The sequence below is a fragment of the Oryctolagus cuniculus genome, chromosome 7 (assembly GCF_964237555.1).
Source record: "Oryctolagus cuniculus chromosome 7, mOryCun1.1, whole genome shotgun sequence".
Lineage (NCBI taxonomy): Eukaryota > Metazoa > Chordata > Mammalia > Lagomorpha > Leporidae > Oryctolagus > Oryctolagus cuniculus.
Genome location: NC_091438.1, coordinates 73,764,474 through 73,836,562, shown reverse-complemented (window position 1 = coordinate 73,836,562; position 72,089 = coordinate 73,764,474). Strand labels below are relative to the sequence as shown.

Here is a 72,089-nt window from a genome sequence, read left to right as displayed (position 1 = left end):
AGTGGGTGTAGGGGCCCAGGACTTGGACCATCTTCTACTGCTTTCCCAGGCCATAGCAGACAGCTGGATTGGATTGAAAGTAGAGCAGCCGGGACTTGAACTGCCTATATGGGATGCCGGCACTGCAGGCAGCGGCTTTACCAGCTATGCCACAGTGCTGGCCCCAGAATGGTAGTTCTTAATGGTAGAATATCACCCTTCTTTAATTATCAAAATTCAACGAACACTTTATATAGTTTGATTACTAATACTTAATTCCTCATCAGATACCAAATAATAGCCAGTATTTACTGAGTATTTTAAAATAACTTCAGATATATTAATTCATTTGATCCTTACTGCAACTCTGTTTCTTTTTTTTTTAAATGAATCTTTTAATTCCATTTCCCATGAGCTTTTTTATTTATTTATTTATTTATTTATTTATTTTTTTATTTTGACAGGCAGAGTGGACAGTGAGAGAGACAGAGAGAAAGGTCTTCCTTTGCCGTTGGTTCACCCTCCATTGGCTGCTGTGGCCGGCGCACTGCGGCTGGCACACCATGCTGATCCGAAGGCAGGAGCCAGGTGCTTCTCCTGGTCTCCCATGGGGTGCAGGGCCCAAGCACTTGGGTCATCCTCCACTGCACTCCCGGGCCATAGCAGAGAGCTGGCCTGGAAGAGGGGCAACCGGGACAGAATCCGGCGCCCCGACTGGGACTAGAACCCAGTGTGCCGGCGCCACAAGGCAGAGGATTAGCCTAGTGAGCCATGGCACCGGCCTCAACTCTGTTTCTTAATGAGGAAAATGTTTAGGGAAGGCAGATTTCTTATAACAAGATCGAAACTCAATCTAGTCCCAATGATTACTCTTATCGAGAATATCATCCCATATTTCCAGATTCTAGGATCTTTACAGAAGTATCCAAAGTCTTCCCTCAGCAATCCTTACCTCAAAGTTAATCTTCCTGATCATATCCTTGTATTGTCTCTCTTTATCTCATGTCTAGTTATTAATATGGGCCAACACTTGAATGACATTTGATCGTTTACCAAGCATTGTCGCTCCCCCATTCGCGGAGGAACGACACCGGACCCTGCGCTGTTCTCTTTGCCTGGCTCTTCCCGGGTTTGCTGCCAGCTGGACCCTGCGTTGTTCTCTTTCTCCAGCTCTTCCTGGGTTAGGTGCCGGCCCCCCGCCTCTGCGGCAGGGTGGCACCCCCGCCGCTTTCCCCGCTTCCACGGAGGAGCGGCACACCGCTGGCCAGCTCTCTCAGGGGCTGCTCAGATGTTCCTCAGGTGTTTCCCCAGTGCATGCTGTCTCTCTCCTCCTTTATAGTCCTCTTCCGCCAATCCTAACTCTGCTACCCACACACCGAGTACTCTGCTCTCCTCCAATCAGGAGCAGGATCAGTTCCTGCAGTTTATTAGTCAAACTGGTGAGGCAGCTGTGTAGAAGTTGTTTGCTGTCTCTCAGCGCCATATTGTGGGAGAGCAGATGCATAGTGTTAGTCTTAGTTCCAGTAATTTAGTCTAGTCTCAGTTGCTCCCCACAAAGCATATTGTTTAAGATTTTAATTATGAAGTGGATTTTATTTATATCCTCATTTTGCACAAAAGAAATTAGTGTTCAGAGTATAACCTTTTTTTTGTTCAAAGTCCTTCAGCTACGAGGAAATAAGACCAGATTGTACTCAAGTCTTCTCTTTTCTTTGACTATGTGATAATGCCTTTACTCTAGTCTCTGAACATATTCTTTGGCAGGGAAGAGAAACGGCCTCTGTCATGGTTGAGAGATATGGAGTGGAGCCAATGCCTCAGAAGTTTGAAATCAAAGGGAACTGTAACTAGAAAGTGGTTTGTAGCCTCCCATGACTTCATCCTCTTCGTGTGGGAGCCTGGGGCTGCATGTAAGCACCCTCAGGAGCCAGGAGGAGAACATGAGCTGGAGAGCTTCAAGCTTCTTATCAGTGAGGGAAGATCCACCTTCATCTCTTTGACACTGTGAACTTGGACTGGATATCATTGCAGATGCAGTAATCTCCAGCTGAGAAGCCGCTGTTCAACAAACAAAAGAAAAACAGAAGTGAAACTCCCGTTCTCTTCCAAACCTCAGACTAGGTAAATACTTTTCCCCAAACCACCTAACTCACAGCAGCATAGACCCAGTAAGGCCATAACCCAGTTCTCCCAAGTGCTATCTCAGGGCTCTTTCCACCAAACCATGATAAATGCTACCTTCCTAAAGAAAAAAGTCATTTAAAAGCCCATTACTGAAATGACAAACTGGGAGCCAGAAAGAAAATCTCACGAAAGAAAGTAGGCCAAGTACTGTATTGAGGTCTGAGAAGGCCATTTTTGCCTACTCAGGCACTGACTCAATTTTTCATTTTGGCATGGTTTGAGCTTTCTTCTTTCTCACGTCTAGGTATAGGCCCTTTTCAGAAAACTCACTATGGACAATTATCTATTTGGGGAAATAAGTGTGACTCTTAATGGTGCTCCTTGCCCTGTTACACAGAAAGATAAATCAGAATTTGTGCTCCAAACATCTTACTGAAAATGTGAAAAAAAATATAACTTAAAATTCACATTCAGCCCTGACAAAAGAAAAATAAAATGAACACATAATCATGGAAAATGCAAATAATAAAAATATTGATAAAAAATAAAGAAATATAATACTTAATTTACCTAAGTACTCAGTTAATGAAATGGACATGTGAATGTAATCTTTTGGTGAACTGAAACAATGAAACATGTATTTCAGCCCTCATGAAAAAACTTGTATACTTTTTACTCATTCTTAAAAATAATCATAATACTCTTTTAAAAAGCTTTTAACTTTCTTTTAAAATTTGAAATGATGTGGCTGGCGCCGTGGCTCAGTAGACTAATCATCTGCCTGCGGCGCCAGTATCCTGGGTTCTAGTCCCAGTCGGGGCGCCGGATTCTGTCCTCTTCCAGTCCAACTCTCTGCTGTGGCCCGGAAAGGCAGTGGAGGATGGCCCAAGTGCTTGGGCCCTGCACCCGCATGGGAGACCAGGAGGAAGTGCCTGGCTCCTGGCTTCGGAACAGTGCAGCGTGCTGGCCATAGCGGCCATTTGAGGGTGAACCAACAGAAGGAAGACCTTTCTCTCTGTCTCTCTCTCTCAATGTCTAACTCTGCCTGTCCAAAAAAAAAAAAAAAAAAAATTTTGAGATGGTGGTGGTGTGAGAAAGAAAGAAAGAGAGAAATCACCCAATTGCTGGAGTTTTAGAAAATGAAGGAATCTGATTTTGACAATGTTTACTCCTTAAGGCATTTTTCTTTTAAAAATACCTGCAATTTTCTCTTTAAAAACTTCAATTATTTCCATGTCTGTCCATGAAGAATAACTGGTGTTTAAATCCTCTCCTCTTCCAAGCCCCATAGTAGAATAACCTAAAAAACAGGACAAAACATCCTGAGCAACTTTTTTCAGACATTAGATAACAGTCGGAGTAGACCTGTAACCTCTAAGGAAAGGAAAACAAATGGATTTGTCCCTCCAGTTGTCCCAGATTGCTGCTTATAATCACTTTCCATATTGTGGCAAAATCCTACTGTGGTAAATCCTAGTGAGCCCAGAGGTGTCATTGAATGGTGGAGTTGGACAGCAGAGCCCAAGCAGGCTACTGCAGTTAGGACTTTGGGGGCAAAGTCCTGAAGAGGAAGGAGTGGCCCAGGGTTAGAACTCCAGGAATTTGCAGAGCAAGCCACTCTGTGTTTGTTGGAGTACTAACCTGCATGTGCTTACGTGAGGTCATGGCAGAATAAGCAAAGAACTACAAGCTGTGAAGTCATGGCAGAATAAGCAAAGAACTACAAGCTGTGAAAGACAAACAGTTCTGAGAGCTCAGACAGGTCTGGGTAACGTTGAAGCTCTTACTAACATAATAGAGAGAGCTCTTGTAAGATCTGGAGCATTCCGTAGATAACCCAGAAGGATCGATTCTTCATACTAGTTCTAAACTAGACTTAGAGAGAGTGCTCTTCTACCCAAAACTTCAAAACAAGGTTGAAAAGAATCAAGCAGATTCATGTATCTATCAGACAATATTAATCCAAAATGCATAAAAAGAAAACAAAATCCAAACATTCAGCAAATAGTATCCAATTCAAACCTACTCACCATACAAAGAAGCAGACAAATTTAGCCCATAACCTGTAGAAAAATTAATGAATTGAAACAGATTGAGAAGAGACTAAGGTGTTGCAACTAGTAATTAAAGATTTTATATATACATATATATGTATATATATATATATACATTCATATATATTTTTAAAAGTTTATATATAAGCTTGAGAAGCAGAAAGAGAAACAGACAGGTAAAGCAGAGAGAAGTAGAGACAGAGAGAGAGAGAGATCCCTATATGCTTCTTCGCTCCCCAGGTGCCTGCAGTGGCCTGTGTTGCATGGGCCAAAGTTGGGAGGCAGGAACTCAGTCCAGGTCTTGTGAATGTGTGTCAGGAACCTATTACTGGAGCTGTCAACAGTGTCTCCCTGGATCTGCATTAACAGGAAGTTGGAGCCAGGAGCCAGAGCCAAGTATTGAACCCAAGTACTCTGATGTGGGACTCCAGTGTCTTAACTGGAATCTTAGCTACTAGGCTAAACACCTGCCAGCAAGATTTAAAATAGTTATTGTTAATAGTCTTGTAACTGTAAGGGAAAATATGAACATTATGAGGAGAAAAATGGAAGATGTTAAAAGAGGAAATTCTAGAGACGAAAAATAAATCTCTGTGGAACATTCACTGGATGGACTCACCAAAAACTTAAGTGATGTAGACAGTTCAGTAAACTTCCAGATTAGCAATAGAAAATATTCAAGCCTAGACATATAGAGAAAAAAGCTGAAGATTGTGAACAGAGCCTAACCATCTTTGGGACAACATGAAAACATCTAACATGTGAAATAGAATCCCAGAGAAAGAAAGATGGGCATGTGCAGAAAATGTTAACTGAATAATAACCCCAAAGTTAAAAAATATGGAATAAAATATCACTTCACAAGAACCTCCAGTGAGAGGCCGGTGCTGTAGTGCAGTGGGTTAACGCTCTGGCCTGAAGTGCTGGCATGCCATATGAGCGCCGGTTCAAGTCCTGGCTGCTCCACTTCCTATCCAGCTCTCTGCTGTGGCCTGGGAAAGCAGTAGAAGATGGACCAAGTCCTTGGACACCTGCACACATGTGGGAGACCAGGAAGAAGCTCCTGGCTCCTGGCTTCAGATCAGCGGCCAATTGGGGAGTCAACCAGCGGATAAAAGACCCCTCTCTCTCTGTCTCTCTGCCTCTCCTCTCTGTGTAACTCTGACTTTCGAATAAATAAATAAATAAATCTTTTTTTTTTTAATAACCTCCAATGAATCACAAACAAGATAAGAATAAGAAAATGCATGCTGCTCACTAGGCTAATTCTCTGCCTGCGGCGCCGGCACACCGGGTTCTAGTCCCGGTCGGGGCTCCGGGTTCTAGTCCCGGTCGGGGCACCGGATTCTGTCCCGGTTGCCCCTCTTCCAGGCCAGCTCTCTGCTGTGGCCAGGGAGTGCAGCGGAGGATGGCCCAAGTGCTTGGGCCCTGCACCCCATGGGAGACCAGGAGAAGCACCTGGCTCCTGCCATCGGATCAGCAAGGTGCACCGGCTGCAGCGTGCCAGCTGCGGTGACCATTGGAGGGTGAACCAACGGCAAAGGAAGACCTTTCTCTCTGTCTCTCTCTCTCACTGTCCACTCTGCCTGTCAAAAAAAAAAAAATGCATGCAAAGACAATATGACAAAGTAACAAAACCAGCAATAAAAAGAAAAAAAATTAAGCACACATATACAGTGGAACTAGGATTTCATATTTCAATAATGGTTAGTGACTTTTTATTTAAAAATAATTCAAACCAGAAGACAATAGAGGAATATAATTAAAGCTCTGGAAGACAAAAACCTGACAACCTAGAATTCTATTCACAGTAAAAAATAAAAAACATCAAAAGTGAAGGTGAAATGAAAATACTTCAAATAAACAAAATCTGAGAGAATTTAATTACTAACATGTCTGAATTATAAAACTGTGAAGTTTTTCAAGTGGGAGACAAATGATATAAAATGACAACTTAGATGTACAAAAAGGAATTAAGAGCCTTGGAAGTGGTAAATATATGAAAACCAACAACAATGTATGATTCATTGTATCTTAAATTTAAAAATGTATTAAATCAAGACTAATGTTTTGTGGGATTTAGTTCAAACATAAAAGTAAAGTGTACAACAATAGCACAAAGAACTGAAACCATTACACATTGTCAGTGTGCATATAAAATTGAGTAACCACTTTGGAAATTTGTTCCCAGTACCTTAAATTTAAATGTATACTTATGTGAATCAGGAATTGTGCTCATTATGCATCCAAATGAAAAGAACATATGCCTCATAAAGACTTCAACACAAATTGTTTACTTAAAACAAATGTGCATAGTGGCCACACAGTGGAAGTCACCTCCAAGATAATAGCAACTAGTTGATGAGAAACAAATTGTGTTATATTCATACAATATAATGCTATTCAAGGCTGAAAGAATGAAGTAGTGACATATGCAACAACGAAGAGGAATCTCTAAAACATTATGCTGAATGAAAAAAGGCAGAAACAAGAGAGTAGATACTGTAAATTCCATTTGTATAAAATTTTGGAAAAGATGAAACTAATCAGTAATGAGAGATCAGAGTTTAAAGAGGTTGGAGTTTGTAGAAGATTAATTACAGAGAGGGAATGGAAGAATTTTTGGGGTGATGAAAATATTATTTATGTTGGTTTTAGTAGTGGCTAAATGAGTGTGTACTTTTGCCAAAACCCATCAGACTATATAGTTAAAAAGAAAGAATTCATTTTATGCCATGCAAATTATAACCAATACCATTTATTTGTAAAAATGAAGAATCAGTAAATAATCATTTTCTATCCAATGAATAATTGTCTTTATATCAGTTAACATTAAAAAGTAGCTGATGAGAAGCTGGAAATTTAGATTAAATGAAAAATTCTGTGTTCCTTCAGTATGCTTGTCTTTTTTCATTAATGAACTTCATGTGTGAAATGACTCATTTGTATCTAGTTGCATATACATGGTTTTCTCTTTTGATTATGATTTTCTAAGTTATCATGGAGGATTTAAGTCAAAGAAAATGAGAAAGTAAAAATCATTCGGTTTTCCCTCCTTGAATGATACTAGTTTTACTCACTGGTTCATTCACTTTCTTGGGCTCTAACACTGGCCAGTTAATAGCTGTATGACCCTGGGCATTTGTATCTTATGGTTTGTTACACATGGTGTTGTTTATAGGTAGGAGAATAAATAGGTCGGAGAGAAAAGGCAAAGTCCCTGCCTGCAAGCAGCTTAGACGTGAGGGAGACACAGGTCAACAAACAATTGTGATGTATGTGGTCACTGGCGGGATGGGGGAATGCGCCCGGGCAGTGGAGGGCCAAGGAAGCGCAACAGTAGTCTGCGGAAGCTCGCTGGGGAAGGCATCGGAGAAGCTGCTCTCTGGACTCAAATTTAAAAAAATAGGAATTTGCCCAGTTGGCAAGCAGGTGGAGTCCCTTTTAGGAAAATGAAGTCCACATGTAAACGTAACAAGGCTTGAATAATATGGTATTTTTATATTGTAGGGGTATAAGATAGAAGGGCTGTGAGTGGGGATACATGTGAGAAGGGGCAGGCAAACACACAGCAGCCTGCCCATGGCGTTGCATCTCCTCTGTTCTGTCTGAGGGTGCTGCAGGATTGGATGCTGGTCAGTGGAAGTTAGTATTACTTATCTGGGTGTAGAGGTTCCAGACAGGCATCATGAGGTTTGCCAACACAGGACGATGTTTGTTCTCCAGGTAGCTCTAACAGTGCTAGTAAATAACTTCTACTATGTCAAGGTTGTTAAAACTGAAGTTAATTTTTTTGTGTGTGGTTGATTCTAAGTGGTGTATCAACTTTGCCTTCAATATGTGATTTTTAGAATTTTCTATCTTTAGAACAGTTAATTCCATTTCCCCTACTTTTCCCCCCACACATTTTGAATTCAGTGGACAAACACAAGAAGATCAAATTTAAGGCCATTTAATCTGATGTCCCACACGCAAAGTAAGCTCAGTGATAAATCTCAGCAAACAGAGAATTTATTGGTCAGGGCTCTTATCTAGAAACAAATGTTTATTAATCAATTTTCATTGCAAGAAATAGAATACTCTGTACATATTTCAAAAGTAAAGACTAAAATAGAGGGTATTAAGAACTTACAGGGGCCGCCGCTGAGGCATAGTGGGTAAAGCTGCCACCTGAAGTGTCAGCATCCAATATGGGTGCTGGTTCAAGTCCTGGCTGCTTCACTTTTGATCCAGCTCTCTGCTATAACCTGGGAAAGCAGTAGAAGATGGCCCAAGTCCTTAGGCCCCTACACCCACATGGGAGACCTGGAGGAAGCTCCTGGCTTTGAATATGCCCAGCTCCAGACTTTGTGGCCATTTGGGGAGTGAACCAGACCTCTCTCTCTCTCTCTCTCTCTCTCTCCCTCTCTGCCTCTCTATAACTCTGCCTTTCAAATAAATAAATAAATCTTAAAAAAAAAAGAACTTACACAGCTATTGGAAAAGTTGGAGGAGTGGGAGTCAGGAGTGACTGTTTAAGCAGGTTAAGGTCCCATCACCATGGCTGCAGCCAAGGGTTCAGGCAGATGCTGCTGTCCAGCCTTCACAACTGCAAACAGTGTTGCCACAGTAACTACCACCCATGTAGAGTCAGCCATCAGACCCCGGACATTGATCCAGCTACTACAGTGCCACTGGCTCCATGACCACGACTGCCAGTGCTGATTAATAGGATTTTGGACTCTAATTCTCTACCTTCTTTTGGTCTTCAGAGAGTGCATCTAATAATAAAAATTAATTTTTACTTATAACTCCAGCTATAAGAATATATCTGAGGAATAAAGACAGTAGTCTTCCTTCTAGGAGAAACTCATAAAAGGGAAGAAGGATAGATCAGGATGCAGAGCACATATTTGGCCAGCACATCCTTTAATCTCAGAATTTTGTATCATTTTGAGAAAATGTGATAATTTAATATTGCGCTAGAAATGTTATAAAAATGCATGGTGATCGAGGCTGTTGTCCTACAAAGTGAACTGGAAAGTCATCTCTCCAGTAAGCTCTGCAAACTCCTTGAGGACAGGATTAAGATCTTACTGATCTTTGTATTTTCAATCTCGCATAATGCCCAATGTATGATAGGCCTTCAATAATTATTTATTGCATAAATGAGTTGAATTAAATAATTATCCCAACATAGCTGACCAAGGCTGTTCATTTGTCTCTGATATTAGTATTTCAACTATTTTAATAAAAGTACTTAAAATTTTTAATTCAATTCTTTTTAAAGTATTAATTTTTTCACTTCCCTGCCAATATATAATATAAAACTTTATATGTTATAAATAAATGTATATAAGTATTGTATGCATTTGAGAATTAGCTGCTAATATCTTGCTATGTTTATCTTAAGGATATAATGTTCTGCATCAATGAATCTCAGTTAACACATTCAGGAAATTGAATTCTGATATTGCACTATTATCTCATTTACAGTTTGAATTCTTTTCCTCAGTCGTTAAAAAACCAAGAATCCAAACACAGACCGTATATTGTGTTTAGTTGTCACCTCTCTTGAGTCCCTTTTAGTCTAGAAATGCCTCAGTAACTATGTAATTATTATCTATTGCGGCCGGTGCTGTGGCATAGAGGGTAAAGCAGCTGAAGCAGCTGCCTGCAGTGCCGGCATCCCATATGGGCACTGGTTCAAGTCCTGACTGCTCTGCTTCCATTTCAGCTCTCTTCTGTGGCCTGGGAAAGCAGTAGAAGAAGGCCCAATCCCATTGGGCCCCTGCACCTGTGTGGGAGACCAGAGGGAAGCTCCTGGCTCCTGACTCCAGATCAACACAGCTCTGGCCATCGCAGCCAACTGGGGATTGAACCAGTATCCAGTACCTCTCTGTTTCTCTCTCTCTCTCTCTCTCTCTGCCTCTCCTTCTCTCTGTGTAACTCTGAATTTCAAGTAAATAAATAAATCTTTTAAAAATTATTATCTATCCACCTATGAGTATCTGCGTATATTTATTTTCTTCTCTTATAACATCTGTATTTTTTTAGTCCAAGCTAGTTGTCTTGCAGAAAGTCCTTCAGTTTGCATTAGTCTGTTCATAATTAGAATCAGTTTTAGATTTTGATCAGGAGTACTGATTGGTGGTGCTATGTCCTTTGTGAATAACTGATGTGTTTTTCCCATTATCAGTGACATTTTGATGACTTCTTATTTATTCTTAGAAAATTTATTTTGAGGTTTGCATGGTGTACTCTCCTTTTGCTCGATATCTCCCAGTATCTAGTACTTCATGTGTACAAAAGGTCTATCCCCACAATATTAGAAGGAGTTAGAAGAGGGGCTGGCATTTGGTTTAGCAGTTAAGTTGTCACTTGGGATATATGCATTCCAAATCAGGGTCCTCAGTCCACTCCCAATTCCAGCTTCTTGGTAATGAACACCTGGGAGGCAGTAGATTTTGGTTCAAGTAGTTGGGCTCCTGACACACGTTTGAAAGGGGGTTGAGTATCTAGGATGTAGCTTTAGCTTGGCCCAGCCCCAGATACTCTGAGCGTTTTGAGAGTGAACAGCAGATAGGAGATCTCTGTCTGTCCGTCTCTTTCTCTCCATCTCTTTGCCCTTCAAACAAACACAATAAATAAATAAAAATTTAAAAGAAGGACCATAGAAAAAAATTAAATGATGGAATTTTTTTTAACTTTTATTTAGTAGATATAAATTTCCAAAGTACAGTTTATGGATTACAATGGCTTCCCTCCCCCCATAACTTCCCACCCACCCACATCCCTCCCATCTCCTGCTCCCTCTCCCATTCCATTCATGTCAAGATTCATTTTTGATTCTCTTTATATACAGAAGATCAATTTAGTATATATTAAGTAAAGATTTCATCAGTTTGCTCCCACACAGAACACAAATTACCAAATACTGTTTGAGCACTAGTCATATCATTAATTCACATTGAACTACACATTAAGAACAGAGATCCTATATGGGGAGCAAGTGCACAGTGACTCCTGTTGTTGACTTAACAAATTGACACTCTTGTTTATGGTGTCAGTAATCACCCTAGGCTCTTGCCATGAGTTGTCAAGGCTATGGAGGCCTTTTGAGTTCACCAACTCTGATCTTATTTAGATAAGGTCTTAGTCAGTGTGGAAGTTCTCTCCTCCTTTCAGAGATGGGTACCTCCTTCTTTGATGACCTGTTCTTTCCACTGGGATTTCACTCGCAGAGATCTTTCATTTAGGTTTGGTTTTGGTTTTTTTTTTTTTTTTTTTTTTTTTTTTTTTTTTTTTTTTTGCCACAGTGTCTTGGCTTTCCATGCCTGAAATACTCTCATGGGCTTTTCAGCCAGATCTGAATGCCTTAAGGGCTGATTCTGAGGCCAGAGTGCTGTTTAGGACATCTGCCATTCTATGGGTCTGCTGTGTATCTCACTTCCCATGTTGGATCATTCTCTCCCTTTTTTATTCTATCAGTTAGTATTAGCAGACACTAGTCTTGTTTATGTGATCCCTTTGACTCTTAGTCCTATCATTATGATCAATCATGAACAGAAATTGATCACTGGGACTAGTGAGATGGCATTGGTACATGCCACCTTGATGGGATTGAATTGGAATACCCTGGCACATTTCTAACTCTACCATTTGGGGCAAGTCCAATTGAGCATATCCCAAAAATGATGGAATTTTTTGAGCAAGGATGATTAGTGGATTGGGCAGCACTGAAAATCAGAAGATTCAGGGAGTGCCACTGCAACAGTCAGTGTAGTTAGCTTTGATAGTTGGAACACAGAAAGAACATAAAGAAATTATCTGATTAGTTAAAGCTGAGTGTTAGTCTAATTTGGGTGTGGTGTGATGGGAAGTCTCTAGTTAAATAATTGACCAACTAGCTGATTAACTGGATTCGAAGGTGGATACAAAATTACTCAGTTACAAGGAATATCTCTAAATTAACTTTTAATTTTCTTGCACAAACATCTGACTATAGAAACAACCCAGGGCTAATGGCCTCCTACTTATTCTGCTTTATCAGAGATAAAGGAAGAATGTTCCTCTTCAGTTGTTCGCTCCAGGGAGCTGTCATCCACTGATTACATTACTATAGCTATTATAAACTCAACAGATGGGCGTGAGCTTGAGGAAAGCAGAAAACACGACTGTGACTGAACATGCAAGACCTGGGCTATGCCAGGAAAATCATCTCTGTAAACAGACTACCAAGAAGAGGTGAGCATTCCTGGAAGCATGTTTCTTTGCTTTGGATCCTGCTCCTTGCCTCAATTTTCAATTGAAGTGGTGATCTGCACATAATTTCCAGACCCAGGACTGAAAATAACCAAGACTGGCAGCACTTCCCACTCACGGGGTTTTCTCTAGCTACTCTGACTGTCCTAATGAAAACTGAGCGTGGGTTCATATTTCTTTCTTTCCTTTTCAAAAGAAAATAACATTCTTTAATAGGAAAGAAAGATGTTTCTTTGAGATTAACCAGGATTGGTGTTGTAGGGCAAAGGGTTAAGCCACAATGTGTGACACCAGCATCCTATATGATTACTGTTTCAAGTCTCAGCGACTTTGATTCCAGTCTAGCTCTCTGTTAATGTGCATAGGAAAGTGGCAGAAGATGGCCCAAGTGCCTGGGCCCCTGCCACTCATGTGGGAGATCTGGAGGGATTTCTGGGCTCCTGGCTTCAGCCTGGCCCAGTCCTGGCTGTTGTGGCCATTTGGGGAGTGAATCCACAGATTGAAGATCTCTCTCTCTCTCTCTCTCTAGATAGATAGATAGATAGATGTGTGTGTGTTTATCTCCATCTCTCTGTGTCATTTTGCCTTTTAAATAAATCTTAAATAAAAGGAAAGTCCTCTTTGAAGAGATGGATAGATAGAAATTGTCCTATTTCCCAGAAGCTGTAGTCAGATTTTCTTGACTAATTTGCCAAATATCTTTGGTTAAGAATACAGTTTGTGAGCATCCAAGATGGCTGAATAGTGAGATGCTGCACTGACCTCAGCCAGAAAGATACCAGAACAACAAATAACTACATTCCCAAGGTACCGACTGAGAGACATTTCCAGTGGAGGAGTTAGGGAACAGAGCAGGCTGCCTGGGTCAGCAAGAGGAGAGGACAGCTAGGAGGAGGCCACACCGCCAGCCACCCCTGCATCTACAAGACAGGTTCCTGGCTGAGAAATGCCTGCCTGAGAAGGAAGGAGGAGGTGCTGCAGCCTGGGTCCCTGGCAGCTTTAACTGAGGCAGAGTTCCAGAGTCCCCCAACAGCTTCAAGTCCAGCCTGGGAACTGCCCAGGGCCTGAGTGACTACTTTGCTCTAATAAGGGAAACCATGGTACAGTCGCTGTTAGACTCTGCTCTGACTCAGGGGAGAACAAGTAGTCCTACTGCTTCCAGAAGCCATGAAAAGCAGAGACAGGGCAGTTTATGGGGTGGAGAGTAGGCCATTTTGCCCTTAACTGTGCAAGTACTGGGCATAAGCCCCCAGAACTAGAAAAGTCACAGGTTGTAGCTGGTTCCTGTATATGCATATGGCTGCACTATGGGGACTTGGAGCTCCCTGCATGCTGGGGAGGGATCTTGCAGAAGGGTCGGTAGACACACTACAGAGTAAGTTAGTACTTTTTTTTTTTTAAGATTTCTTTATTTTATTTGAAAATCAGAGTTACAGAGAGGGAGGGAGGGAGAGAGGGAAAGAGAGAGAATGAGAGAGAGAGAGAAAGAGAGAGGTCTTCCATTCCCACTGATTCACTCCCCAGATGGCAGCAATGGCTGGAGCTGTGCCGATCTGAAGCCTGAAGCCAAGAGCCTCTTCTGGGTCTCTCATGTGGGTACAAAGGCCCAAGGATTTGGGCCATCTTCTGCTGCTTTCCCAGGCCATGGAAGAGAGCTGGATCAGAAGTGGAGCAGCTGGGACTCAAACTGGTGCCTATATGGCACTGCAGGTGGTGACTATGCCACAGCTCTGGCCCCAAGTTAGTTCTCTTGACAGTGTGTACAGCTTGGTAAGTAGGCTGTACTGGTGTCATGTACTCACTCTGGGCTGTGAATCAGCAGGTTCACCCTGGCACAGAGAAAGGTGCGGCTTTGGGCACACCAAACAGCTCCCCACTGACTATAGTCAGAGATGCTCCACCACATAGTATCACTCTTTACTTTTCCTCCACCCTCAAATGATGGCCAGAGATCTGTAGGTCTACCCAGCACATGCCCCTCGAGCTCAAGTGTAGGCCTTAGGCATGTCAATGAGCCCCTCGGCACATCTCCAGGAATAAAGATTTTAATCAATCAAAAAAATCCTCCAGAAGACATAGAACAAGAGTCCCCAGATGTATAAAAATCAAAGTAGAAATGTAGGAAACATGAACAAGAAAAGCAATATGGCCCCCCTAAAGGAACACAATAATACATTAATATTGGACTGTGAAGAAGGGGAGATTTATGAAAAAGAAGTCAAAAGAATGATTGCAAGGTTACTAAAATGACTGAGAAACAGTTAAATGAAATTAGGAAATCAGTACAACACATGGATGAGAAATTCAGCAAAGAGGTAGAGGCATTGAAAAAGTGCAAAACAGAAATATTAGAAAAAAATGTCTAATAAGTTAAATAAAAAAAGTCTCTAGAAAGCCTTAACAGACTTGATGACACAGAATAAAGAATATCTGATCTAGAAGACAAGCCTTTTGAAATATCTCATACAACAAAAAAAAGAAAGAAAAAATTTTAAGAACAAAAACAGTATTCAAGATTTATGAGAAATCAAATGACCGAGTATATGAGTCTGAGAGAATAGAAAAAAATAATGCTTACAAAGCCTATTCAATGAAATAATATCAGAAAAGTTGCCCAATTTGGAGAAAGATATGGACATCCAAACAGAGGAAACAAATAGAACCCCAGGTAAGGATGATCAGAACATATTCAAACATGTTCTAGCCAAACTTTCCAAAGTGAAACATAAAGAGAACATTCCAAAATTTACAGTGAAATTCCAGGTCATTTTTTTTAACTTTTATTTAATGAATATAAATTTCCAAAGTACAGCTTATGGATTACAATGGCTCCCCCCCATAACGTCCCTCCCACCCGCAACCCTCCCCTTTCCCACTCCCTCTCCCCTTCCATTCACATCAAGATTCATTTTCAATTATCTTTATATACAGAAGATCAGTTTAGCATATATTAAGTAAAGATTTCAACAGTTTGCACCCACATAGAAACACAAAGTGTAAAATACTGTTTGAGTACTAGTTATAGCATTAAATCACACTGTACAGCACTTTAAGGACAGAGATTCTACATGAGGAGTAAGTGCACAGTGACTCCTGTTGTTGACTTAACAAATTGACACTCTTGTTTATGGCATCAGTAATCACCCTAGGCTCTTGTCATGAGTTGCCAAGGCCATGGAAGCCTTTTGAGTTCACCGACTCTGATCATATTTAGACAAGGCCATGGTCAAAGTGGAAGTTCTCTCCTTCCTTCAGAGAAAGGTACCTCCTTCTTTGATGACATGTTCTTTCCACTGGGATCTCACTTGCAGAGATCTTTCATTTAGGTCATTTTTTTTTGCCAGAGTGTCTTGGCTTTCCATGCCTAATTTCAGGTCATTTTAAAGGAACTTCCATCAGATTGACAGATTTCTCAACAGAAACCCTGCAGGTCAAGAGAAATTGGAGAGATGTAGTAAACTTTCTAATTTTTTTTTAATTTTTGAGATAACATTTTTAATGCCATTTGGGAAGTAAACTGGCAGATAGAGAAGAAACTCTCTGTCTCTTGGTGTGTGTGTGTGTGTGTGTATCTCCCCCATCTCTCTGCTTTTCCAAATAAATAAATTAGTTAGCATTTAAAGAAAGAATAAGCAAGGAATAAAAAAAGATAAATTCTTGGACCAGAGACATTTCCAGGGTGTAATTTGCATATCCTTTTCTTGCTATTAGTTACATTTTGTGGCCAGGAAATCTGATTTCCTGTTCTAGGTCAGCTAGGTAAGTTTCTCTAGTCCAGTGTTCTCTAGTTTCTGCCATAAAAGAACACTATGAATAGTTGCTGTTTCTTTCTTTCTTTCTTTCTTTCTTTCTTTCTTTCTTTCTTTCTTTCTTTCTTTCTTTCTTTCTTTCTTTCTTTTTTTTTTTTTAAAGATTTACTGGGGCCAGCGCTGTGGCATAGCAGGTAAAGCCACCGCCTGCAGTGCCGGCATCCCATAGGAGCTCCAGAGTCCTGGTTGCTTCATTTCCAATCCAGCTTTCTGCTGTGGCCTGGGAAAACAGTGAAAGATGGCCAAGTCCTTGGGCCCCTGCCCCACATGGGAGACCCAGAGGAAGCTCCTGGATCCTGGCTTTAGATCAGCACAGCTCTAGCTGTTGCAGCCAGTTGGGAAGTGAGTAAGCAGATGAAAGACTCTCTCTCTCTCACCTTGCCTTCTCTCTCTGTGTAACTCTGACTTTCATCTTTTTTAAAAATAGATTTATTTGTTTGAATGGTAGTGTTACAGAGAGAGAGACTCACACACAGAGATTTTCCCATCCATTGGTCCACTCCCCCAGTGGCCACAATAGCTGAGCCTGAACAAGGCTGAAACCAGGAGCTGGGAGCTTCATTTGGCTCTCCCATGTGGTGTCAGGGGCCTAAGCACTTGGGCCATTTTCTGCTGCTTTCCTGGCCATAAGCAAGGAGCTGGATAGAAAGGGGAGCAGCTGGGTCGTGATCCGGTGTCCATATGGGATGCTGGAGTCACAACTAGCGTCTTTACCTGCTACAGCACAATGCCAGCCACATGAATAGCTTTTAAGTGTATATGTTTGTGTCTGAATTTTCATAGCTGTTCAATTCGTGGTGGTGCTGATGTTCCTTTGTCCTGGTTTTAGCCTGGGTGACACTCCCAGTCATTTTCAATCAAGCATAAACCTCTACTCTCTAAGCATGGGGTTCCCCTGACACATCAACCCTCTTGAAACCTCTCTATTCACTTTAGAAACTCCATTTAATTTGTTAAAAGCCAATTCTAGGGAACTCTGCCTCTCAAACCATTCTTCCCAAACTCTGTTTACCAAGCTAATTTGTTTGCTTATTTTGAGGATCAAGTCCACTTGCGTGGGATTAATCTCTGCTATTTGGGACCTGCTCATCCACATTGCATGTTGTTCTGTGCTTAATGGCCCTTGTCTCAGGGCATGGATGAAGAAAAATGGATTGGGGAGAAGCAGATGGAGTTTTTTTCTTCGTAATTGTCTTTGTCATAATACCAGTCACTGCACTGGAAATTCCAAACTGACAGGTAGAGTAAGTGGGTAGTTGACTCTTGCCTATTTCTCTTTCTCTGTTTCCCTGTAGACAGAGTACACTGGGTAGAAAAGGAAGATGAATTTAATTTGACTATTTTGAATTTCAGCCTGCTCTAGAGGTGGGGAACCATTTTTTTTCCTGCCAAGGGCCATTTGGATATTATTCACAGACCACACAAAATTATCAACTTAAAAATGAACTTGCTATAGATTTATTGAATTTTGAGTCCCACCTGTGGTTGCCTTGGCAGTGCCACATTGAATGATTTCATGCAGTTTACATAGCCCGTTGGTCAGATGTTCCTCACCCCTCCATAGTAAATCCACAAGAGCAAATATTTTGTTTTGAAAATAGTTTGAAATACAAACTAGAATAGAGGTGGGAGGTTTGGACTGTAAAGGTAGTGTTGGAATCCACTCTCAACAGCTTCCTGGTTGAAATGTTTAGTACACTTAGCTGAGGAAGGATGTAAATGAATAGTGAGAATGTTAGAGATCCAATAAGGCAAGCAAGTAAGCTTGTGTTGTATCTATTTAAATGCAGCAAAATAGTCTTAACTTAAAAATCATCATAATTATTCCTATTAAGAAGGGGAAAAGATACAGAGATATATTACTTAGGGGGAAGGAAGAAGAAAAGGGAAATTCAACAGCCAAGAGAGGAGAATATTTCCAATAGAATTGCTAATAGCAAATGTTTAAGAAAGGCCAACGACAGAGTGACAGAGTCATGGGATTTGCTAAAGACGATTGTTCACTGCCGATGATGGTAGGGGAAAGAAGCAGATTACAGGAGGTTACAAGGAGAATGAAGGTTAGGAATGGGAGTATTTGTTTAGGTTGTCAGAATAAAAAGGAAAGAGTCCTATAGCATGGCAAGTAGAAAAGACATTAAAAGAAGTGGAAAAGCATTGTAAACCAGAAAAAAAAATGTGTATATTTGCAGCTGGAAGCAAAGGGATGGTAAGCACAAAGGTGAAGCTGGTAGTGAGCAAAAGATTGAATTCTTCCAGGGTGATGAGGCTGGGAGGTAATCTTACAAAGAAAACAGGAAGAAGTGTGAGCTTTCTCTCAAAGACTGTTCATTGTCTGAGCTCAGCCAGAGATGGTGCGGAGCCTGGCCCACCACACAAGAACTCATCCTCTTTCAACACTCACTAGCTGCCAGACGTTGTCTATTTATCCATTTCACAGATTCAGTCTCCTTTCAAACATCAGCTGAAACTTGACTGTGTAGCACTCTGTTTAAATTCTATTTGCCTGCACCTCTTATAGTATGGATTACTCATGCTATAACACGTAATATTGTATCATATGCTCATACGCAGGTGAGGCAAAGGTGAACCTCATGCTCAGAAATGCAGGTAATACAGAAGTGCAATGTGCACTCTTTTCCTATGCTTAGATATACTTAAGAACAATTATTTTCATAGTTGTTAATAATATCTTCATGATGAATTTCTCCAGAAAAACAAGGGGATAAAGGGAAAAACTATATTTTATTATTTTTAAGGCAAGGACTTTTAAAACAGAATTATTTTTCTGAATTGAACTATCATGTGAAGCATTGTATTGCTCAGGTTTAATAGACTCGCAAAATCAGCTTCTAATTTAATTATTGTCCTCCCTCATCTCCCAGAATCAAAAGAAGAGAGAAGGAAGGGTTGATATTTTTGGTTTAAAAACACAGAATGTGCAATTAGAGCATCTATAAAGGTTATCAGAGGAGAGTCTATTTTAATAACCCTCTCTTTTTTTTTTTTGGCATACATTGTAGACATAAGGGATTTAAACTTGGTGCGAGTACCTTTCCGGTTATAATTAAAATTGAACAAAAACACTGGTCAATAGATTTTTTTTTCTCCTTGGGGCTATGAGAAGTCTGCAACAGGAATTACGTTTTGAGATAGGAGTACTAGGAATCTATTTGGAAAAAAAAGAATTAATCATAGCCATTATGATGATTTGATCTGGGGGAGAGACAGTCTTTTAGATAATCTTTTTACTTAATCCACCCAAATCTAGACTTCTTTTGTGCAAGCCTCACAAAGATGTTTTGATGTGATTTTGTTAATTTCTTGGGTTTGCTACTTCACAGATTTGTGATACTTACCTCACTGCCATTGACCAGAGAGAAGAATTTATTCCATCTCTCCTTTCTCACACTCTGGATTGATTCATACACATGGAGGCAGCATGTAGTAAGGGTTTCATTAGTTTCAGACAGGTTATGGATTGAAGAAACATAGAAGGTGTTAATTGAAAATACCGAGTTGTATGCTGTCTTCTGAATTTCGCAGGCTAAAAGCTTGCTGAGGATTTCTCTTTTGTCATATAATTCATGCCTAGTGTGTGCTTTCTTTAAAACTTAGCTGTAGGTTGCTACATAGTTGAAACATCATATTAAAGCTTGACTTAAGCTAAATTATTATAAAGCATTAGATTGTGTGAATTTATCTCTCTGTCATATCTTTTACATAGATTATATTGAAAACGGGACTTCCACTTCAGCTGGATGTGAGACAATTCTGAAACAATGTGGCTAACAGGATGTCATAATCTGTTTCACAAACTTCTTGTATAAATTTCATGAAGAGAGTTGTCTGTGACTCTGCATTTTGTAGAACTATGTCCTGTGTTCTTCAAATATAAGGTTGGATAAGAGATGCTTTTTAACCAAGTGGCTGTCATATCCATGGAGCTAAGATGTGACACATTGTCTTGAAATATGAGCCTTTGTAGGCCAACTTTAAAGGTAGCTATGTATGGGCTGGTATTGTGACACAGAGAGTTAAACAGCCACTTGCACTGTCAGCATCCCATAAGAACAAGCAGGTTGAGTTCTGGCTATTTCACTTTCTTTCCAGCTCTCTCTAATGCACCCAGGAAGCAGCAGAAGCAGGCTCAGGTTCTTGGGCCCCTGCTACCCACATGGGAGACCCAGACGAAATTCCAGGCTCCTGGCTTTGGCTTGACCCAGATCTGGCCATTGTGACCATTTAGTGAGTGAACCAGCTAATGGACATTCTCTCTCTCTCTGTCTCTCTCTCTCTCTCTCAAATAAATGAAGTGAATCTTTTAAAAAAAATGAACTAATATTAAAATTGCTAAGATATCTTCCATTCTTTGTTTTTTACAAACCTTTCACATTTGGTGTGTATCTTATTTTTACAGTACATCTTAGTTACAATTAGCCACATTTCAAGCCGTTGGTTGCCACTCGTGGCTGGTGGTTATTGTGTTGGTTATTGTCCAATCCCACTTTAATGAGAGAAGGAAAACCATCAACAAACTACTTATTCTGCATCTGAATTGCATGTAGGATGCTTGAGACCCTGAAACACTGATGGTATAAGCAAGAAGACTTTCTGTTAGAGCACTGCTCTAAGGGTTAGGCAGAGTGGAATTCCAATTCTGCTCATGTCCCAGCTGCTCCACTTCTGATCCAGCTCCCTGCTAATGTGCCTGGGAAGGCAGCAGAAGATGGGCCAAGTGCTTGGCCCTTGTCACTCACATGGGAGACCCAGATGGTGTTCCAGGCTCCTGGCTTCCACGTGACCCACTCTTGGTCATTGTAGCCATTTGGGCAGTGAACCAGCACATGGGAGTTTCTTTCTCACTCCTACCTCTACCTTACCTTTCACTCCAGCACTCTGCCTTTCAAATAAAAAAAATAAATCTTTTTAAAAAAGTAATGATGGCCATGTAAAGGCCTATGAAAGTGGTTTTTATTTTTTGATGAATTATTTCATTTAAGTGAAAGACAGAGTTACAGAAAGACAGGGACACACACACACACACACACACAAACACAGATCTTCCATCTACTGGTTCACTCCCCAAATAGTTGCAATGGTCGAGGCTGGCCCATATCAAAGCCAGGAGCCTTGAAATCCATCCAGGTCTCCCATTTGGATGGCAGGGGACCCAGCACTTAGGCCATCTTCTGATGGTTTCCCAAGCACATTAGCATGGAATTGGATCAGCAGTGGAGCAGTCAGGACATGAACTACCATCTATATCGAATGTCAGCATTGCAGGCATTGCATTGCTGCAACACAACAGTGGCCCCAAGAATAAAAGTGGTTTTCTTAAAAAAGCTCTATTTTATTTTATTTGTTAGTCTCTGAAGGCTTTTTAGAGGTGATATTACATATTTCTCAGAAAGTAGATATTTTGATAAACTTTTTGATGACAAACTGTGAAGTGCACAGTAACCATTAAGTTTACCTATTTTTCATCTTCTGAAATAAGTAATTGAAACTGCTACATATTCAGTACAACTAGGATTGAACTGAACCCCTGGAGAACTCAGGAACTAAGCCTGCTTAAAACATCTCTTATTTGCATCCAAGCGCAGATAACTGCAGCTTCTACAAAAAAATAGAAATTACAAGTTCTTAAAGGCAAAGTAGAATCCTCTTAGTCTATGGCATCTTTTATTTATTTATTTATTTATTTGACAAGTGGAGTTAGACAGTGAGAGAGAGAGACAGAGGAAAAGGTCCTCCTTCTGTTGGTTCACTCCCCAAATGACCACTACGGCCAGCACCAGGAGCCAGGTGCTTCTTCTTGGTCTCCCATGCGGGCGCAGGGACCAAGCACTTGGGACATCCTCCACTGTCCTCCCGGGCCACAGCAGAGAGCTGGACTGGAAGAGGAGCACCCGGGACCAGAATCCGCGCCCACATGGGATGCCACCACCGCAGGTGGAGGATTAACGAAGTGAGCCATGGCCCCGGCCCCTAGTCTATGGAATCTCACTCAGGGCAGTGGGATTCCAGATCTTTGCTAATACAAGTTCACCACAAAGCATCTGCCTCTTCTCTTTTTGTTCTTACTCTCACCTGCCTCTTCTTCCCCGGATGTCTCCTATTCTTTGTTAGTTCTTGTGGAAATAGCCTTAATTTCTCATTCCTTTTAATCTTCTGGTTTATATCAAAGCCTCTAGAACTTTCTGTATGGGAAAGGGAGCCTCAAGGGTGGCCTGTGTTTCCCACTTACGCAGTCCATGTCATTAAAGACTATCATGTTATTTATTTTCTTCTTTTTTTATATTTTTATTTATTTATTTGAGAGGTAGAGTTACAGACAGAGAGAGGGAGAGACAGAGAGAAATGTCTTCCTTCCATTGGTTCACTTCCCAAATGGTCTCAATGGCTGGAGCTGTGCCAATCCAAAGCAGGAACCAGGAGCCAGGAGCTTCCTCCAGGTCTCCCACACGGGTGCAGGAGCCCAAGGACTTGTGCCATCTTCTACTGCTTTCCAAGGCTACAGCAGAGAGCTGGATTGGAAGAGGAGCAGCCGGGACTAGAACTGGCACCCATATGGGATGCCAGCGCCGCAGGCGGAGGATTAACCTACTGCGCCATGGCGTGGCCCCATGTTATTTATTTTCAAAATAAATAAATAGCTCATGTGACTACCATCTTATTTATTTCTGAAATAAAAATAGCTTTATTGTTGGCTTTAATTATTAAAATAGTATTGCTCATAAAAAACACAGGAATCTGGAAAAACAAAATGAAAGTAAAAACACAAAAATTCAAAATCCTTAAACATACCTCTAGTCAAATGTGAGTACACATAAACATTTACTGTATGTAAGTGGGATTCTTCTATTGTTTTTCACTTGATAGTAGGTTGTGGACATCATTCTCTGTCAATAAATATAATTCTATCTAATTGATCTTGAGTTCTACATTGCATTCAAGAACACTGATATCCCATCATTTAACTGAAGGAGGGTAAGTTTATTTCCAGTTATCTCAGCAGCAACAATGCTGCAGGCATATCCTTGTGTAGACCTTCCTGTGCAACTGCGTAAACCATCTCTTCCAAATAATTACGGTTTCCAAAGAGGATTGTGCAAAAGGGTGTATTTTTAGGAGCATATATTGTTTGTGCTCCAGGAAAAGACAAGTCAACTGTGGTTGATCCAAGTAAGTTGTGTGTCACTCCTAACAAAGTCTGAAGCATGATGCTTGGGCCTGGGGCAGATACCCAAGAAACTAGATTCAATTTCCCCATCTTTACCCACTATTTTAGCATATAACGTTCCCCTCGATCCACATAAAAGGCTGCTTCACCTCTGCTATTGTGTTTCCCCTGCCAGACAGGAAAATCGAGAGAGGTGACAAGGAGGACAGGGAAGCATCTTAATTGGAGGAAAACAAGTCTCAGAAATCTCCATAGGTTTCTGTTTATGTGCCTTGACTGTTGCTCCCCGGTGCGATCTTCACAGGAAATGTAGAGTCGTGGTGTGTGTCACAGTATTTATCCAGATAGATATTCTGAAGGTATTTGTAGAAGTTGTATTAATTATAATGCTGCAACTTCCCCATTTTAATTTCTTTGATTATCTCTCAATAAGCAAGATGATTTGGGGTAATTTTTTAGGGAAATACAATGCAGCATAATTTGGGAATATCTTTTCACTTCATTGTCTGTAGGTGTTAGTGTGGCAGGGAAAGTTGGAGGCCAGCCTGATTTTTTTTTTTTGACAGGCAGAGTGGACAGTGAGAGAGAGAGAAAGAGAGAGAGAGAGAGAGAAAGGTCTTCCTTTGCCATTGGTTCACCCTCCAATGGCCACCGCAGCCGGCGCGCTGCGGCCGGCCCACCGTGCTGATCCGATGGCAGGAGCCAGGTACTTCTCCTGGTCTCCCATGGGGTGCAGGGCCCAAGTACTCCACTGCACTCCTGGGCCACAGCAGAGAGCTGGCCTGGAAGAGGGGCAACCGGGACAGAATCCGGCGCCCCGACCGGGACTAGAACCCGGTGTGCCGGCGCTGCTAGGCGGAGGATTAGCCTAGTGAGCCGCGGCGCCGGCCCCAGCCTGATTTTTGTTCTGAGTCAGAAGCTTTTTTTGTTGTAAGATTTTTGTTGGTCTGTTATCTTACAATTAGCTTGAAGTCCTGCTCTGGGTAGGGATACACGTTTTCCATTAATCATGTCTGGGACACATAAGCTCTCAATTTAGTCAGTGCAGGTTTTACTTTGATCTAAGACATAATTTTTTGGAACTCATCTTTAATTATTATATTTAATAATGATGATGAGGATGATACTAATGTTATTCATTGATTTCTTACATGCCTATATTGAGTAAGTCATATGTATTACATAATGTAATTACAGTAACTGCTCTTATTATTCCTCTTTTAAAGATAAGTGCCTCAAAGCTCAAGGATGTGAATAAACATTCCTGAACCTCTGTATGTAGTAAGAACCAGAGGGTTTCAACTCCAAAGGCCCCACTCCAAATCCTATGCATTTACTGGATAATTTGTTCTGTCTCCTTAAGGGTTCTGAGTTTCTTTTTCTTTGGGTCCTCTACATGTATTAGCATGGATCTTAGACTTTTATCCCATATCATATTTATACTCACACATCTAGCATATTTCATCTTTCTAAAATTTTTATTTATTTTCATATACTTAAAAGAGTAACAGAAAGGGTGAGGGAGAGAGAGTGTGTGTGTCAGAGGGAGAGAGAGAGACTGGTTCACTCTCCAAATGCCGGCAGTAGCTAGGATTGAAGCTGGGAACCACGAACTCCGCGCGGGCCTCCCATATGGTGACAAGGGTCCAAGCGCTTGACTCAGTGTCTGCTGCAGGAAGCTCTGTCAGAACCAGAGTATTCGGGATTCCCAGCGAAACTGATGCGGGATGCAGGCATCTCAAGCAGTGGCTTAACCCGCTGCACCACCATGCCTGTCCCACTCTCTTTTAACTCTAGGAAGTTAACTGGAGTTGAACCATTCTCCAAAGACTTGATTTTATGCAGTGTCAACTTTGCTTTTTATTGCTTAATTTAAAAAATGGAATTATATTTCAGAAATATTAAGATCTTCCTATTTCATCTAGCATCACTTTTATTTTTATCTCACTGTATTTTTCATGACACTTTTGACACCTGTTTCGTGAAGACCTTGTTGTCTTACATCTTTCTGAATTCCCCAAAAGCAAACGCTCTAAATGCCCCAAAAACTCATGGAGAATACACATTACAAAACACTATGCATGGATTTTAAAGAGAAATTCTTTTTTTTTAATTTCAAATTTTTTTTTAACTTTTATTTAATGAATATACATTTTCAAAGTACAGCTTATGGATTACCATGGCTCCCCCTCCATAACTTCCCTCCCACCCACAACCCTCCCCTTTCCCACTCCCTCTCCCCTTCCATTCACATCAAGATTCATTTTCATTTCCCTTTATATACAGAAGATCAGTTTAGCATACATTAAGTAAAGATTTCAACAGTTTGCTCCCACACAGAAACATAAAGTGAAAAATACTGTTTGAGTACTAGTTATAGCATTAAATCACACTGTACAGCACTTTAAGGACAGAGATTCTACATGAGGAGTAAGTGCACAGTGACTCCTATTGTTGACTTAACAAATTGACACTCTTGTTTATGGCATCAGTAATCACCCTAGGCTCTTGTCATGAGTTGTCAAGGCTATGGAAGCCCCCTGAGTTCACCGACTCTGATCATATTTAGACAAGGTTGTAGTCAAAGTGGAAGTTCTCTCCTCCCTTCAGAGAAAGGTACCTTCTTCTTTGATGACCTGTTCTTTCCACTGGAATCTCAATCACAGAGATCTTTCATTTAGGTCATTTTTTTTTTTTTTGCCAGAGTGTCTTGGCTTTCCATGCCTGAAATACTCTCATGGGTTTTTCAGCTGGATCTGCATGCCTTAAGGACTGATTCTGAGGCCAGAGTGCTGTTTAGGACATCTGCCATTCTATGGGTCTGCTGTGTATCTCACTTCCCATGTTGGATCATTCTCTCCCTTTTTTATTCTATCAGTTAGTATTAGCAGACACTAGTCTTGTTTATGTGATCCATTTGACTCTTAGTCCTATCATTATGATCAATCATGAACAGAAATTGATCACTGGGACTAGTGAGATGGCATTGGTACATGCCACCTTGATGGGATTGAATTGGAATCCCCTGGTCTGTTTCTAACTCTTGAACATGTCCCAAATTGCATATCTCTTCCCTCTCTCATTCCCACTCTTATATTTAACAGCGATCACTTTTGAGTTAAGTTTCAACACTTAAGAATAACTGTGTATTGATTACAGTATTCAACCAAAAGTATTAAGTAGAACAAACAAAAAAAAAATACTAAGAGGGTTAACATATTAAGTTGTTCATATACAGTCAGGGCAAGGGCTGATCAAGTCACTGTTTCTCATAGTGTTCATTTCACTCTAACAGGTTTCCTTTTTGGTGCTCAGTTAGTTGTCACCGATCAGGGAGAACATATGATATTTGTCCCTTTGGGACTGGCTTATTTCACTCAGCATAATGTTTTTCAGATTCCTAAGAGGGATCACCTTTCAGTTAAAATTTAAACACCTCCCCTTCCAGCGCTGGTGTGCAGACTCTGCAGCTCGGCTCCCGCGGCTCAGCTTCCACGTGGTGGGCGACCTTGCTCTCCCTGTAGGTCCTCCGTGTCACATCCACTAGATCCAGAAGAGTTTCCTGTGCAATTTTTTCCTGAGCCTTTTCCTCAGTCTATAGTAACTCTACTTTTATTAAACTGTCTTTTCCTGGACTATTGGTACGTGCCCTCACTATTCCGCCATCTTGGCTCCACCCCTAATTTCAAAATTTTTGCTCCAATATAGACTCATCTTTTAATTCCATTTTCATGAACTTTTTGAAGGAGCTGCATAGATAACTCTTCTAAAACAATCTTACATTTTCTTCATGCATTTTTATGAGTTTTCAGTAGGCTTCTCCTTTTCTCATGTGTGCCTTTTTGTAGTTTCCTTTTCCTTGGATTAGAAGACTCTAGATCTCCTGTTTGTAGATGTGGCAAATGTGTCTACAGCTCTCCCTGGCTACTGGTTGTCAGGAAGCTCTTCCTGTGGAGTACAGGTTTTATGGGCAGAGTAATGCACATAGTCTCCACATTCAGTTTCTAGCTATGTCACCTGGGGTGGATCTGCTTGGGAGAGTTAGGATGTTTTTCCATACTGGTGAAACAGAGGGCCCTGCAGTGTGTTTAGAGTTAGAATGCCCCCTGCTAGCGAGTACTTGTCCCGTTGATCCTTATGTCCCAGCCTCTCATGGTACACATTATTCTCAGGTGCTTCTGCCTCCTGAGATGCCATATAACATTGAATATTCTCATCTCTCTTTCTCTTGTATAATTGATGTATAAAAATTGTATCTTGGGAATGTTCTGATCTCTTTCTAGTGAGGTTGTTTATTCACATTTGCAATCTCTGAATATGTAGACAATGACAAGCATGTGGAAACAGAGAGAAGCATTATTTTGGTCAACTGGGTTTTGCAAAGGCTTCTGTGTATCCCATAGCCAAGAGCTGATGCTACAGCTGAATCAAGGTTGTTTGGTGTGTGTGTGTGTGTGTGTGTGTGTGTGTGTTTCCCACAGCTTTTTTGATTTTCTGTATTATTCTTGGTCAGGCCACAGAATATGTGTGATTAAGAATATGTTCATTAGTGTATACATTTTAATGATAAATTTAGTGAAATATCCCCATAGCATGTAGCTTAATATGTTTTCAGGAGCTTTGTTTTATACTTCAGTTGCCAATTGCTTACTTTTCCCCCCAATGGAATGTTTAAATTTGCAATTTTCAAGGTTGCTGTCTTTAATTGGCTCCCCTAGAAAGCAGAGCTGGGACCAAGTGTGACTCCGGGGAGCAGGGTCAGAAGCATGGAACGAAGGAGAGCCATTAACTGAATGTATTGGTCTCTGCTAGATGACTGGCCACTCCTGTTGGATATTTGAGAAACAACATGAAATGTGTCTCAGCAGCTTCTATCAATTAGTTTCATCTCTTGTCTGTCAAAGTTCAATCCATGGGGTCTAAAGCCATGAGTTGCAATTATGTGAACACTGAATAATTCCTGTGATGTCCCAAGTCACAGCGTCAACCCAAAAGCCTCAGAGCAGGAGGCCAGGGAACCCAGCACAAGCCTGGGTGACTGTGATCAAATGCTCCCCCTGGAATCCGGTTAGGGCTCATGCAGAACCCCCAGTCACCAGGCAGAGGCTGGAGGGAAATATCTTTGAGCTTTGGAGCGCTGGAAAAGAGGGTAAGAGGAGCCAATTGGGAATGTATCTGGCTCTCAGTAAAGATCAAATACAATGATCTGGGATACAGCATAGTTATTTCCAATTAGATTTAGCACTATGCTAGATTCTAATAAGATCAAAATAATTAACATTGCTCAGAAGTTTAATGATGTTCTGAGATTTTTAATTTCCTGATATTGCATAAATGAGAGAATTAACACCACATCTTCTCAACCCCACTGGTATAAGTCTATGTGGCCCACAGCCTGCCCTACAACTCTCACCAAAGGCCTTCATCTTATGTTCTATGTGAACTGTATTTTGTCTTTGTGAACTGCATGAATAGATAGAGGTGACACATAGATTCTGTGCAGGGGATTTTAGTGTAAGTCAAGCAGAAAGGGGTGGATAAGAAATGAAGCACCTGGTTCTTGAGAAAAAGAGTGAGGAAGATTAGAAATAGGATGGAGGCCTCTAGAGGCTGGAGGCCACTGCAGAAGTTTGTACCAGCTATAGTTACCTTTTCTCAATCATAAATGAATCCCAAAACGAAGAGGGTTATTTTATTAAAAGTTCTAAAAAGTTTTTTTTTTTTAATTTGAGAGAGAGACAAAGGGAGCTCCCATCACTCATTCACTTTCCAAATGTACACAGTGGCTGGGGCTGAGATAAAGTTGGGAGCCAGGATACAACACAATCCAGGTCTCCTAAGTGGATGACAGAAACCCAGTTCCTGAATCCATAGCTATTTCTTCAAAGTCTGCATTTGCAGAAAGCTGGAGGTAAGACCCAGAGTATGTAACCTGGGTTCTCTGATGTGGGATGTGGGCATCTGTTAACCATTAGGCCAAAAGCCTATGCCAAATGATCCATGCAAGGAGACTGATTAGTTAGTGACAAGGACTATTGAAATGCTTGCACACTTTATGTTCCTTAACCTAGATGTCAGCTATTTCTGACTCACTGTGGTGCCTGAGTGTGTACTTATGCCCCAGATATAATATTATGGTTGTCACTTTTGTGCTGAGAAGGCCAAAGGACTGATGAGTTAAAACTGTCATAAACCCATAGTCATATGTGCTATAAGGATGACTAAAATTTTTTGAACTTCTGTTAGATTTATGAAAAATTGCAAAGATAATACAGATAATATCATGGATAGTTGTATATCTTTTGCCCTGATTCTCTTTATTTTTGACAGGCAGAGTTAGACACTGAGAGAGAGAAAGACACAGAGAGAAAGGTCTTCCTTCCGTTGACTCACCCCCGACACGGCCGCTACGGCTGGCGTGCTGCGCCAATCCAAAGCCAGGAGCCAGGTGCTTCTCCTGGTCTCCCATGTGGGTGCAGGACCCAAGGACTTGGGCCATCCTCCACTGCACTCCCTGGCCACAGCAGAGAGCTGGCCTGGAAGAGGGGCAACCGGGACAGAATCCGACACCCCAACCGGGACTAGAACCCAGGGTGCCGGTGCCGCAGGCGGAGGATTAGCCAAGTGAGCCACGGCGCTGGCCATGCCCTGCTTCTCTTAGCGCTAACAACTTAAACAATCATCATCCAGTTGTTTTATTACCTAAACTGCATACTTTCACATCACCAAGCTTTCAATGTTTTTTGTGTTCTAGCGTCTTATTCAGGATCCATCTTTCTGAGAGCCTAGAAGTGATTTTTTTCTTCCCTATGTCTAGATACAACTATGTCCAGATAGTACTTGCAAACTGAGTTCCTGTTCATAGACATGCCCAAATAAATAGTCAATGCTCAGGGATTGTTGAATGTAGGATTCTTTGTGTTAGATGTGAAATTGAGATAAATGCCTTCTAAGATATCTTCGTATTAATTATATGGTATGATTCCACCTCATCCATTTAGCCAGCAAATATTTATTGAGAACTTACTCTGTGCCAGGTACTAGAACATAGACACTTGCGCTTTTTATAAAAAATAAAAACTTAATATTTCATAAATATATATGAGGAGCAAAATTGTGTTAATAGAGAGATGTCTAAATTTCTCAGGGCGCTCAGGACAGTTTGGGGTTAAGAAAATTAAAGTGGGATTTTATAGAAATAGACAAGTTTGCTTCTGTCTGTGATCTCCATTTTTGCCCATGCAGGAGCAATGCCCTCTAAAATTTACAGGTCTAACGGAAGTTGAGGGAGGGAGGTAATCAGGGTTCTCCAGAGAAATGGAACCAATAGAATATTGGCACAAGTCCTTATGGGTATTATGAAGGCTCAAGATCTACTATGGGCAAGCTGGAGAACCAGGAAAACTGCTGGTGCAATTTAGTTCACGTTCAAAGGCCTGAGGACCAGGAGCACTGGTGCCAGAGAGCAGAAAATTATGAAATTTTCATGTCAAACAGAAAGAGTGAGGAAATCCTTTCCTCCACCTTCAGTTCTATTAAGTCCCTCATAGGTTAGATGATGCCCACTCACATTGGTGAGGGCAGATCTTCTTTACTCCATCTGCCGATTCACATGTCAATTTCTTCCAGAAACACCTTCAGAGACCCATTCAAAAAGGGGGTTTTATAGGCTATCTGGCATTCCATAGCCCAACCTAGTTGACACACAAAAATTATTATTGGAGCCTCATCTTTCACTTTCTCCTTAACCAGGTTAACTCTAGGCCCCTATTTTCCACTGGGCATTAATAAGGATGTTTCTGTTCATGTATGAAACAGCCTCTTGATCTCTAGAACTGTCATTTGTTTATAGTTTTCATAAGGTTGAAATCTCAGTGAGCGGAGGGTGAGGGTGATGGAGCTTCTCTATCGTTTTCATCTACGATTGATGTGTCCACATAGGGGTGGTTATAAGAGGCTCTGCTCAACACTCCCATCCAGCTTTACCATTGGAGACAAGAATGCTTGACACTCTTAATAACATGGATATAGCAAGCCTCATTTTAATCCATGTGTCTAGAATCTTTTGATTTGAATCCGAAGGGAAGGAAATACATAATAAAAACTCTTGAATTCTAATATCTTTGAGTATTGGGACGGAATTTAAAGCAGCAGAGATATTTCTAACAGATTTTGAAGGTGGGAGAGAGAATTCAGATGGAAGACAGGCACACACATTAGTCACAGGAGTTTTGAAGTATTTGAAACTGGTCAATCATAGCATCTCTCTTTTCTCCCTGGAGTTTGGAATGAATTTCTAAATAAGGCAGTGGAACAGTAGAGGGAGAACTAAATATCACTTTTCTTACTGATACATGTCAAGTTGGTGAATGTAGTTTAGTATGGGACTGCTGACCAGTTCCCAGAATTATAGAGACTTACCCTCATGGTCATAGGCAGTGATGAACTGGGGCAAGTCTCCAGACAAGAGGTGTATTTATGGAGATGGTTTGCTCTGTGTGTGTGTGTATTTGTGTGTGTATGTGTGTCTGTGTGTGTTTAGATGGTGAGAAGTCAGAGAACATGTGACTACAAACGAAAATTAAAATAAAGTTAGCTCTTTAGTAAAGGGATATAGATAGATCCTATACTGAACTAACCTGGTTGCAGGGGAGGTAGCATTATTGGTGGGAGGGAAGACATAAGGCAGGAGTCAAGGTCCATTTTCCTTTATTGAATCAATCTTAGAATGAAACAATTAGTTTATGAACCAAGACAATAGAAGTGAGGGTAGAATGTAGAACCTAGACACAAAACTGTACGGTACTCTAGAACATGCCTGCTTGTTAAACATTTAGCTTTAGGAAATTTTGGAGAAGAAAATCAGAAAGCCAACAAAGCGTCTAGCATGAGGATTTCAAATGTGTAATATGGGCAGCAAAAGTTGTTGTAGAAAAAAAGACATGGATACTCCTTAGGTTTTTAGTGTATGGTAAAATGTGCTGGGCACTTTCCATAACTCCTGGGATACACAGGGCCAACCAATGACATTCTTCTTCTTTCACTCCCAAACTTGAAAATAGTTGAAGAATCTGATCCAGGAATCAGGTGCTTGAAGGTCAAAACCTCTGACTAAGGGGGAGTTTGCTCATATTTCTTTAAAAATTTTATTTAAAGTACACAAATTTCATATATACAGATTTAGGAACATTGTTATTCTTCCTACCGTACCCTCCCTTCCATCCATGCTCCCACCTTTCTTCCTCTCTCATATTCCCACTCTTAATTTTTAGAAAGATCTATTTTCACTTTACTTTATTCTAACAAGATTATCCCTAAAATAAGTGAAGAATTCAACAATAGAATGAGGAAAGAAAACACTGGTCCTCAACAGTAGACACTTGGGCTGTAAACAATGATTGAATTTCAAAATGTCAATTTCACTACTATACATTACATTTTAGAAACTCTATTAGTTACCACAGAGCAGGGAAAACATATGGTATTTGTCTTTTTTGGGACCAGCTTATTTCACTAAATATAATTGTTTCCAGTTGCATCAATCTTGTTGCAAAAGACCAGATTTCCTTTTTTTTTTAATAGATGAATAGTGTACCATATTGTATATATGCCATAATTTTTTATCCAATCTTTAGTTGATGTATATCTGGGTTGATTTGATATCTTAGCTATTGTGGATTGAACTGCAATGGACATGAGTGCACAGATAACTCTTTCATATGATGATTTCATTTTCTTTAGGTAAATTCCAGGAGTGGGATTGCTCAGTCATATGGTAGATCCATTTTCAGCCGTATCATCTTTCACAATGGCTGCATGAGTTTACATTCCCACCAACACTGGATTAGGGTATATTTTTCCTCACATCCTTGCCAGCATTTAATATTTGTTGATTTCTGTATGAGAGCCATCCTAACTGGGTTGAAGTGAAACAACATTGTGGTTTTGACTCACATTTCCCTGATGGCTAATGATCCTGAGCATTTTTTCATGTGTCTGTTGGACATTTGAATTTCCTCTTTTGAAAAATGAATGGTCAAGTCTTTTGGCCATTTCTTAACTGGATTATTTGTTTTGTTGTTACTGAATTTCTTGAGCTCTTTATAGGTTCTGGATATGAATGCTTTATCAGTTTTTCAGTTTACAAATATTTTTTCCTCATATGTTGGTTGCCTCTTCACTTTGCTGAGTGTTTCTTTTGCAGTGCAGAAGCTTCTCAGCTTGATGTGATCTTATTTGTCAATTTCGGCTTTGATTGCCTGTGCTTCTGGGATCTTTTCCAAAAGGTTTTTGTCTATGGCAATGTCTTATAAAATTTCCCAAATGTTTTATAATAATTTAATAGTATTGGGTAGTAGATTGAGGTCTTTGATTCGTTTTGAGTGGATTTGTGTGTAAGGTGTAAGGTAGGGGTCTTGTTTCATACTTCTGCATGTGGAGATCCAGTTTTCCTAACACCATTTGTTGAAGAACTGTCCTTGATTAAGGGATTGATTTTAGTTCCTTTGTGAAATATAAGTTGGTTGTAGATGGGTGGATTGATTTCTGCAGTTTCTATTCCATTTCATTGGTCTACATGTCTGTCTTTTTTGCCAGTACCAGTCTGTTTTGATCACAACTACTTTGTAGTATGTTGGTATTTTACTGATATCACATTGAATATGTAAATTGCTTTGGATGGTGTGGACATTTTGATGATATTCTTCTAATCCACAAACAGGGAAGTTTTTTCCATTTTTTTACATCTTCTGTTTCTTTATTTAAAGTATAATTTTCATCATACAGAACTTTGGCCTCCTTGGTTAAATTTATTCTAAGACATTTAATTTTTGTAGCTATTGTGAATGGGATTAATCTTAGTTCTTTCTCAGCCATGGCCTTGTATTAGTATACAAAGACTATTGATTTTTGTGTGTTAATTTTATATCCTACCACTTTACCAAACTCTTTTATGAGTTCCAATAATCTCTCAGCAGAGTCTTTTAGTTCCCCTAAATATAGAATCATGTCATCTGGAAATAAGGATAGTTCAACTTCATCCTTTACAATTTGTATCCCTTTGATTTCTTTTTCTTGCCTAATAGTGCTGGCTAAAACATCCAGGACTATATTAAATAGTATTTTTGATAGTGGGCATGCTTGTCTGGTTCTGGATCTCAGTGGGAATGCTCCAACTTTTCCCCATTCAATAAGATGCTGGCTGTGGGTTTGTCATAGATTGCCTTGATTGTGTTGAGGAATGTTCCTTCTATCCCAATTTGCTTAAGGTTTTCATCATAAAAGGATGTTGTATTTTATCAAAAGCTTTCTATATATCTATTGAAATAACCATATGGTGTTTATTCTTTAATTTGATAATATGATGTATCTCATTTATTGATTTGTGAATGTTGAATCACCCCTGTATACCAGGGATAAATCCCACTTGTTCTGGGTGAATGAGCTTTCTAATGTGTTGTTGGATTTAATTAGCTAGTATTTTGTTGAGGATTTTTGCATCTATGTTCATCAGGGATGTTAGTCTATAGTTCTCTTTCTCTGCTATATCTTTTTCTGATTTAGGAATTAAGGTGATGCTAGCTTCATAGAAGGATTTTGGGAGGATTCCTTCCCTTTCAGTTGTTTTGAATAGCTTGAGAAGAATCGGAATTATTTTTTTAAGTGTCTAGTAGAATTCAGCAATGAAGCCATCTGGTCCTGGGCTTTTCTTTCTTGGGTTGGCCTTTATTATTTATTCAATCTGTCTTTGATTACTGGATTGTTTAGGTTTTCTATGTCTTCATGACTCATTTTTAGTAAATTGTATGTGTCAAGGAATCTATCCTTTTCTTCTTGGTTTTCTAATTTATTGTCATATAGGTCTTAATAGTAATTCCTGATTATTCTTTTTTATTTTTGTTATCTGGTATCTGCTGTTACATTTCATTTTTTATCTCTAATTCTATTAATTTGGGTCTTCTTCCTCTTTTTTTCATTAGTTGGGCCAAATGTGTGTCAATTTTATTTATTTTTAAAAAATTCAGCTCTTCATTTCACTGAAATGTTGTATGGGTTTTTTTTTTTTTGTTCCAATTTTGTTTATCTCTTCATTAATTTTAATTATGCCTTTTCTCTTAATAATTTTGGGTTTGTTGTTGTTTTTCTGGTTTTTCTAATTTTTCTAGTTCCTTGAGATACATTGATAGGTCACTTATTTTGTGTACTTCTAATTTCTTGATGTAAGCACCAATTGCTGCAAACTTCCCTCTTAACATTGCTTTTGCTGTATGCCATATGCTTTGATATATTGTTTTGTTGTCTTCATTCATTTCCAGAATTTTTTTATTTCTTTTTTGATTTCTTCTATGACCCACTGCTCATTCAGGAGCATGTTGTTCATTCTCCATGTGTTTGTACATGTTCTCAAGATTCTTATGTTGCTAATTTCCAGCTTCATTCAACTGAGCTAAGAGAAGATTCATGGTATGATTTCTATGTTTTGAATTTGCTAAGACTTGCTTTATGACCTGGCATATGCTCTATCCTATAGAAATTTCATGCAACCATGAAAGAATGTGTATTCTACCAATGTGGGATGAAAAGTTCTGTAGATTTCAGATAGGTCTGTTTGGCCCATACTGTAGATTAACTATGTTGTTTCTTTCTTGATATTCTGTCTGATTGATCTGTCCATTGATGAAAGTGGGGCATTGAAGTCCCCCATTACTATTATATTTGAATCTATATCTCCCTTTAGATCCATTAACATTTCTTTTAAATAGCAAGATGTCTGGGCATTGGGTACCTATACATTTGTTATAGTTTCATCTTCCTTTTGAATTATCTTTTAATCATTACATAGTACGCTTTTTGGTCTCTTTTATCAGTTTTTGTGTTAAAGTCTATTTTTTATGATATTAGGATGGGCACACCTCCTCTTTTTTGTTTTCCATTGTCATGGAGTAACTTTTTCTATCCTTTTACTTTCAGTCTGCATGCATCTTTGTGGAGTGTGTTTCTTGTAGGCAACAAATAGATGGGTCTTGTTTTTTAATACATTCAATCTGACTGTTTCTTTTAATTGGAGAGGTCAGGCCACTTACATTCAAGGTTACTGTTGATAAGTAATGACTTGGCCCTGACATTTGTTCTTGACTAGTACTATTTTTTGCTTTGGATTTCACTTGTACTTTTACTGGGAGATTTTCTGTCTTCACATTCTTTCATAATGATGACTGTCATTCTGTGTTTCTTTGTGTATCACATCTTTAAGCATTTTTTGTAAGGTTAGATGAGTGATGACAAATTCTTTCAATTTCTGTTTGTTATGGAAGGTCTTTATTTCACCATTGTTCAAAAATGAGAGCTTTGCAGGGTACAGTATTCTTTTTTAATTTATTCATTTGAGAGGTAGAGACACAGAGAGTGAGAGGGAGAAGAGACAAAGAAAGAGGCCTTCCTTCCGCTGGTTCACTCCTCAAATGGCTGCAACAGTCAGAGCTATGCCAATGCGAAATCAGGAGCCAGGAATTTCTTCCAGGTCTCCCACATGGGTGCAGGGGCCCAAGCACTTGGGCCATCTTCTACTGCTTTCCCAGGCCATAGCAGAGAGCTGTATTGGAAGAGGAGCAGCAGGAACTAGAACCAGTGCTCATATGGGATGCTGGCACTGCAGGTGGAGAATTAACCTACTGTGCCACAGCGCTGGCCCCAGGTACAATATTCTGGGTTGAAAATTTTTTTCTCTTAAGACTTGGACTATGTCTCTCCATTCTTTCCTAGCATGTAGGGTTTCTGATGAGAAGCCAGCTATTAGTCTAATTGGAGATTCTCTGAAAGTAATCTGGCATTTCTGTCATGCACATTTTAGAATCATTTATGTTTTATTGTTGAAAGACTGACTACAATGTGTCATGGTGAAGATCTTTTCTGGTCACGTCTATAAGGAGTTCTATCTGTCTCGTGTACTTGGACATTCCTTTCTTCTAATTATGAAGTTTTCTGTAATTATTTAACTGAATAGGCCTTCTAATCTACTCTCTCCACATCTTCAAGAATTTCTAAGAACCATAGGTTGGGTCATTTGATAGTAACCCATATATTTCCAACACTGTCTTTAATTTTTCTAATACCTTCTCCTCCTCCTCCTCCTTTTCCTCCTCCTTCTTCTTTTTCTTCTTCTTTTCTTCCTCCTCCTCCTTCTACTTCTTTTTTGGTCTGACTGAAAAATTTCCAAGGATTGGTCTTCTAACTTGGATATTCCTTCATCTGCTTCACCAATTTTGTTGTTAAGGCTTTCCACTGTATTTTTTATTGGATATATTGAATTCTTCATTTCTAATCTTTCAATTTGATTTATTTTTAAAATCTCAATTTCATTGGAAATTTTTCATTCATGTTATGTATGGATTACTTTAGTTTGTGAATTTGCTTCTGATTGTTTCTGAATAATTCTATGATTGATCCTTTGAATTCTGTTTCACATGTTTCATCAAACTCTTCATCTTCAGTTTCTAATATTGAACTATTGTTATGTTCCTTTGGAGTGGTCATGTTGTCTCCTTGTTCTTGATTCTTGAATTTCTACATTTATTTTTATGCATTTGTGGAAATATTTGTTGGTTTTTTCCCTCTGTTGTCTTTTATAATTGGACTATGCCTCTGCAGCTTAGTGGAATGTCTGCTCTTTCAGTGTATACCCAATGGTATGTGCTATGTGTGGCTAGGGAGCTCTGGTCTGTGCTCCAGGGTGGGAGAAGTGACCAGGGGGACACCCATGTTGAGAGTGGTAGATCTCCTTTTTTTATTTATCAGCAGGGCATAATCACACCCTCACCTCCTGTCTTCCAAGGTGATCATGTCCAGGCCTGGGTGTTATCCCACAGTGGGTGCAATATTCATCCATGCTGCCATAAGAACTGCACAAAGGATCTGTGCAGTACTCAATGTGAGGATGGATCCCATTGCAATGACCCACCCCAGGGAGCTCTGAGGGTCTGGAGCCACTTACAGTGATTGCCCAGAGACCCAGCTACACCCTGAACCCTCTCATGCAGGCACAAGTTTCAGCACACAAGGCCTCCACAGTCATGGGATGCAAAGGATTCACTCCACTCTGCTAGCCTGTCCTGTCCACAGAGAGGCACAAATGCTCACAGAGCCAGGTATCTGTGGGTGCTCTGCCTAGGCATTTTGAGCCCCAGAGCCTGTGATATGTTGAGAGGCTTGGAGCAACTCACAGTCCTCTATGGGTGCCCAGTCCCCTGTCAATCCACCCAGTCAGATTCAAAGTCAGTAGGGAATGCAGATTTCCAGTAAAGTCTCTGGATCACACAGGTTTACAAGAGCTGCCAGTTGTAGCCCTTTCTCATTTCACAATGTTGCTTTTTCTCTGCCAGTTGCCAGGTGCCTGCATACAACAGCTGGTGCAGCTGTTACATATGTTCAAAATGGCACCCATCCTCTCTCAGTTGGTTGCTGGGCGTCACTGGGGGGAAGGTTGAAAAATGTGCCCCCCTTTTTCCTTCTAGGTTAGTAGGTATCCTATCCCTCACAGGGTTCTAAGCTAGTCTCTCACCCGGCTTTCCCCCAGCTATATTGCCAGTGGCACAGGCTGCTGCAATATGATCTCACCTCACTCTCCAAAGCTGGTGCTTTCTCAGGCTCTCAGCTACTGGGGTCCTTTGTTGTTTTCATGCCCATGCTGCATGTCCACACCCTCCATGTGGATCCACAGCCTCCATCTTCCTCTTCCACTGTAGTTTTCTCCCTAAGTCTCCCCTGATAATGAACTAATGAATTATTTCCATTTTTTTTTTTTTACTATTTTCCCCTAGCCTAGAGCGGTATTCTACCATCTTGTAACTCTGTCAAATTTCTTACCTGAATCAAATGTATGTATCCACTATCACTTTGGACAGGTGTATCCATTTATCCCAGGGCTGGAAAAAGATAAAGAACAAACCTTTCCTAAAGGCAGGCAGATATCAAAGAGAAAGAACATAGAAGTCGGTGGCCTAAGCCACCTCAACTCTTCCTCCCAAATTCACTAATCTGAGTGTCTCTCTTTTGGAAACAAGCTACTGAAGGAGAGAAAGAGATGGTGGAAGTATTCCTTGTTTTTTTTTTTTTTTTTTTTTTTTTTTTTTTTTTCTCAAGTAAAAGGTATTGGAATTAACAAATATCTATGGAAACAAAGAGGAGTAGAAAGATAAACATTTGCTCTTGTACTATCTACTCATTTCAAAGTTTGCAATAATACTGTGAGGTAGGTATTTTTACCTTCATTTATATACAGTGAAACTGAGGCGTAGAGTGGTTAAATATCTTGTTAAGGTAACACAGGTGTTAAGTGATGGAAGCAAGATTTAAATCTAAGTTCTCTTGGGTTGCAATACTTCATCTTTTGCTATATTTATACCACAGTGCGTTAGGGGTTGAGTTAGGACATGCTGAATTTTAATGACAAAGATGTCCAGGTGGGGTAGTAAAAAATATATCTGGGATCCAGAAGGGATTTTGGTCTGGAGTAACAAGTTTAGGAAGTGGCAATAAATATATGGAAATTGAGATTTTTTCATTAGATAAAATTCCAACAAAAGTATTATCAGATTGGGAGGAATATATGGAGGAGTGCAATGCAGGAAAAGGATGCCTGAATTAATCAGCAGAACTAGGATTGGTTGCAATTTATTCCTTGGAAACTTTGACATGTTTCCGCAGATAGATCACTCTTTTCATAATTCCATTTATTAACCTTCCAGCATAGGAGTCAATTCTTGTGCAGTTGCTATGCCCTCTCTGAATGATAACAGCATTGATCTTGAGTTTGGATTGGCAATTAAACTCAGAAGACACTGTGTAGGCTTCACCCAGCATTGTTTATTTAGTTTTAAGAAAGGCTGCAGGATGAAATAACAGCATGGATGAAATAGAAGAAGTTCCATGACTCCTATACAGCCTCTTAGTTCCCCCTCACTCTACACTTGAAATGCGAGGAAAGTGAACAAGTGTAGACAACCTCAGTTTAGGGAAACCTTCAGTTCGAGGCCCTTTTAGCTAAGAATACAGTCATTTAGATGCCCAGGATTATAATTGAAACTTTTATTCCTTAAAGCAGCTGATTTCACTATTAAATGTTATTATTTTATGAACAATCTTTACAATAGGTTTAATTTTTTGGCCCAGTATGTAGTCCTTGACCATGTTTTTAGTTATCTTGGATCTTGTATAAGTCTGCTCCTAAAATTCCTCCCATTAGTGTTATGGAAGTATTAGCAGGATCAAATGTAACGGTGTCTCTGAGACTAGAAGGAGGGTTGGAGGACCAACTATTAACCCCTTTGTTTCAATAATAAACAAAAATAAGTAAATGATAGAAACATTTATTATACCAACTGTTTAACTTCCTTTACAGAATAATTCTTGGTGCATTAGAATGATCAGTTGCTAATGACAAAAAAGGAACAAAACAAAGCCAAATATATATAAAATCTTAAGTTAAAATAGACATCATTGATTAGAAATCTAGAGGCAAGATATAGCCCCAGATATTGGATAAATCAGAGTCTTAAAGTCTCAACTGATTTAACAATGTTTGTAACAATACTTTCTCTCTCTCTGTCTTCATTCCCCTCTCTCTTTTCTCCTTCCCTCCTTCCTTCTCTCCTGTCTGCCTTCTGATTTACTGTCTTCATATTTGGGCCATAGGTGGAGTCGCTGTGAATTCAAAGCCATTTCTCTAGTGTTGAAATCTTTTGGGAAAAGAGATTATACCTTTGCCAAAATTCTCATTCTACCTTGTTGGCTCTGATTTGGACACATTCCCACACTTGAGCCAATCATTGTAGTACACAGGAACTTGGTACTCATAGGCTAAGGTTGTAACTGAAGCTTGAACTTGTCTATCTCTTCTCCTTCCCCACCTCCCCACCATGCACAATGCCTAAGAGTGGGGTATAGGGTGTTTCCCCAGAAGAGATTTGGGGAAATGAGGAATAGGTGCTGATTAGCAAAAGAAACCAAAAATCTATATTTAACATTCTTTTTGCCTTTAAATCTGTCAGAACTCAGTTAAAAATAATTTGTGCCTAAAAGGACATTCATTAGCTCTGATACAAGAATTTTACAGGTACAGATGACTTCTTTTAAGGCAATAGTCAGTCAGGGCCTCAAGTGGTTGCTGACATGACAGTTTTACTTGTACACTCTCACTTCTGTTTGGTGCTATTTTTGCCATAAGGTAGGGAGGATGGCAAATGGAAACCTCACACTTGCTATAAAGCTAGAATTACTTCTGTGTTCTCAGTGGATCAAACCTGCCTTTCCTTTAATTCAGAACCCTTAGAGGAGACTTTCTAGCCCCACATTAATGACTAAATCCTAAGATACGTGGCTACTTTGCCAGGGTTTGGACCCATCTTGACCAAGTGAGGGCAGGTCAGTGGGATTAAGGACTTGGATTAAGGCGTGATTGTTCCTAATTTGAAGTTGCTATATAAAAGAAGATAGGAGGCGAGCAAACAAAACAATAGCCAACACAGTCCACTATGGCTGGTCACTTGCCTTTTAGGGATTTTGATACTGTGTTTGTGTTAACTTTCTTTATCTAATTTCTTGCTCCTCTAAAAGCAAATCAGCAAGCACAAGTATCTGTCACAAATGCTGTGAACATGAAGAAGAGAACGGGCACATAAGATTTGTACTTTATCAGAACACAAGATCTCACAGCCACTCAGTGAACTTCGTACCTTTGCAGCTGAATCTGGAAGCAGTCTGGGAGGAATCCTGAGCTTCCTGGTAATGAGCCCGATGTTTCCCTCTGCTATGCTCTCCTCATCAGAGCAGAGCAAATGAAGCTACCAAAATGATGAGATGAGTTTGATCCACTGGGTTTTGTGTGTTATAACTATTGTTAATGTCATTCCTTCAATTAAATATCAGAGCAACAATAAAGATCTCTCCTTTGCACTCATATTTAGTTGTAATTCTTTTATATGCAAATCCCTTGGAGATCAGCTTTCAGAGGGGGAGATCAATTAGAAAGTCCTTACTAAATTCATACAACTTTATGCTAAGCCTGGAACTGCGCAGGTCCCTTTGGGGAAGTAGATAAGAAACGATGCACTTTATTTGTTCACCATGTACCAACATTTCCTTACAAGCGAGCCAGACTTTCTCCACTTTCATCACTAGATTTGAGCTCACCGAAGGCAATTAACTCACACCAAGGGTTTAAATGGAAGGGAATAAGGACAGCTTATTTAAGTCACATGCATTGGGAGGATCATTAGAGTTCTGTGTCCTATGAATCAGGACGATTAAAATTCAGCAGTTTTGTGTATTCTTAATGTGCATTTCGTTTACATCACGCCATCCTCTTTAACATACCATTACCCTGTGCGCTGTGACTGCTCCTCACAATGGCACACACTTGGTAATATGCATGATGATGCAGAGCAAGTTTAAGTGTCTTTACATCATTCTTAATATAATAATGGTTCCTAGGGCTGCATGCAGCTGTGAGTGCATATTAACAGGGGTAGCCCACTGTGAATTATGATTCTATAACACAAAATTTTCAGAAAAAGTACTTACTGTGTATGTAAAATAGCTGCCTTCTAAAGCTTAAAACTTGGGCTGGTTAAAATTGCTCCCAGTAATATTTTTTAAAGAAAATATTCCAGAGGTAATAAGTGAACTGAATGGATTTATGAATGATTGCTGTAAAGTCTTCTTTCTAAGGTAATAACTCACAAAACCGCAAAAGGAATAGCAAATTATCTTTTTAATGCATGTGTAATATGAAATCAATTCAAATGAATTTCAGTAACAAATGTTCTTGATGTTTTTGCCATCATAATGGACCTCAGTATCTGTCTTTTATTCTGGTTGATCGAATGATACTGAGACATAAAGGATCCTATTTCTTGGTTAATATGAACTACATTTCTGCAAATGTAGACAGATATAAGAAGTAAATTTTTAAGTGGCTAATTTTGAGCTGATTTTGGCTAATATACACCCACAACCATTTCTCCTTAGTCTCTCTGAAATTCTTATCACCCCCTGAAATAACCCAAACCTTATCATCATACATGTGGTTCGTTGTGACCCACACTACTGTCTCCAGAATGTTTTTTCTTTACCTCTCACGCTCTTACATAGTGCATACCACATGTTGTTTCTTCACTTTAGGTTGTCTTGTTTTCCCAGACACTTCATTTCAGTAGCAAGATGTGGTTAAAGTCGCTTGACACTACTTTTGTTTTTCTTCCTACCCAAGCCCACCAGTTATATACTCAGTCATTCCCTTTATAACTCCATTGCCCACTGACCTCCATTGGTATGCAGATTACGCCATTAGCATGCAACATATTAGTAAAATAGACCAAAGACTACTGAGCCAATGGGCTGGACATCAGCCTCAAGTGCACTTCATTGTACCTGGCACAAGGGCCAAGTATATTAGCTAAATTCTCATTGCATACTGAACTGAATTGTTAATGATTTTTAATGATTAGCCTTACTAGTCCTATTAGTCGATGAACTCCATGGTGGCAGGGACTCTGGCCTATTTTCATTGTATTCCTGGGTCCAAGAGTAATGCTAAACATAAAAAGGGCAACTAGTGAGCACATGTTGCATAAATGAGTTGAATATTTCACAAAAATAGTTCATAAATAACAATTATTTTGCATGTGAACTGTTAGGATATTTCATTGATTAAAGAGTCACTTTTTTGCACACTTTAATTTCTCTGATATTAGGATGATTTTTTTAAAGATTTTATTTATTTATTTGACAGGTAGAGTTACAAACAGTGAGAGAGGCAGAGAGAATGATCTTCCATCTGTTGGTTCACTCCTCAAATGCTCGCTACAGCTGGAGCTGTGCGGATCTGAAGCCAGGAACCAGGAGCTTCTTCCAGTCTCCCATGTGGGTGTGAAATCAGAAAAGACCCCCTAAAATTTTACACTAAAATGTGGTCCCTTAAAGTTCCCTAGAAATGCTATCTGGGGTGCCACATGTTCTACCAGAATTTGAGGTGCCATACGATTTCACCATGGGCTTATTACTAAATCTCCAACATTAATAAGCCCAAGAGGGTTCTTGCCTAATATTTAGAGAAGAATTCTAAATACCGGCACAGATAAACAAGGCAGCATGGCACTTTTTAAGCTTTCATTTAGTGAGAAAGATGCATAAGAGAGTGAGAGCTTTATTTAAGGGAGAGAGGTGAACAGGGGTTCATACCAAGCACCAGGAACCAGCCTCATGGAAGAGCATCGAGACCTGTATCTGGGCCAGGAAGCCTAGAGCACAAGCGCCCCCCCCCCCCAGCACATGTGCCCTGGGGGCGCGGGGCTACAGCAAGCCCCTCCTGACAAGAGGCCAGGGAAGAAGAGCTGCCCAAACCACACTGTGTCCTGGCTTTTAACCCACTTCCAAAGGGGAGTGGTTAATTAACCTGATTGGCTGGTGGGCACCCAGGTGTAGCCAGGTAGGGGAATGAGGCCACACAGGGGCGTGGTGAAGGCGTGGTCTTCCAGTTCACAAATCTAATCAATTTTAACCTGTATGCCTGCCTACTTCAGGTGCAGGGGCCCAAGCATTTGGGCCATCTTCTACTGCTATCCCAGGCCATAGCAGAGAGCTGGACTGGAAGAGGAGCAACCAGGACTAGAACCAGTGCCCATATGAGATGCCGGCGCTGCAGGCGGAGCATTAACCCGGTGTACCAGGGCACCAGCCCCCCTAGGATGAATTTCTTACCATTTGATTGGCAGCATTCATTCTTTCTGTTTACTTTCTTGACTCTGAAATAAAGCTGTGTCTTACATTTGATGGTGTTTTAAATTCAAAGAAATATTATAATACTGCTCCCTACTAAAAATAATAAAATTAGTTTTAAAATACCTAAATGTATTAGGCAGGGTAAGCTAAGTGTCATAATAAATAACTAGAAGATCTTGACAGTTTATCACAGGTTTAATTGTCACTCATGTTCCAGTCCCATGTGGATCAGAGAAGGGGTGAGAGGAGCTTGCTGCTATGTGGGCCTCTGCTTGTTCTGCCTGGCGGCTGTCTCACTTGTGGAGGGAGGGATGTCCTCGACTGGATTTTCTGAATGAAGTGGAAAGAGAGCACAGAGACTTAGGAACCAGTCCTAGGAGTGACAGATATCACTTGAATTTGTATTCCACTACCTAAACTCAGTCATGTGGCCCAACCTAACTGCAAGTAAGTCATGATATATACTGTAGATATGTGCCCAGGACGAGGGGAAATTGGGTTTTATGAGCATATAAAAATCTCTGCTACATATCTAATGCCACAGCTCCTATCTACAATGAGCATACAATCCAATCTCTATGCTTATTTGGTCAACAAATATGTATTGGATATCTACTGCACGTCATGCCATGATTGGAGGCATTTAAGAATCAATAAAATTTGTATTATTGAAGATTTTATCATCTAAGAAAGGCAATCACATAGGCACATAAATAACCCTAATATAAAATAGAAAGTAAAAAATATCAAAAAATAAGATTATAATGAACTAGAGGAATTGGAGAGATACTTTGGGAGAGAAATGTGTAGACCTGGACTGAAATAAAGAGGGCTTAGATCTTTGAAATGAGCAGAAAGAATGACAGCAATAGGGACAGAGCAGGAGGGCATAGGTTTGAGGGAGATTATGCTCTTTGGGGACATGCATATTATCTCAAAGAGCAGGAGAAACTGAACAGAAGTAGTCTAGAGGTGGGGATTTGAGCAATGTGTCGAGGAGCAGAGGGCATTTTCTTAGGTAACACTTATGTAGGAAAGAATACAAAAAGGAAATGCTCAGAGGCATACAAATTTTCTATCATTTCAGGAGCTGTATGAATGTACTTTTCCCTTTAGCCCCTCAAGCTAAGTAAGATGTGAATAGTCATGCTTCATGGGTGAATCTGCAAAGAACTCACAGTCCTTTCTACCCGGATGCACACACACACACACACACACACGAGTCATGTGTTATACAAGTCTTTCACTCAGTGACCCACATATATATGAAGATGTTCCTATAATATTACAACGAAGTTGAAAAATTCCTATAACCTTGCCACTGCAACATTGTAGTGCGACACATGACTCATATTTGTTGTGATGCTGGTGTAAACAACCTACTGTGCAGTCCATGATGCAGCAGATATGGTTATGTACACCACAAAATACTTGAGAAGGATAGTGCTTATGTTAATGGCTTGAGTTTTCACTATACTATAATTTAATCATTGCAAAGTGTATTCTTTCTAATTATTTTTAAAAGCTTACTGTAAAACAGCCTCAGGCAGGTCTTTCACGAGATAGTCCAGAAGGAAGGAACTGTTATCATAGGAAGTGACAGCTCATAAACGTTTTCAGCCCTGAAGACTTTCCAGTGGGACAAAATGTGGGGGTAGAAGACAGTAATGTTGATGATACTGACCCTGTGTTGGCCTAATGTTTGTTCGTATCTTATTTTTAAGGCAAAGGGAGAATTAAAGGTGTTCCAGGAACCAAGAAAATATCCTTCACAGTCTTGGGTTAAGAAATCACTTGTCAATGAATAAAGAAAATGTGGCAAATACACTAGGGAACACAATTCCACCTTACAAAAGAACATCATGTCTCTTGTAACAACATGAATGAACCTAGAGCACATTGTGTTCAGTGAAACAAACCAGGTACAGATGGATGAATGCTGAATTCTCACTCTTACGTGGAGTGTGCACAAATGGATCTTGCAGAAGCAGAGAGTAAAATGGTGGTTCCCAGAGGCAAGGGGTTGAGGGAGTGGGGAGATGCTGGTCAAAGGACATCACATTTCAGTCATATACATCTATGAATTTGGGAGATTTATATCCATATCATGATGAGTATAGTGAATATGCACTAAATATGTAAGCATATTTAATATTTACATATGAAATACATAGATATAATGTGCAAATTGCTGAAAAAGTAGATTTTAAATGTTCTCACCACAAGAAAATGACAAATAGGTGAGGTAAGGAGTGTGTTAAATAACTTGTGTTAGCCACTGCACAATGTATGCATACATTAGCATTATGTTGTAGACTATAAATCCATACAAGTTTTACTTGTTAAATAAGGCTGGTGCTGTGGCTCAATAGGCTAATCCTCTGCCTGCACCCTGGGTTCTAGTCCCAGTCGGGGCACCAGATTCTGTCCCGATTGCTCCTCTTTCAGGCCAGCTCTCTGCTATGGCCTGGGAGTGCAGTGGAGGATGGCCCAAGTGCTTGGGCCCTGCACCCCATGGGAGACCAGGAGAAGCACCTGGCTCCTGGCTTCGGATCAGTGCGATGCACCAGCCTCAGTGGCCATTGGAGGGTGAACCAAAGGCAAAAGGAAGACCCTTTTCTCTCTCTCTCTCACTGTCCACTCTGCCTGTCAAAATAAATAAATAAATAAATAAAAACCCAAGTTTTACTTGTTAAATAAAATAATTTACCTCTAAGCACAGAACTTGCATGATTTTGCAGCTCTAGTAAGATCACACATCTTCCCAGGGCATTTGATTTTGCATTAGGCTAGTAGTCTTTATTTTAATACATGCTGGCTCTGTTAGTCTTCCTTTAATATAAAGGATATCCTCTCTTTGTCTAACAGTTGTAAAAGCTTATCACTATTTTAGTAACCTTTACAAGTCTGGTTCTATTTAAATCACCTGATTTTTTTTTTAGAAAACTTTTAATTAATATAAATTTTGAAAGTACAACTTTTGGATTACAGCAGTTTTTCCCCCATAACCACCCTCCCACCCACAAACCATCCCATCTCCTACTCCCTCTCCCATCCCATTCTTCATTAAGATTCATTTTTAATTATCTTTGTATACAGAAGATCAACTTAGTATATACTAAGTAAGGATTTCAACAGATTGCACCCACACAGACCCACAAAGTACAAAGCACTGTTTGAAGACTAGTTTTACCATTAATTCACATAGTACAACACATTAAGGACAGAGATCCTACATGCAGAGCAAGTCCACAGTGACTCCCGTTGTTGATTTAACAATTGATACTCTTATTTATGATGCCAGTAATCACCCAAGACTCTTGTCATGAGCTGCCAAGGCTATGGAAGCCCCCTGAGTTCACTGATTCTGATCATATTTAGACAAGGCCATGGTCAAAGTGGAAGTTCTCTCCTCCCTTCAAAGAAAGGTACCTCCTTCTTTGATGGCCCGTTCTTTCCGCTGGGATCTCACAGAGATCTTTCATTTAGGTCGTTTTTTGCCACAGTGCCTTGGCTTTCCATGCCTGAGAAACTCTCATGGGCTTTTTAGCCAGCTTTGCATGCCTTAAGGGCTGATTCTGAGGCCAGAGTGCTGTTTAGGGCATTTGCCATTCTATGAGTCTGCTGTAAAGCACCTGATTTGATATACATCTGTGTTTTAGAAAAAAAAAAAAAAAAGCAGTGTTTCCTTACTATAAACATACTTTGAAGCTGATACAACTGAAATCCCCATACACAGATATCTCTGTGGGTGTGGGGAGCAACTTAGACTAGACTAAGCTATTCGAATTAAGACTTATTCTATGCATCTGCTCTCCCACAATATGGCGCTGAGAAGGGAGTAACAGCTTCTACACAGCTGCCTCCAGTTCAACCAATAAACTTTAGGACCTGCTCCTGATTGGAGGAGAGCAGCGTACTCGGCGTGTGGGTAGCAGAGTTGGGATTGGCGGAAGAGGACTATAAAGGAGGAGAGAGACAACATGCACCAGGAACATCTAAGAGGAACACCTGAGCAGCCCCCGAGAGAGCCGGCCGGCGGTGTGCCGCTCCCCCGCGGAAGTGGGGAAAGTGGCCAGGGGGAATCGCCCTTCCACGGAGGTGGAAGGGACGGTAGCCAACCCGGGAAGAACCAGCAGCAAACCGGGGAAGGGCCGAGCAGACAAAAGAACAGCGCAGGGTCCAGTGTCGTTCCTCCACGAAGACGGGGAGCGACATGTGGGGTGACTGACTTCTTTCTTTGGTTACCAAAAAAGACTAAAAAGATGTCAGTGATCATGAAAGAAATCCCAGTTTTCCCTGTCTCTATGTCACCTTGAAATCCTAAATTTCTTGAGTGGCTACAATTAAACAATATGATTTGGATACCATCAAACATGTTGTTATGGAACTGAAACTGAAAAACAAAATCATCAGATGTACACACCTCTACACTGACTTCCTGACAGGTGCCCTCATGGCTCTGATGCTGATTGGTAGAATTCAGTTCACATTGTTGACAGAGCACACGTTGGGATGGATAAGATATTAACTATTAGGATGTCAAGAAGTGAGGCAGACTGAGTGTTGACTCTGCTAGAAAGTATGAGACATGCTTTACATGCAATTCATTTATTCCTCAAAATAATTCAGTGAGGTAGGCACTATTATCTCCATTTTACAAATGAGACATTAAGACTTAGAGAGATGCTAAATAATTTTCCACAAAGTCAAACGCCAAGCAGATCTATTTGACGAAGCCTACACTGATGCCACTTTGTTGAAAAAGATAAAATGGGTCCTCCCCTCCTTTCCTTATTCCTCCGTTACTTCTTCCCATCCATCTGCTATTTCCCACATTCTTTGCACAAACATAGGATGAATACCTTACCTGTACCAGATTCTGGGCTACAGGTTTTCATAGGCTCATATAGTGAAACCATTAGATAAAGCCACATGAATGTCAAATGTTATCAAAGTAGTCAGACTTCCCTCCAGATACGTGACAAAAACGAAAAACAATAAAAACCAAGCAAATAAAATACCACGTTCCAAACAGTTGTAGTCCAAGTTGAAAACTTTCCATGGTCGGGGATTTAGTTCTTTCAAAGCAGCCAGTTGTTCAAATTTCAGCTTTATTCCTTTTCTTTGAGTATCTGCGGTTACTAGATTTTATCATTGGTGCTCCACTAAAGCCGCCTGAGGAAGAAAGTCAACTTCTCCCCAGAGAGACAGCTTCGGCTCCTGATGGCATGGATAAAATGGCTTGAGAAGGGTCACTTCTGTTTTCTTGATCAGTTTTCAAATCCAGATAGTTTGGCTGCTTGTGTCTCCTTTTTGATGGAGGGGACTGAGATTTCAAAACTGATCTTGTAGCTGACTTCCCAAATCACTTGGGAGAAGAGTTCTCTCGGTCTCCCACCTCCTTTCTTCACGTCTTCCATTTTCTCTTTGCTATCATCAGAAACTGACACAAATTTCCTATCAAACTATTTGCCTCTATTTTAGCCACTGTTTGGCTCTGGGGTTTTTCTCTCTGAAGCTTTGTTTGTTAGCCTGCTCTGAAGGCCTGTATTCTAGCACAACCCCCACCGAAGGTAACTCTCTGTATTCTGATTTATTCAAATCCAATCAGCCAGAGTTAATGAATTCCTGAGGGCAGGAGATCAATCATGTGCTATTTATATTTAATTAATTTCATGTTGCCTCACTTGTCTTTTATAACTACTTTAAAGCATTTGCGAAAAGCTTATTGGTGCTACATTCTTATCTTAGAATAATTTTCCTTATGCTCTTAGGGATTTTACTACACCAAATTCATAAAAAGGTTAGTTTTCTCAGGACTTTGAGGACATGCACAGCCATGATATTTTTATTAGCAAAAGAAGCTACCTTACAAATTTCCTCATTTCTTCCAAGGTTGAATTGATCCCCTCTTTTCTTTTGATACCAAATGAAACTCAGTGGTAACTGCTTATTGCCTATGCTTCTTCACCTGTGTGCTTCTCTCTCTGGACCACGTCCTTTGTCTCCTTGGGCTCAGCAGTATGAATGATGCACAGAGTAGGTACTGCACAAATGTGTTCTTTAGCTTGAAATAATGAATACATGAATGGATTCCAGAAGCCATGAATATTAGAGAACTACAGTATCGGCAATGAATAGAGGGAGACCAGCTGGTTACATATCAAGCAATGGGATGTTTCTGATTAAAGATGTTACAATGCCATATAGACACATGTTGAATAAGGTGAAAGCATGATATAATATATGTACTTAGGCACTAAGATTTTGTCATAAAGGAAAAGAAAGAGTGAGTTGGAGGGAAAAAAAGAATTTGGCAGAAGCATGTTTGCCTGAATATGGAAGAAAGATTGGGATAACACAATTGGGACAGGGAAGATCCTACCTTTTCTTGCGCAAAAAAGTACAGGTTCTTCTTATACACAATACTCTCAGATTTCCTTTGTTTGCCACACTAGTTGCAGATTTTCTTTCTCAAAAAAGCAGAGAGACCATCTGGAGCAGCAGACAACAAACTTTTGTAAAAGGCCAAAATGGTAATTATTTTTATCTTTGCAGGTCATGGCCATATTTATAGAAAATTCTCAACTCTGCTTAAACTGTAGGTAAATGGTTCAATTAGATACAAAATCAGGCTTTGGGCCAGATTTGGCCTGTAGGCATAATCTGCTAACTTCTGATCTGGTGTAGAGAGATCAGTCTGTGCCTCTGGTCCTCTCTCTGCTTAGTTGTGTTTTGATTGCCTGTCCAATAAATTAGTTTCACGTGAAGTTAAGGGCGTTTGGTTCAAAATTAGCAAATCGCAACTTCACTTGCTTACTAAGTTCCCCAACAGAAAACAGAATATTTACTTTCCAATTAGCTATACAATATTCACTCTTCAAATAAATTAACAAACTGTCTGATATCACTCTTTAAGATACACAATATATACCTGAGATCAGTGATTACTTTTTTATGCTGAAGAACTTGGCATATGGTCTTAAATACAATAAATGATGTCTCCCTCCCAAAAGGAAAATGCAATACAAAAAAATTGAATACAAAAGTTCAGATTATTCATAGTACTTTTTCCCAAAGGGGAAAAGGCAAAGGGAAGAACAGAACTTGGGACATCTGAGCTCAGGCTGTGGTAGACACAGACATGGAAGACAAATGAAAGTAGCAGAGAAGACTGATCAGAGGAGAAAATGTACCTGGCTGGCCTCACATTTGACTCAAGGTTGTTCCAATTTGCCTTGAACTCATAAACAGATGCTGAGTGGGAGGCATTATTGCTGTTAATGCTCTTAAGACTCTATGGCTTTTTTTTGGCAAGATTTCTGAAAAAATAAATTTTGACAACAAGTAAAAACAAATGATTTTCACAGGATTATACTTGTGGTATCACTCCATTTGTTGAATTAAAAACTCAGGGGGGCCGGCGCTGTGGTGTAGTGGGTAAAGCCACTGCCTGCAGTGCTGGCATCCTATAAGAGTGCCAGTTTTTGAGTCCTGGCTGCTCCACTTCCAATCCAGCTCTCTGCTGTGGCCTGGGAAAGCAATAGAAGATGGCCCAAATCCTTGGGCCCCTGCACCCACATGGGAGACCCAGAAGAAGCTCCTGGCTCCTGGCTTTGGATAGGCCCAGCCCCAACCATTGCGGGTAATTGGGGAGTGAACCAGCAGATGGAAGACCTCTCTCTCTCTCTGCCTCTCCTCTTTCTGTGTAACTCTGACTTTCATTTAAACAAATAAATCTTTAAAAAATATATAAGGACCAAATCATCGAAGACATTAAGAAAAAATAAATTCATAAAGCAACAGTGAAGTATTATGAAAAAAATAGATGTTGTGAGTCAAGTACAAGAAATGACTTAGAAAACATGAAAGTTTGGGAAATAAAAAATATAACTACTGAAATAAACTCACTATGTCTCTTACTCCTAAAATGTTTTGAATATTTTATCCTCCAAATATTGCCCTTCCCCCTTTGTAAGATATTGTTATTTCCATGAATTTAAAAATAGTAAATATTAACATTAGTTTGAGAGTCAACAGTTAATTAGCTTGCATTTATATTTTAATGTTCCAAACTTTTCACAGGTTCATTGTTTTCTCATGAACTATATGGAGGTGATAATTCACTTAATCCTAGTACCTGAAAATGGCATTTTACCTTTGAATACAACCAAGAATTAACAAACTAGAAGAAAGAACTAGAGATTGACCTATCTTTCAGGAGAGATAGAAAAAGAAATGGAAAATATAGAAAGAAAAAGAAAAAGACTGAGAAACTCCAGCCTACATATAAGAGGAATTCCAGTAATAGGAAAAAGAGGAATAGCAGAGAAGTTAATATTGCAAGACATAATATGTTAGTGTTTTCCTAAATTGGAGACAAAATTTTATTACCACTTAATGCACAATGCAAGCTAAAACAGAAAAATAAAGATAAAATTCAGAATAATAAAACCATAAAGACTACACAGAAAAAAATGTTCATGCTAACTTAGGGAAGGGACATATTTTTTACACACAGATGAAGTTGACAATGACCTTCTCAGAATCAATAATAAATGCCATAAGTTGTAGGAGAGGGAAAATCACTCTCAACATGTAACTTATAGCTAGCTAAACTATCACTTAACAACTAAAGGTAAAATGCCATTTTCAGGTACTAGGATTAAGTGAATTATCACCTCCATATAGTTCATGAGAAAACAATGAACCTGTGAAAAGTTTGGAACATTAAAATATAAATGCAAGCTAATTAACTGTTGACTCTCAAACTAATGTTAATATTTACTATTTTTAAATTCATGGAAATAACAATATCTTACAAAGGGGGAAGGGCAATATTTGGAGGATAAAATATTCAAAACATTTTAGGAGTAAGAGACATAGTGAAAACTTTGAACTTTGTTTAAAAAGATGAATTTAACTAGAATTATTAAAATTTTAATGTTGACACTAAAGGAATAGAAACATAACTATAATTTCTAAACTAACAAAGATGGAGAGAAGAAAAAAAGAGAAAAAGCACAAATGTTATCAATCAAATGGTAAGATAGGAGAGGGTAAAACAAAGCAAAGGACAAATACGTTATAGAGAAAATACAAAATGAAGTAACATAAACAAGTCTAAATGAGCCAGTAATCACAAAAAATGTAAATGGATTAAATAAAACAATCAGAAGGGAGGTGATCCAGTTGTATATTAGAAATAAGTACAGTCTATATTTACTGATGCATCATTTGAAAGGAAGACTTGGAGGAAGGAGAGGCAAAGTCAACAAATAATTTTGGTGCTACTTTTCTTATTTCAGATTTAGATTACTTCAGTATAATGTAGTTTACACAGGAAATGAAAAGCAGTAAGTAAAAGTAGTTAATTGTATTGAATTTTTCACCATATTAGTGTACAGCTCTGCTTTTCAGGGAATTTGGAATGAAAGATACCTAAGCTTATGTCTGGTTGTGACGCTTGGCTTGGTGACCCAGAACAAGATCCATGAAATTTTTATTTTTTTCTTATTTGTAGTGTATTTTAGATAAGCTATCTCACAGCCTTGTGAGTAGAATTAAACTGGATGATGCATCTCAAGAGTTTATTACTGTTCAATATATGTTAGTACCTCTCTTTCTTTCTCTTGTATTTTTAGATGTGCTCTGTTTTTGGAGAAGATGAAAGTTAACATTTGGAATGCTGATTTGCTTCCTCACAGAAGTAAACTACTTCAGTCTCATTAAATCTCAGGCTCCATATGCAGATGTACTTAGAAGAGCACCAGGAAACTCAATACCTAAGAAATGGGATTTTCTAGCTTGCATTTGCAGTAAATTGTTTAACAGCATCTTAGTCACCACTTAGTCCAACTCCTTCAGTTTACCAACAGGGCAAATGGAACACCGAATGTTACATAGAACAATGACTCTTAAACTTTAATTTAAAGATATCGGGGGCTCTTATTAAAACAATAGGTCTGATTCACTATGTCTGGGTGGAGGTTGAGACTCTGCATTTTAGAAATACAAACTACCAGGTGATGCTGATGCTCCTTCTCTGTGGGCCACATTGGAGTTGCAAAGATATAGATGCTGATGGCAAAACAAGCTTTAGAACTTGAATCTTTACTAGACACACTCATGCCCGCCACCATGTCACACCTTAGAAAGTCTTTCAGGGAAGCAAGCAAGAGATTGTTTCTGAAATAGAATCAGGCATGTGATGCTGCGGTATACAGTACAGGAGGGAGTGTAATTTCTATCTGTACCCATCTTGGTTTGTTGATGGCAATCAGATGGCAATGTTATCTATGTAAGTCCATATTGAATTAATCAAGACTTATGAGTGAGGGAAGCATTTAAAAAAATGCCACATCTGAATTCCCCCTCTGTACCTTGCTGCAGACTTCCCTGACAAACTTTGAAATCTTTCTCTAAGTATTCCAGTGGAAGAATAAGTGGATAGCAAAGTATTTTCTTGTTGCCATGACTATAGGTGGGCCTTTAGGACACATGTAGGGACTAAAATCCAAGTTAAAACTTCTTGAAACAAAAGGCATTAGATTGCTGGGTTTGGGTTCAGAGATTACAGCCAATTTTATTTAGGCAATATTCTTTTTCCAAATACTTCTTGCTTCTGGGATTTGAATAAGGCTTTTATACTCTTGGGCTCAATTTCCCTGCCTGTTCTCACACTAATTATTAAAAAAAAGGAAAGAAACACTTAAAATTGTTCTTTAAGTGCTAAGTTCTTAGATTTATGGATTCAATAAAAACATTGCCTCTTCAATTTTTCAGGGCTTGTGCTGATTTATATGGGCTTTGCTGGCACAAAAATTAGATTAAAATTTTTTATTGAATCTTGTCTGAAATGCTTAAACTTGAAGACAGACTTCAAGAAAGAAAATTCATTCTCCCAGTTCTCTCATTGGGTTTGTCTTTGGGAAAACAGATGTGTGTGCATTGAGTAGGTTATTGGTATATCTCTGGATTTATCCAAGTCTGGCTGGCCCATCAGGCAAAGAGATTTCTTATCCCATTCATAGTTTCACCAGAATTGTCTATTCTGCTTGGTTTTTGAAGTTGTGCTGACCTGATTACCATCTCTATAGACAAGGAGTTGAGTTTTTCAGGGTCCCAGTTGTTGAGCTGATAGCCTTCAGACCTCCTTATAAGTGACAGAATCATCAGAGATCTTTAGTGAATTTGGAGGAGCTTGTTTGTCAGAGCTCAAAATTCAGATCTCTGACTTGCAGTTTCCTGCAGCTCTCATCACAGATTTCTCTGCTTGGTCATGATTTTCTTCATTTGAGCTCAGTTTGATCTCCTGCAGCCCAGTAGTGCTTCGTGCATCCAGATGAACACGGATTCAGGAGGACAATTAAATAGCTGAGAACAATGAACTCAGGGATCTCAGCCTTTCCTCTTTGTTTGAATTCTAGAATTCTTCTGGGCTTCACTTTCAGGATGATCAAAACCCTTTGGTTTTCACCTTCCAATTGCAGACTACCAGCAAAGTGTGGAATTGGTTTCATTACCTTGTGAGATTGCTGGCGACAGTGATTCATGCAGGGATGGTTATTTGCTTCCTGTGATTTTCCTCCATGTGCAGGTAGTTATATAAAAAAAGTTATTTTCAGATATGTCCTGAAATAACATCACCTCTGTTGGGTTGCCTAAGGTAATAGGACAGTGAAGGATGAGGGCTTGGGGTAGGGGGCTTGGTCTTGTATCAGTGGCAGTAGAAAATGCTGAAATGTCAATGGATATGTTGGAATAGACATGCGTAGGAAGCAGTGCTGTAATTCCTTGAACTAAAACAATGAAACATGGCAATCACGTATTATCTAACTGGGTGAATTGGTAGACTGTGGTAGTTCTGTAAATGTGATTTAATTAGTATTTGACTATCAAAGAAATATTTACCATGACTATTATTCAGCTGAAATTTTGATGCTTATTCTTGTCTTTCACTGCAATGGTCTCCCGACTCCACCTCTGTGAAGAATTCTCCCTAGTGTCTTAGCTCATTCAAAAGAGTGAAGACTAGACTTTTGAGAAATGTAATTTTGAGCAGGCAAATTGCACATACTTTTGGGGTGCTAATTGGATTTTAAATATTAAACTGTTGCTTGAGGGGCCTGTGCAGTAGTGTAGTGGGTTAAGCCTCCAGCTGCGGCACCTGCATCCCACATGGGTACCAGTTCATGTCCTGGCTGCTTTTCTTCTGATTCAGCTCTCTACTGTGGCCTGGGAAAGCAGTAGAAGATGGCCCAAGCCCTTGGGCCCCTGCCTCCAAGTGGGAGACCTGGAAGAAGCTCCTAGTTCCTGGCTTCAGATTGGCTCAGCTCTAGCTGTTGCAACCATATGAGGAGTGAATCAGTGGATGGAAGAACTTTCTATCTGTCTCTCCCTCTCTCTGTAATTCTACCTCTCAAATAAATAAATAAAATGTTAAAAAAAAGTTGCTTGAGCCTTTGTGAATGCATACTACTAGTGAGTCAGAAATTGCTTTTAAAAATGAATATACACCTTCACCTCTCAAATATATAGGTTTTCCATCCTAACACAAGTGAATACCTCAATTCATAAGTGTCCAATACATTAATTTAGTGAACCTACACTGAGATTGGTTGTCCCTGTAAATTTAATCAATCAATAAGTGCTTCTTTGTGTATGTTTCTTTCTTTCTTTTCTTTTTTTTTCTTTCTTTTTTTTTTTTTTTTGACAGGCAGAGTTAGACAGTGAGAGAGAGACAGAGAGAAAGGTCTTCCTTCCATTCGTTCACCCCCCAAATGGCTGCTATGGCTGGTGCGCTGCGCCAATCTGAAGCCAAGAGCCAGGTGCTTCTCCTGGTCTCCCATGGGGTGCAGGGTCCAAATACTTGGGCCATCCTCCACTACACTCCCGGGCCACAGCAGAGAGCTGGCTTGGAAGAGGAGCAGCCGGGACAGAATCCTGTGCCCCGACCGGGACTAGTCTTTGTGTGTGCCTCTTACAACCAGCCCAGACGCCCTGTGGGTAGCAGGCTTCTAGAGGGAATGACCAGCTCTTTAGATGTTCTGGTGCAGTCTCACTCTCCTCACCTGCGTGCCAGCTGGGGTTCTACGTGAGGGGTTAAGAAGCCTTTGTGAGTTAGGTGACAGCTTTCTCTTGGGCATGGTCCTGGGGTTCTTCTTTTTGTAAAATTTGTTTCTTTATTTCTTTATATTTGAGAGAGAGAGAGAGGTTTTTTTTCCTTTTGCTAGTTCATTACCCAACAGGCAGTACTACACCCCGCTTCAGCCCTGAAGTTCTTCTGAGAAACAATGGGGCAGTGCCCCTGGCTGTGGCCAACAGTCTTCTGTATCAGAGTAACTATTTTTCAAAGCTCATCTTTGCTCAGTTCATTTTCAGGCTTAGATTTTATTACTGAGTAAAGCACAAATATCAGAAGCAGCACAGGTTTACTATGCTGAGAGGATATTACTGACAATCTCCTGAAATAGCGTGACTCCCCTCCATTTATTTCCAGGCATTATCAATTGGATGTTTCATACTAATCAAGGAGGATATGATTTCACTGAGGAGCCAGTTGGTGCTACTGTCAGTTTTCCCTGTGTATGCTTCTATCATCTTTTTAATTTGATGGTAGGAAGATTTCTCCAGACTCTGAGTCAGAATAAGATCCAGGAAGAGGTGACATGATCTATATTCTTAATTTAAGAACTTGTTTCTAATGATCAATATCTGCATCAAAGGTGTAGTTTTTATGCCTTCAGTTTAAATATAGATCAAGCAGCTCCTTGCACACATCTTCTCCATTTTAAACACTTAATTTATTATACTTTTTATTTAAAGCTTGAGACTAGGGACCTATTAGTTTATAAAAGAAAATGGATTTTTTTCAAAACCAAATTTGAGTGCTGCTGGGAGGAGACAGCAAATTGAAGCTGAAATTGGATAATTTGGCTACTAATCCTTCACCTGAATGATAAGGTAGGTGTGCTCATTTAAATAATTGTTACATCAGATTTCCACAGCACATCTTACTGGTAATGAGATAATTACTGGTTCACTGATAGAGCCAACATAAAGGATAGAGGTTTAAGTTCTCTGTGCGAACTTTAAATCTACACTGGTTTTGGAGGACAGAGAAGAGCCACCCTAGAGACTGGGGAAGGTGTTTTGTGTTCACTTTGTCATGAATTTAAGCCAGATTGCCATGTATCAGACATTTGGTACTTTACACAACATAATGAGAGAGGCAATCTTCTTAGTTTAATGTCTCGATTCATATTTAGGAAGCACTTTCCACATGCTAGCCACTGTGCTAAGTGAAGGGGCTCAGCTACTTTTTGTAAATGCCCCATACCATGTAGCATTAGCATACAAGCAGTCCTCCTCACTACTCTTCTGTAAGCACCAAGTCTCAGGTCTGGAAAATGTCTCTTGTGCTACTTCAGTTTGCCTTGTTTTGATTATCTGTGGTGGATGTTTGCACCAGTCCTCTGTATCCTTCTACTCTGCCTTCTGGTTGACCATCATCTGCTCCACCCCACACCCTTCAAAGTTTCCTAAATGGTGCTCTGATGATGGGCCGCCCCCACTTCGGGAGGGGATTGTGGGTTTCTGGCTGTGGTTGCTCTGCTTCGAGAGGGCATAACATAACCTGGGATTCAACAGAAATCTTATAATGAACTAAAAGATTCATGGTAGCTCTCTACCCTTGTTAAATAAATGAAACTTCTTTTCTGAAAGGAATACTTTACCCTTATTGAACGACTCTTTCGGTATTGCTGAACCATGGAAATGAAATGAATCAAAGGTGAGGATTTACTTCTTGAAGGAATTGCCTGGAGGAAGAGGAAAAATGCTTCCCCTCATGCGACTTGCTTTTCAGTGTGGTCAGTGAAGATCTTTGCAACGCCACAGAGCAGGAAAGAGTTCTCTCAATGATTTTCTCTTATTCCTAAGTTCCTTGACCAGTTGCTTTGTGATGCTCAGAAAAGTATGACTTTTCTAAATTGCCAAAATGCACCCTGTACCCTGTCCTTTTTTTCCCTTCCTAGTAACAAGTTGAGGTATGTGGTTGGATTAAAACACAAGATTATATAGCTCATTTTCACTATTACCTGTAAAGGTTGAAGGGAATGAAAAATATAACTAGAATTTCCCAGTTATTTTATCTTATATGAGCCTGCAATCAAAGGAAAAAGAGGATAAGTAGAAAATAATTATCTTTACTAACCCAAAATCCTATGTGTTTGGGAAATATAATTTTTGGTACTTTTACTTATTAATTGGAAAGTCAGAGTTACACAGAGAGAGAAGGAGATATGGAGATAGAGGCCTTCCATCTGCTGGTTCACTCCCTAATTGGCCGCAATGGCCGGAGCTGTGCTGATCTGAAGCCAGGAGCCAGGAGCTTCTTCTGGGTCTCCCATGCAGGTGCAGGGTCCCAAGGACTTGGGCCATCTTCCACTGCCTTCCCAGGCCATAGCAGAGAGCTGGATGGGAAGTGGAGCAGCCAGGACTCAAACCAGTGCCCATATGGGATGCCGGCACTGCAGGCAGTGGCTTAACCTGCTACACCACAGCACCGGCCCCAGGGAAAAATAATTAAAACTGAAACCTTCCACCAGCCTAGAAAATCTCTCTACAAAGGTAATAAATAAAGAAAATCATTTTTTTTTGGATAAGGGTTAAACTACAATGTGATGTACATCACAGGAAATCCACTAAGAAATTATGAAGACAAGGCGAAATCTAACTCCCTTAACCCGAACAATATAGCCCTCTGTATGTATGTTCTTACAACATGTGACAACTACCCTCCAGGAAGAGGACTGACAACACCATTTTCACACATAATCCATGCTAACTTTGCCTAGTAATTGGGATGACCATCTGTGTTAGTTAGTTGACTTTATCCAGAGGAAAAACAAAGTTTCTCATGCTTTTATGACAAGAGGTTATTTTGCGATTTGGAGCAAGTTGCCTACAAAATTTAGGTTCCTGCCTTCTCATGGCAATGTGGAGACAGGGGTGTTCACATTTAAAAGGGATGGATCTCAGGTCCTGGAGAAAGACATTCTTGGGTCCTAAAGCTGAACAAAGACTTATCTAGTCTTCAAAAGGATGTATATACATTTCAAAAAGACGAAAAAGTACTCACAATTGTGTTTTAGGGTAAAAGTTACAAGAAAAGGGAATAGAGGATAATCTCTTCCCCATTTCCAACAGAGGAAATGAAGCCTCTAACTTTTAATTTGTATTTGTTCTTCCGTGTGCTGCTCTGCAGAACAGTCATTATTGGGTTTCACAATCGGCTGCTAATAAAGTCTAGTGTGTCAATGTTTATCTTTGAGTATTGAGACCATGTGCAATATTTATTACTGTAATGTTGATGAATGTATCTAGTCCATGAGCCAAGCTCCCTGGAAATTGCTGTTCTTTCCATAGCACAGGCTTCCTTGCTACTGAGTGAATGCGGCCATTTGGGAGACTAGGGATTTGGTTTTTGTATTTTTGTAGATGCCTTGTCATTGCTATAGCTTGAATGTGGTTTCTCTCCCACTAAGACTCCTGTTGAGGCTTAATTCCCTAATGTAATAGTATTGAGGATAGGGCCTTGAAGAGGCATTTGGGATCGTGTGGAATCTGCCTTCTTGAATGGATTAATGTTTTTGTTGAGAGACTGGGTTATTTCTCATGACATTGAATTAGGTCTTGAAGGACTAGATTCGTTACTGAGAATGCGTGGTTATAAATCAGGTTCAGCTCTCCCTTAGCTTGCTCTCATTCTTCTTCCCATTGGTGTAGTCTCCCCCAAGCCCACTATAATCCCTTTTTCTCACACTCCTACTGTGTGGTAGCACCCACAATACTGTAACACAGACATTGCCAGATGCTAGCACTGTGGTTTTTGGACTCTCAAGTAACAAAGATAATGAGCCAAATACATCTCTTTCCTTGTAAATCACTCATTCTTAGATGTTTTGTTACAGTAATACCAGATGTACTAACACAGTCATAATTCAATGGTTTGCCTAACTTTTAAGATTCTTAATTTTTTTTGACAGGCAGAGTTAGACAGTGAGAGAGAGAGACAGAGAAAAAGGTCTTCCTTCCATTGGTTCACCTCCCAAATGGCCGCCACAGCCAGTGCGCTGTGACCGACGTGCTACACGGATCCGAAGCCAGGAGCCAGGTGCTTCTCCTGGTCTCCCATGTGGGTGCAGGGCCCAAGGACCTGGGCCATCCTCCATTGCACTCCCGGGCCACAGCAGAGAGCTGGACTGGAAGAGGAGCAACCGGGACAGAATCCAGCACCCCAACCAGGACCAGAACTCGGGGTGCTGGTGCCACAGGCGGAGTATTAGCCTAGTGAGCCAGGGCCCCAGCCAAGAATGGTTTTCAACACCAATTACACATTGCACTCACTAATGGAACCTTTATAGAACAGCAACTTCCAAGACTCCACCTTCAGAGATTCCAATTCAGTTGATTTGTGGAAGACTCAAGCAACATTTAAAAATCTTTTGTGTGATTGACATTAATAAGCTGCTCAACCAAGAATAATTATTTTTTATTTGCAAGCAGATGCCATACTCATCTACATAGGGACTTCACAAAGTTAATAGGAAAATGGAATGAAAGATTTATTTTGGTGAAAATTAATTTGAAGGCCAGGCCTCATGGTGTAGCTGGCAAAGCTACCACCTGTGATATATGTACACCAGTTTGTGTCCTGACTGCTCCACTTCCCATGCAGCTTCTTGCTAGTGACCTGGGAAAAGCAGCAGAAGATGGCCCAAATGCTTGGACCCCTCCCATTCATGTGGGAGACCCTAAGAAGCTCCTAGCTCCTGGCTTTGGCCTGGCCCAGCCTTGGCTGTTGTGGCCATCTGGGGAGTGAGCCAGAAGATGGAAGATCTTTCTCTGTCATCCCTCACATTCTATAGCTGAGATTTTCAAATGAATGAATGAATAAATAAATAAATATTTAAAAATTAAAACCCATGCATGGCAGTATTCAAAATGTGGGGAACTTCCACTTACTGTACCCTTCACTTATCAGAGAGACATCTTATAGAGGAGATTATGTTTTCATCTGCCACCAGCAATAACTATAAATAAAAGCTATATATTTGAATCCTCAGGACTGTGCAAAGATTTTTGCTCAATCTTTATTCAGTGAGTGACAACTGCCCAGTTATTGGTCATTTTTTTAAAAAAGTCCTCATGCTCAAGTAAACTTGAAACACTGTGCATTATACCTCCTGTGTACCAGCATATTAAGGCCTTGAGAAGGCTTGAGTAAGAAAACCTGTTGACCTTTAATGTAACATTCTCCAAATTTTTGAAAGCAGGGATCCCTTTGTACACAGCTTTGGAGCTTAAGATCTGTATTATACATGTTGTGGAATACTTGTGATGCCTTAACCCTCTCCACCTGCATTATGGATTCCCATCGTGTTAACTAGTACCATGATCTATTGGTGTTCTCCAAGACCAAAAAAAGAGGAGTTGAACTTAGGAAAATAGGTGGGATGAAAAGGAAGGTAATGCTAATTTAGGAGAGAGAGAGGAAACACACACACACGCACACACACACACACACAGATATCTAGAATAAAAATGGAATTAAAATGAAAACCCAACCAAGGTATATTATATTTAACCAAAAATGTTTTATGTTTCATCTAATCTAGGGAGAAGGAAAGAGAGAATGAGGTACCAGGCTGGCTTGTTACAGAGTTTCTGATTCCTGCTCCACTCATAACCAGATGTAATCTAGTCTTCAGAATGCAAACACTGCTCAAAAGAATTGTAATGAATGAGAGCTGATCTTGCGATAAATATTTTTCAAGTAGTTAGTATAGAGAAAGAAATGCTAATTTCTTTATGATGAGTCTAGAAAAATTTCTTGGATTCCCCTCTAGGACGTTGTTATGACCCACATTTTATTAAAAATAATCTTGTTTGGGTAATATCGTTTTATCTCTCAGCTACCTGTTACCTACTTAAATTTTATCAAAGCCCAAACTCAACTAATTATAATCTGGCTATAACTGGGGAGCCTTCCTTCATTATTCCACATTTAGAAAAATGAACACCGAAGGAAGATGATGAGAAGGATTTATGAGATCTGCAATAATTCCAGCATCATGGATTTGGTTTCCAAAGTGCTTTCATGTTGTATATCTAATTTGATACAGACTGGGTAACTGTGGTTATCTTAGCTTGCAGGTCATAAAAGTTAAATGATTCACCCAAGATCACATTGCCATGATAGCTTGAACTGTAATTCATTCCCTCGGGCTCTAGATTCTATCTTCATTTCAATATACAACTATGTGCACCTTTCTTTACTATGCCTTTATCTTCCACAATACATTTATGTTAAATATTCACAGAAAAGTTGTCAGGTAATAGCTGAAGTTAATGGTTATTGAAAACGTACTATGTCCTAGGCCCAGAACCTAAGTTCTCTACATAGCTGTTTTACCCAGTCCTGACAATCAATATTCCTATGGAAGAAGTGCTGTTTTTAATTTTTATTTTAGTAATGAGGGTCTAAAGCTTAAAGATCTGTAATTAAGACTGAGATCTGCCGGACACTGGAGTCCATGCTACTGCTGGGTTGTTGTTTGTGTTAGTTTTCTATTGCTCATATAACAAATTGAGACAAATTCAGTGCTTAACATGACACAAGTTTCTACTGGTGAAGAGTCCTACACAAGTCTCATTGGTCTACCATCAAGTGGAGGCAGGACTGGATTCATTCCGGAGGCTCTAAGATATACTTCTGTGTTTTTTCCAGCTTTCAAAGGCCAGCCACCTCTCTTAGCTCCTGGTCATTTTCATTCTTCAAAGCGGTGTGATATTTCTACCTATTTGTGTTTCTATTGTGTTCCTCCATTTTCCGCATTTAACGACCTTAGTAATTATATCAAGCACACCTGGGCAATCTGGGCTCTGTTTCCTATAGTGGAGTCTGCTAATTAGCAACATTACTTTTTCTTTGCCATGTAATCTAGCATATTCACAGATTACAGAGTTCAGGACATTGCAGTCTTCATGGGGGCATTACTCTACCTCCCACACTGTTCCTTCTATATATACAGATAGGAAAATGCAGAGAACAGTACTGTGTTTACTTTGGTAGAAAATAGTATCAGAAAATTTTAAAAAGACTTTCAAAAATAAATATGTAAGCAAAAATGAAGAAACAAGGACGCATTACTGTAAGGTCAGGTACTGTGGTGCAGCAGGTTGAGCCACTGCTTGGAACACACACATCTTACATCAGAGTGCCTGGAAATACGTCCTGCCTGTTTTCAGTCCAGCTTCCTGCTAACATACACCTTCGGAGACTGCAGGTGATGATCTAACTATTTAGGTCCGTGTCACTCACAAGACCTGGTTGGGGTGCCTGGCCCTGCCTCAGTTGCTGCAGGCATTTGGGGAGTAAACAATGATCTCTTTCTCTGTGTGTTTCTCTATCTCTTTGCCAGCCTGCCTTTCTAATTAATTGATTAATTTTAAAAGTATGATTTTGATAAAAACAACCTGGATTTTCATGTTAACTATGCAGTTCACAGTCTTTTCACCTGCATAGTAAAATTATAATCCTTGTAGACAGTCTATAAAGTTAACTAGGTAGGACAGTTACAGTTAATTAATCCTCCTGCTACCCTCCTCTTCTTGCTTTCTTTTTCTCTGCACCTCCTTTACTGCTATTGGTTTACAAATGTTTCTCCTAAAATAAATCATACTTTTCATGATTGCTAAAAATTACAATTTTAATCTAAAATAACTATATTAAAGATTTCCACAGCTTTCTATTACTTTGTAGTTTAATTGTTAAGGAACTCTGTAGGAGGAATTCTAAGTATCATTTGCAGATGGCAAGTCCTTGAGCTGGTTTATCTAATAATAAGAGAAAAATGAGAAGAAGGGATATAGGAGAGTGAAGTTGTTAAAAAAAAGTAGGCATTTATTAATAAAAAGCACCATATTGAGTGTTTAGTATGTGCCATCACTATTCACAGCTCTTGGGATACAGTAATAAACACAACTGTCAAGAGTCTTTTTGTGGAGTGCTTAGACATCAGTTTTTGAGAGGAAGAGATAGAGAATGGACAAATGAGTAAGTATGAGTTTTTAGCAGAGATAAATGCTAGGAATTCTAGTAAAAGCTGCCATTTAACATGGGGTGGCCAGAAAATACCTCAGTGCTGAGGTAATAAGTGATTATATACCTGAAGGAAGCAAGAGACAGAGCCACGTGGCTGGATGGGGGAGGGCGTTCAGCCAGAAGGAATAGCAAACCCAACGGCCTTGTGTCATATTAAAAGAAGAGCAACTGAATTGTTTTAAATGGAAAGAAAAAGTGAAAAATATTAGTAAAACAAGGAGTAAAAAATGATCAGAGATGTGGTAGGGAACACCCGATAGGCAAATATTTGGGGAATTTGTTTTTATTCTGAGCGAGATGAGGATCCACTGGTGGATTTGGGAACACAGAGATAATGTAATCTAAGCTTAGTTTTTTTTTTTTTTTTTTTTTGGACAGGCAGAGTGGACAGTGAGAGAGAGACAGAGACAGAGAGACAGAGAGAAAGGTCTTCCTTTACCATTTGTTCACCCTCCAATGGCCGCTGCGGCCAGCACACTGCGGCCGGCGTACTGCACTGATCCGAAGCCAGGAGCCAGGTGCTTCTCCTGGTCTCCCATGCTGGTGCAGGGCCCAAGGACCTGGGCCATCCTCCACTGCACTCCCGGGCCACAGCAGAGAGCTGGACTGGAAGAGGGGCTCTGGCACCCCGAGTGGGACTAGAACCCAGTGTGCTGGCACCGCAAGCGGAGGATTACCCTATTGAGCCGTGGTGCCAGCCCCTAAGCTTAGTTTTGAAAGGATTGCTCTAGCTGCTGCAGCTGAGGAAGGAAATGAAGGAGGAGGAAGAGAGATCAATTAAGGAACAAATAAAATAATCCAACCTGCTGATAGGAGTAAGGTGGAGAAGGAGTCAGACTGAAAGTATATAAAGGTTACAGATGATGGAGAAGTGTGGTATGACAGAAAAGGAAGACTGAAATACAACATCAAGGTCTCTAACCTGAGCAACTGAAAGGATGGAGTTCTTTAGGTGAATAAGCCTAGGGACAGAGCAGGCTTGAGGAAGAAAGTAAAGATTGTGTTTTTGGACACAGATGCTCAAGTAATAATATCAAGCCAGCAATTTAATATGCAACTTTCAACTTCAAAGCTGAAAACAGTGGGAATCATCAAAAGACTGTCTCCTGGAGTGCATCAATATTTAGAGGTTTGATAAAGGAGGAGAAATCAGCAGAAGAAATTGAAGAGGGGACAATGAGATAAGAAAAGGAAGAATTGGGGCCAGCACTGTGGTGTAGCAGGTAAAGTCACTGCCTGCAGTGCCAGCATCCCATATGAGCGCCAGTTCAAGTCCCGGCTGCTCCACTTATGATCCAGCTCTCTGCTATGGCGTGGGAAGGCACTGGAAGATGGCACAAATCCTGGGCCCCTGCACTTACGTGGGAGACCCAAAAAAAGCTCCTGCCTCCTGGGTTCAAATCGGGGCAGCTCCAGCCGTTGCAGCCACCTGGGAAGTGAAACAGCAGATGGAAGACCTCTCTCTCTCTCTGCCTCTCCTTTCTCTGTAAATCTGACTTTCAAATAAAATAAATAAACCTTTTTTAAAAAAAAGAAAAGAAAGAATCAAAAGAGAATAAAGACTAGGAAATGAAGTGAATAAAGAGTTTCCAGAAGGAGAACATGAAAATGCAGCTGGTATGGGCTGAAAACTGACTGTTGGATTTAGCAATATAGAGATCTTTGATGATCTTGACAAGGGTTTTTACCACATCATAGTAAAGACACAATTGAATGGAGGAGCTCAAGAGTGGTGGAGAGAAAAGAGGTAGAAACAGCAAGTAAAGTCATCCTGTAAGAATGACTCCTATAAAGAGGATCCGTAAAACGGAGTAGTGGAAGGCATCATGGGTTAAGGGAACTTTTTTTAAAACTGGAAGAAATCATGACATATTTGTATGCTAATAGGGAAGAAGTAATAGAGAAATTGATGATGCACATGAAGGTTGAAAGAAAATTGCTGGAGCAATACTCTTGGGAAGGTGAGAAGGCATGGGAAGCAGCCCCGGAAAGCACTGGCCTTCACAGGACCATGGAGAGCAGCCAGGAGAAAGGTAAAGGATGTGAGCACAGATACAGATAGGTGGGTGGATAGGGTGAGGCCATTTAATGTCTCAATGAAATGAGATGCAAGCTCATCACCTCAGAATGAAAGAAAGGAGAAGGACTGTAGGAAATTTGAGTGAAGAAAGAATGTATCGTGGAGGAGAACAGGAAAGTGAGTAACTAGTGAATGCCCCTGGGACTGTTGGTCAAATCTGAGCAGGCTTCTGTGTTTTTCTCTAGCATCCTCCAGAAAAGAAGATTAAAAATCAATCATAATATTTGAGTCTATAATGTATTTAAATTTGAAAAAAATACCTCCCTCTCTGGATCATAATAAAGTATTATAAATGAATGGCTGGGGACATTTGCACTTTCAGTAGTTAGAAGAAACTCTTTTGAATACCTGATGATTTAGTAGTAGAATTTGAGACTTCAATAATAAAGTTCACGGGGAGATATTTTTGGAGAGTGAGTCCAACTGCAGTATCTCAAACAGCAGTATATTGTTATCAATTGATGCATGAATTTGCAGTTTATAAATAAGCGGTTGTAATTTCAGATATTTGCTTCTTGACAGAGGCTATTAGTTAATGTCAGAGTGAGCATGCCACTTAACTGCTCTAGGAATAAGAAAACAATAGGAACAAGGAAAGGTTTAAGGGGGGTAGGATGGTTGTAAATCTTCTTTGTTGCTGTCTTGTGGCTGTCTTTAAAGCCATGATTCATTTCCAGGGTTTCTCACCAGAGAAAATGATAAAACCCACACTGATTCCCAATATTTTCTTTTGTAATTATTTGTCCATATTACAATAGCAGGTTTCAGCACTTTTGGTAAAATGAGAGTATAGTGGAGTCTTCGTATCCAAGATACTAATTGTGGTCACTGCTTCCCTTTAATAAAGACAAGGAGATTTCTTTCTCTCCCTTAAATGGCAGAGCTAACCTTATAATCTGTCATACCTTTGCCAAGGCAAGGAAATTCTGAAAGAATTCTTCTGACACATTTTTCTAGAATACTGGAAAAATAGTGTATAAAGAACCAAGAGAAGCTGACATAAAGTAAAGACAGCTTACTGTTCTGTCTTTCCCTGAATTGGAATGCTATTCTATAAGAAACTCCATTTTATTTTCATGTTCTCCAGGGAAGAGAAGTACAGATTGATTAAACTAAAATGAAAAATCTCAAATGATTCTTTTACACAATTATTCTATGCCAGAACTTATAGGGTAGATGCAGAAGTCCAAAGAGTAGTTGAGGGGCATGACCCTGCTTCCTGACTGAGGTTAAATGGGAACCTTGAATTCTGACTTGATTATCCCAAAAAAGAAGCTCAAAAACAAAATGCATAAAATAATGCAATGTAAAGATACAATTGTGTTTTTTACCTTTATGATTTATCAGTTTTTCATACATCACTAAGAGTTATTATGTAGTCTCTTATTTATTTATTCGTCCTACTCGGCAAGCATTTATTAAATATATGTATGGTATAAGACTTTGTGCTAGAAGCTGAAATTATAGAGTAGTCAGCAATGGTACTTTCCGTCATACAGCACATGGTCAAATTTTCCAAAATACTCAACAGTATTCAGTTAAATAAGGTCCCCTTGAAAGTTTATGTTGACATTTAGAACCTCAGGATGTGATCTCACTTGGAAACAGAGTCTTTACAGAATCATCAATTCAACAACAGATCATACTCCATTAGAGCAGACATTAACCCAATGTCTGGCCTCCCAATAAGAGGCAATTTTTGGCACTGGAACACACAGAAGGAAGCAAGATAGCCATGTGAAGACTGAGGCAGAGATTGGAGATAAGTTTCTATAAATCAGTGAATGCCAAGGATTGCTGACAACCACTGAAACTAGGAGAGTCAAGGCAGGACAACTCTTCAGAGCCTTCTGAGACAACATGACCCTCCCCACACCTTATTTCAGATATATAGCCTCCAGACCCTTGAGACAATAGATTTCTGTTCATATAAACCACCTAGTTTGTGGTAATTTGGTATGACAGATCTGGAAAACTAATTCAGATATTTATCCATTTTGCTGTATCTACACTAACTTACTGATCATGATGTTCTTTCCTCTTCTTTCTTTTGTGAAATCAAACTGTTTGAGCAGGGAAAATTTCAAACAAGTGCTCTGTTACCAGTGGACATGAAATGCTCTACGGAGGGACAGGCATTTTCATGCAGTAGTTAAGTTGCGGCTTGGTACACCACACTCCACTTTAAAGTCCTGGCTTATGTATTCTGATCCAACTTTCTGCTAGTGCACACCCTGGGAGGCATTCATTGATGGCTCAAGTACTTGGGTCCCTGCCACCCACGTGAGACCCATACTGAGTTCCAGGCTTTTGGCTTCTGCCTGGCCCAACCCAGGTATTTAGAGAGTGAATCAGCAGATGGAGAATCCCTCTCCCTCTCCCTCTCCCTCTCCCTCTCCCTCTCCCTCTCCCTCTCCCTCTCCCTCTCCCTCTCCCTCTCCCTCTCCCTCTCCCTCTCCCTCTCCCTCTCCCTCTCCCTCTCCCTCTCCTTCTCTTCTTGTCTTCAAATAAAATGAAAATAAATGAAATGCCCTATGGAACCCACTTATTCCTTTTTTTTCACTCACTTTAATCCAGTGCTTTTGTCTTCATTCAGGGCTGGCGTTTTCTTCTTTTAAAGTACATATATGAGACAGTTGTCTTGCTCTCATACTGAATGTATTTCTATGGCAGAAATAAAAGCTGTCAGTTGAAGACTCTAGAAACTAAAGCCATATTTTTTAAAAACCAAACAGCAGGTGAATGGTTTATAATTCTTCCCTGATTTCAAATACTTTTTGTGAGAAGGAAAGATGGGAAGAGAATGATATCACAGCTTCTTAAAATCAAATGAAATTTCTACTTGGCCACGTCTTAATAAACAGAAGCCAGCTAAGCCATATTTCTTTTATCTGCACAAAATGAATGGCATTTCAATCAATAGATCCAACAGCAAAGAGCAAGCCATGGTACGTACAGCTGCCAATGTCAAATATAGCAAGTACTCAAGAATACATTGGCAGGGACAAGTTTCGTGCAAATGCTGTTTCGTGAAAAGAAAATTCTCATGGTAATTGTTGGTGACCATGGAGATCATGTTCTAAATTAATGTTGTACCATTATTGATTTGGAGATAGGAAATGCATGTATTCCAAAAGCTCATTACCTAGCAACCACTGAGGTAGAGTCACCCAATCTGAAATAGCCTTTCTCTAGAACTATGGAGGTCAAATGACAGGTACTGTTTATTGCATTTGGTTTTTATATTCAAAAATAAGCCTGCATACAATAGAATACTTATGAACATTATTTTCAATCCTGTCCAAAACTAGATTCTTTTACAAAGTATTGGAAAGAGCATAAAAAGACTTACCTAGGTGCTTAGGAAATGGAAAAAATAGAAATTATGTGCTTAGGTTAGATGATATTTATCTTCTTCAAGAGTAAATCTTCTTTATTCCTTTTTTTCATTATTCTTCACTTATACTTCTCTCTGTGTGTGTTCCTTTCAATCTCTCCTCTCTCTCTCTTTCTCTTTTTCTTTGTTTTCAAGTCTAGTAATGTATAAAACCTTATAACATATACATACAGAACTATACAACCAAAACAATCTATTTTAATGTGGGTTTATTTTTAACAGATATTTCATTCTGAAATAAGTCCCTAAGATAATAATGCTCAAAAT

The 72,089-nt window shown here is 39.8% G+C and overlaps 1 long non-coding RNA gene across 2 annotated transcripts; it reads right to left on the bottom strand.

Moving 5' to 3' along the window:
• Positions 1-45,346: 45,346 nt before the first annotated feature.
• Positions 45,347-71,487, bottom strand: LOC103350117 (uncharacterized). Of its 2 annotated transcripts, XR_007923968.2 has the most exons (3): positions 71,382-71,487; positions 70,993-71,089; positions 45,347-45,500 (listed from the first exon to the last, which is right to left on the bottom strand). It is a non-coding gene; the product is annotated as an uncharacterized lncRNA (long non-coding RNA). The 2 variants fall into 2 exon arrangements; XR_007923967.2 differs by having other exon boundaries at positions 70,993-71,452.
• Between the last annotated feature and the right edge of the window lie 602 nt (positions 71,488-72,089).